At 49.8% G+C, this 71,189-nt stretch overlaps 1 protein-coding gene across 5 annotated transcripts; it reads left to right on the forward strand.

Moving 5' to 3' along the window:
* Window positions 1-5,264: 5,264 nt before the first annotated feature.
* Window positions 5,265-42,490, forward strand: IL4R (interleukin 4 receptor). Of its 5 annotated transcripts, XM_028110312.2 has the most exons (12): window positions 5,265-5,372; window positions 21,591-21,721; window positions 25,633-25,720; window positions 26,811-26,949; window positions 27,906-28,057; window positions 29,424-29,575; window positions 33,737-33,893; window positions 36,515-36,611; window positions 38,254-38,332; window positions 39,122-39,171; window positions 39,974-40,383; window positions 40,522-42,490. In XM_028110312.2, exons 3-12 carry the CDS (start codon window positions 25,651-25,653, stop codon window positions 41,466-41,468), a joined length of 2,253 nt encoding a protein of 750 aa, XP_027966113.1. In that variant the 5' UTR covers window positions 5,265-5,372; window positions 21,591-21,721; window positions 25,633-25,650; the 3' UTR covers window positions 41,469-42,490. The 5 variants fall into 5 exon arrangements, with proteins under 5 accessions (XP_027966113.1, XP_027966109.1, XP_027966108.1 ...); XM_028110308.2 differs by having other exon boundaries at window positions 25,630-25,720; window positions 39,974-42,490; XM_028110307.2 differs by having other exon boundaries at window positions 39,974-42,490.
* The last annotated feature ends 28,699 nt before the right edge of the window (window positions 42,491-71,189 follow it).

Raw genomic sequence — 71,189 nt, forward strand, 5'->3', positions numbered from 1 at the left:
CACACTGGCAGCCCAGTTATCTTGGTTCCTATTATGCAACATATCGCGCCTGGCTTTCAACAAAAATTTACAAGATATACTAAAAGGCAAGAAAAAACACAGTCTGAAAAGATAAAGCAACCATAGGAACCAGACTCAGATATGATACAGACTTGAGACTTATCAGACAGGAAGGGAATTGGAAGTAACTACAAATTAGTATCTTAAAGGACCTAAAGGAAAAAGTAGACACCACGCAAGCAGAGAAATTGACACTCTAAGAAAGAATCAGAAAGGAATGTTAGGAAAAAACACACTATAATGGATATGCGTAACACCCTTGGTAGGCACATGAGTTGACTGGACACAGCCCGGTGAGCTTAAGGGTATGTCAATAGAAATTTCCCACACTGATATGTAGAGAGAAAAAAGAATGAGGCCAAGCAAGATAAATATCAAAGGATCTGTATCTAGGCATATCATATTTAAACTGCAGAACACCAAAGGCAAAGAAAAAATCTTAAAAGGAGCTAGTAAGGGGGAAAAAATCCTTATCTATGAAGAAACAGACATCTTGTCAAAACCAGGCAAGCAAGAAGAGAGTGGAGTGAAAAATTTAAGTATTGAAGGAAAAGACCACCAACCTGGAATTCAGCATCCAGTGAAATTACCCCTCAAAAGTGTAGGAAAAGTAACGACTTTCTCAAACAAACAGAAACCAAGGAAATTTGTTGCCAATAGATGTGACTTCCAAGAAATGTTAAAAGAAGTTCTTTGGAGAGAAAGAAAATATTGTCAGAACCTCAGATCTACATAAAGAAGAATGTCAGAGAAGAAATAAACTAAGGAAAATTAAAAATTAAATTGTAAAAAAATCCTAATTGACCTAATAGATAACTATTCAAAGTAATAATAGTATTGGGTGATTATAGCATATGGATAAGTGAAATGAATGGCAGCAATGTTATAGGGGATGGGAGGAAAGAATTGAGAAAACTTTGTTATAAGGTACTTGCACTACTTGTAACACAATATAGCGTTGTTTGAAAGTGAATTTAGATTAAGTTGTAAATACATATTGCAAATTATATGACAAGCATCACACTTTTTTAAAAAGAAGTATAATTGATATGCTAAAGGAGGAGAGAAAATTTAATCATATAAGATGCTCGGTGAAGACCAGAGAAAGCAGAAAAGAGAATGTTTTTTAAGAAAAAAAGTAAGTGCAATGAATATGAAACAGTTACCAATATGGTAGATAGTAGTCCTAACAGTATCAATTACATTGATACTCACTGCAAATGTGGATGCTCTAAATACATCAACCAAAATGCAGAGACTGTCAGAGTGGATTAAAAAACAAGACCCAACTGCATTTTGTCTACCAGCAACCCATTTCAAATGTATACATGTACAAGTGAAAACTAATGGGATAAAGAAAGATATACCATGCTAACATTCATCAAAAGAAAGCTGTAGCCATATTAACTTCAGACAAAGCAGACTTCAGAACAAGGAATATTAGCAGGGATAAAAGAGGATATTATATAATGATAAAAGGGTCTGTTCTCCAAGACGACCTAACAATCCTTAATGTTATGCATCTAACTACCAAGTGTCAAAATACATACAAAATGCATCTAACAACTGAGTGTCAAAATATATAAGGCAAAAACTGATCAATCTGCAAGGAGAAGTAGACAAATCCACTATTATTTGGGTAATAATAATTATTGGATACTAATAATAATGGAAGTTGGAGACTTCACACCTCTTCAGTAACTGACAGATCCATGAAGCAAAAATCAGTAAGTATATGGCTAAACCAAACAGTGCTATCAATCAACTGGATCTAACTGACACTCACAGAACACTTCACATGGAACATTCATCAAGACAGACCACATTCTGGACCATAAAACAAACTTCAACAAATTTAAAAGATTAGAAATCACATAAAGTATACACTTAGTCTACAACAGAAGTAAATTAGAAATCAGAAATAGAAAGAGATTGGGGCAACTGGGTGGCTCAGTTGGTTAAGCATCCGACTCTTGATTTAGGCTTAGGTCATGATCTCAGAGTCGTGAGATCGAGATCGAGCCCCTTGTCGGGCTCCACGCTGGGCATAGAGCCTGCTTAGGATTCTTTCTCTCCTTCTCCCTCTGCCCCTCCCCCCCTTAAAAAAATAGAGAGATGGAAAATCCCAAAATATTTGGAGAATGAAAAGCACACTTCTAAATAACACATAGAATAAGAAGAAATCACAGGGGAATTTTAACACATATTTTTAAATAAACAAAATAAAAACATAACTTGTCAAAATTTATATTGATGGATACAAGTCATTATGCATGTGTGCTCTCTCGCGCGCTCATTTATTTTGAGATAGAGAGCACACATGAGTGCAAGTGAGGAGGTGGGGGAGAGAAGCAAGAGGGAAAGCAGACTCCATGCCAAGTGGGGAGCCCGACTTGGTGCTCCATCTCATGGCCCTGAGATCATGACCTGAGCCGAAATCAAAAGCCAGACGCTTCATCGACTGAGCCACCCAGGCATCTCTAGCTTACTTTATTCTAAAAATACAGTATATAATACGTATGATATGCAAAACATGGGCTAATCTACTGTTTATGTTGATTACACATAACGGTAAGCTTCCCATCAACAGTAGGCTATTAGTAGTTAGGTATTTGGGGAGTCAAAAATTATACGTGGATTTTCCACTGCCTGGGGGTTGTTGCCCCTGACCCCCGCTGTGTATGAGTTTGAGTCCCTGTGTGTGGGTGTGAATGTGTGTGGTGCTGTGAGTGTGCATCAGTGTGAATGCGTGGAGTGTGTGGATGAGTGTAAGTCAATGCTAACATATGGGTGAATGAATGAGCGTGGATGAGTATGAATGTGTGCAGGGGTGTGTGTGTGTGGATGAGTGAGTCCATGACTGAACGTGTTTGGGGAATGTGAGTGAGTGGTTGCAAGGATGGGTGTGAATGTGTGTGCAAGCTATGTGTGCAAGCTTTTCCAGGCAGGATCAAACATTCCTCAGTGAAGGCAATGTCTACAGCTGCCCGGGTTGCTCTTCATGGAATTCATGTGAAATGCAGAATCCCCATCTGACCTGTTGGAATTCTCAGCTTGTCTGGCCAAGCTTCCTGTCCTTGCTGAGGCCTCTCTGCCTGTCTGCCTGGGCTGCCCCCCTCCAGTGCTCATTACACCCAACTGCTTGTGGTTCTTATTTGTCAGGCCCCGAGCCAGACCCCCAGGGCTAGGAAAGCGGGAGATGGGTCTGTATTTCTCACTCTCCCCACCTCCCAGCTCAGGGCCTGGCACATGGAGGCATCAGTGCATAGATACTGAATAATTGTAGTCTTTCTCACCTCCAGGTATTTGCTCACCCCATCCCCTCTGCCTGAATGCCTTTCCCTTTTCTCCCTCTCTCTCCCGCATTGACTTGTGGAGGGACCATCAGAGGCCACCTCCTCCAGGAAGCCATCCTCGACTCCCAGACTCTCTACAGTCTACTGACACATACTTGAGTTATAAGGTCAGAGAGCAAGGATCATGTTTATTTTGTATCTTCATAGCTGTGTCCTCAGCACTTATCATAGGGTTAGGCAACAGGGCCAAGAAAGAGTGAGGGCATAAAGAATAATGAAAGAGAATGGAAGTACCGTGTCCCCTCCTCCAGGAAGCCAACCCTTACTTCCTGCTTCCCCGGCTCACCCCCCAACCACAGCAACCCCACTGTGCTGTCCTTGGCTCTGAGGAGCTTGTCTCTACTCTAAGACCAGGAGCTCTTTGAGACTAAATGGGGTCCAATTACTCTTTGGGTCCCCAGCACTACCCAGCCTGAGTCTGCACATCTCTTACTTCACCTCCTCCCATTCTCCCCTCCTCAAGGCTCTCCAGCCAAGCTAGCCTTCAGACAATTCCTCCAACATGCCACCCCAGGGCTTTGCACATGCTATTTTCGCTCCCTAAATTAGTCTTCCCCTATATTCTCTCAAATATCAGCTCAAATATCTCCTCATCAGGGAAATCTTTCAACCACCGGCCCCACTGGCCTTATAGGTCCCTCTCTGTTTTACTTTTTTTTTTTTTTAGATATTATTTATTTATTTGAGAGAGAGAGAATGAGAGATAGAGAGCATGAGAGGGAAGAGGGTCAGAGGGAGAAGCAGACTCCCTGCTGAGCAGGGAGCCCGATGCGGGACTCGATCCCGGGACTCCAGGATCATGACCTGAGCCGAAGGCAGTCGCTTAACCAACTGAGCCACCCAGGCGCCCTTCTTTTTTTTTTTAAGACTTTATTTATTTGACGGAGAGGGACACAGCGAGAGAGGGAACACAAGCAGGGGGAGTGGGAGAGGGAGAAGCAGGCTTCCCGCTGAGCAGGGAGCCGGATGTGGGGCTCGATCCCAGAACCCTGAGACCATGACCTGAGCCGAAGGCAGACGCTTAACTCCTGAGCCACCCAGGCGCCCCTGTTTTACTTTTTCATTGGGACCTCTTGTTACCGGAAATACTTTACTCCTCAGTGTTCTTCCCCACCGTCTGGCTCCCCTGGGGCTTTTTTGGTGTCCAGTGGTTAATGGTCTATGGCACCTGGGTTCAAATCCCACACCTGCTAAGTAATTCTCAGCAAGTTGGCCCTCTGTGCCTCAGTTTCCCCGTCTGTAAAAAAATGAGTGATAGTAATATAGCTTCTTCATAAGGTAGTTGTGAGGATCAAATGAGTTACTACATGCAGAGCCTGCCAGATTGTACTAGCTATTATTGATATAAGGGTTGTTTCACTATCTAAATTCTTGTGGCGCCTAGCATATGGTAGGCGCTCAGTAAATATTAGAAGGAAAAACACCCACGGGCACTTAGCAGAAGCCAGAAGCCAGGCTGTTGGGACGCGGAGAAGGAAGAGAGCTGCCCAACAGCACCCCCCTCCACCCCTGGCCCGCCCCGCCCCAGCCCCAGCCCCAGATGCACCTGCCCTTCGGCAAAGTGCGTCCGGGGGCCTGGGGCCGTCCGGCAGGCCCCAGCAGGAGCTGGGACTTTATTCCGCGAGCCAGGGGGAAGCACTGCGGAGTTCTCCGCGGGGGCGGCCGCGCGCCCAGGGGGGCGGGCCGGGGGGGGTGGTCGGGGTCGCCCACTGCGAGGTCGGCGGCCGGCCGCAGAAGGCGCGGAGCGCGGTGCCTGGGCCGCTGGCGGGGGCCGGGCGCCGGGGAGGGCGGCGGGGGCGTAGGGCGGCGCCGGCGGCGGGGCGGGGCGCAGGAAGCCGGGGCGGGCCGGCTGGCGCGCTCAGGAAAGCCCCGCGCGGCACGGGCAGGACTGGCGGCCCGAGGGTCCCCCACTTCCCGCTCGGGCGCCGGCGCGGCGAATGGACCCGGGGCGCGCAGGTAGGATGCGGGGCCCGCGCGCGGGGCGTAAGCGGGGAATCGGCGCGGGGAGGGGCGCGGCCGCTGGCGGGACCAGGGGCAGCGGGGACCGCCGGGGCCACCCCGACCCCATCGGGGGCCGCCCGGAGCCCGCCCCTCCCCGCGCCTGGAGCGGTGGCCGGCTCTGCCCGGTGGTCGGGGGCGGGGGGGGGGCTAAGAGGTGGGGGGGGCAGCGGGCGCGCGGAGCCGGGGATCCCCGGCGCGCCCCCTCAGACTCGCACGGACCGGGAGACGCCAGGGGAGACGGCCCCTCGGGGACTCGAGGACGTCGCGAGCGTGGGGTCAGGCGGGGTTCGGGCCAGGCAGCCCCCTGGTCCCGGAGATCACCCCCTGCCCCGAGAGCAGGAAGTGGGTGAGGACCAACGGTCGAGGGGAGGGGGAGTTCTGAAAAATGAACTTGGTGACTCGGTGGAGGCGTCTGGGGAACCCGGGTCCCGTGGACCCTTTCTCTCCTTATTTGAATATTGGATAGACCTAATTATAATAGGGATCAAATATTTACTGGACTCATTTTGTACAGGTTCTGTCGGGAACTTTGAAAGTATTCTGAGTTAAGTCGCTAAACAACCGTTTTGGTCGGTGCGATGTGTGGATCAGTCCGTTTTTCAGATGAGGACGCTGAGGCCCCGGACAGTTGAGCTAGTTTGCCCCAGGTGACTCCTGCCTGCAAAGTGTGTGGCAGGATTCGAAGCCGGCAGTCTGACGCCAGAGCCTGCTGTTTTCCACCTGTCCACGGTATTTGTCAAACTATCCCATAAACAAATTATCCAGGGGATTTTATTAAAAGGCAGATTCCCAGGCTGCCTTCAGTGAGGTTCAGATTTAGTAAATCCAGGAATCTGGATTTTAAAACACACACACACACACACACACACACACACTTTGGATTTCTTAGATCAGGCAAGACTGAGGACCAGGCACACTCAGTCCTGCTGTTGGGATTTGCTGAGGGCTCCCGGGCCAGCCCTGATCCTGCTGGAGTCCTAGCCTCTCCTCTGTTCTCCCCCAGCCCTCTGTGAGGTTCCACCCCTGTAGCTCCTCCCCTAAGGGTGGCCTTTTAGAAGCATGGGTATTTCCTGGGACATCAGTGCCTTTATTAAAATCCTAAAGTCCCATGGGGAGACTGAGGGTGAGGTATACATTTGTCTAGGGTGTCCCCCCACAGTCAGGGCATTCAAGGTCCTGCAAAGGCCCCTTGAGCGCTGTTCACCTGCCCCATGGCTACAGGTGAGGATGCTGAGGTGTGGAATGGGAGGCAGCCTGCCCTAGCCATCCGCTCATGCATTAGCACCCGCTGGGCTCCTACCGAGCATTGCTCCAGTGGTGCTGGGAACGAGGGAGAAGCCAGACATGGATGGGAAGGTGGGTCTGGCCATGTTGTGGAAGGCCTTGAATGCCGTGCTGAGGAGCATGGCCTGGTGCACTTCACCTTTGCCTGAGCCCCCCAAAAATCACAGTGCAGATTCCTGGGCTCCACAGGGGAACTCCAGAGCCAAATCTGGAGGGGGGCCATGGGAGAGGGGCAAGGAGGGAAAACGGCTAGTGAGTCAGTCACCCTGGTTACCACACACCCAGTTACCAGCAGGTCTGGGATGACCTGAGGATTTCCAGATTCTGGGCAGTGACTCAGGAACTGATGTGTCTTATACAGCACGATCCCAGGGGTGCAGAAAGGTCAGGCCGGGGCAGGGAGGTGGTCCCCTGAGGCAGTCAGTTTCCTGCTGCTCTGATTTAGAAACGGAGCTGAAATGCACTGTCAAGGAAGTGACGGGAGAGCCTATCCTGGACCCCTCCTCTCCCTACGTCCCTACCCCTCTACCTCCAGGACCGAGGAGAGAGTTTGGGGTCAAGTGGCCCACTGCCCTCAGCTGCCTTTGATTGTACCTGGGAGCCAGGCAGGGACAGAAGCCATCCTGCCGCCCTCTCCCCACCCCCTGGGTGCTTCACATTTGTCAAGTTGGACTTTCATGAGGGTTGAGGACATCATGTTTTTTAAGATACTTGACAGAATTTCCAGTGCATAATACGTCACAACAAATGTTCATGACTCTTTTTGCCCATTAAGAAGTACCACTTGGAGGTTAAGAGCATGGACTCTGGAGCCAGATTGCCCAGGTTCAAACGCTAGGTTTACAATTGACTGATTTCTCAGGACCTCAGTCTCCCCATTTATGAAATGATAGTGACTACTTTATACCACCATAGTGATGATTAAATGAACAAGTAACTGTCAAGCGTCCAGATGGCATGGAATGAGCACTATGTGTTTGTTAAGTAAATAGATGAACCCCATTGGATGGGATTTAATGTACCCATTTTTGCCAGGGAGGAAACAGACCCAGGAATGTGTGCAGTGGCCTTGGCAGAAGCACTATATCTGGGAATGACAGGGAGGGATTTGAATCTGTTTTTCTTTCCAGCCTGCGTTCCTTCCCATTGTGCCAGTTTGCTCGTGTTAGCAGGAGGGACATCTTTCTGAGCATTCCTCATGGTCAGAGACCTGGCCGGTCACTTCTGGCCAGAATTCCCCTGGCTAGGCTAGAAGAGAGGCCAGTGGCGGGTGCCTGGGTGGCTCAGTTGGTTAAGCGACTGCCTTTGGCTCAGGTCATGATCCTGGAGTCCTGGGATCAAGTCCCGCATCAGGCTCCCTGCTCAGCAGGGAGTCTGCTTCTCCCTCTGACCCTCTTCCCTCTCATGCTCTCTATCTCTCATTCTCTCTCTCTCAAATAAATAAATAAAATCTTAAAAAAAAAAAAAAGAGAGGCCAGTGGCTTGCCTGCACATCATATGAACTTGCCCTTGCAAGAGCGTGGACCAGAAGCCCAGTGGAGACTGAGGGGTCTTGCAGTGGCCAGAGCATCCCGCATCAGACAGGTCGTGGCCTTGATGTGTGACTTCCAGGAAGTCACTGCTTCTCTGAGCCCAAAGCAGAGAAGAGCCCAGGTTTGCAGACCGGGGCGGGGGGGGCGGAGGGCCCTGGGTTCAATTTTAGACCTTGCTATTTCCTATCTGTGTGATCTTGAGCAAGTTGCTGAACCTCTCTAAGCCTCAGTTTGCTTGTCACTAAAATGGGTATTTTGGAGGGGGGTTGTTCATGAGATAATTTTCATAGGTACCTTGCCCACAGCTCAGCGATTGCTGTTTCTCTTCTTAGGACAATCACTTCTCCATACCTAGCCCCTGGCTTGCTCATTCATTTCTTCGACTATTTATCAAGCACCTGTATGTTCCAAGAGCTCCCGATAGAGCAGTGGACAAAGTCTTTGCTTTCCTGGAGTTTCAATTCTAATTGAGAAGACAGGCAATATGCAAGCAAACAAATACAGGCAGATGTACCCACCCCCCCCCCTTATTTCTAATGCTGAAATCTGCAGGCTCTGGAAACTGAAAGTTTTTCCATGACTTGATGGGAAGCAAGACCTGAGCTGAACTAATCACGAGGCACTTCGGTGTGTTTGTTTATCATCCCTGACTCGAATGCTTGTGTGTCTCGCTGCAGAGGAATTATTGTGAACGATCCAGGGAGTGCTGGACCCATGGCCTGCGGGGGGGGGGGGTGGGACTGGGGGACAGGGTGGTTATGTCAGGTGGGATTTTATACCAGATGACCTTTCTATAATTTGAGTTACTGTGAATTCTGAGACCTGCCCAGCGCCCCCAGACTTCACACAGGAGAACAGGGACTTGCAGTATCCCGTCAGGACCAGGAGAAAAAGGGAAGCAGGGGCAGGGTGGACTAGGGGGGGAGCCTCTGTGAAGAGGGACATTTAGGAAGTTGCAGGGCAGAGGCCTGGGGAAGAACGGGCCAGGTGGAAGGAACCACAGGGAAGGTCTTGTCCACCCCACTGACCCCACTTCCTGGCCTGTGGCTTGTCCCTGGCTCTGGGCGCACAGATCTGTCTAAACATGCATGTCTTTGCCTTTCCAACAAGTGGCCATGCCTCTGAGATTTCAGGTTTGGTTCCAACTGACTCATTCTCACTCTAGGGGCCCACGTGGCATTCTTGAGGTTGCTTTAGAGATCCACACGCTTCGCTCGAGCAGGCCTGGGTGCCGGCTCACTGGAGAGGATCACCAGCTGGGCTGGCATCTGAGTCTCCCCCCCCCCGCGCCCCCCCCCCGCGCCCCCCCTGCCACCACCACCTCCTCCCTGCCACAGGGAGAGAGGGAGGAAGTGGGTCCATGTGAGGGGAAGAGAGCTTGGCCCCCCTGGGTTTGGTGGAACATTTCCTAAAGGGGAAGGACTCATTCCGAGCAGCATGTTTATAAAGGGACTGACTGCGCCCCTAAAAGTAACAGGTACACACATGTCTTTGGGCTGACACTCAGCAAACATGTTAGGGGCAGGGGACACAGCAGTGACACAGAAGCAAGGGCCCTCATGGAGCTGACAGTCTAGGGAGAGAGGTGACTTTTGAGCTAAGACCCGAGGTAAGGGGACATGTGGATTTCCAAGAGAGTGATTCCCCCAGAGGGAGCAGCAGGTGCAAAGGCCCTGGGGTGGGAAGGAGCTTGGTGTGTCTGACACCCAAGGAAACTGCTGGGGTTGGATGGAATTGAGCAAGACAGGAGAGGGGTAGGAACACGGGTCCGGGAGGTAGAACAGAAACCAGACGCCCGCAAGTATCTCATTCACCTTTTAAAATGAGCTTACAGAGTAGGAACTGCTCTCAACCAGACTTTACAGACGAAGAAACGGGCACAGAGTCGTTGACGAACTTGTCCAGGGCCACACAGGTGGCAGAGCACGGCTGTGAACCCGGCAGCTCCAGCATCCTCGGTCCTTACCACGGTGTTTGAACACATCATGTGGATGTGGTCAGGCCAGGATGGTGTTTCAGGCGATCCAATCATTGTACGCATCATTTTACCAACAAGCGCCTTCCCGGCCACAGACAGGACGCACCAAAGCACGGGGGTGGGGGGTGTGGAAGAGGACCCCTGTCCACATCAGGCACTGAGCTGGCTGAAGGTGGGTAGATGAGTGGGTGCTTCCCCATTTCCCCGAGGAGGAAACTGAGGCTCAGGGTAGAGACTGATCTGGGTGACATAACTCCCAAGAGGCAGAGTCTGGATTCAACCCCGAGGCTGCTGACCTGGAAGCCTGTGCATTTAACTGCTGTTCTGAGTCATCCAGCCCAAGGAGTAGCGTCTAAAAGAACTACATTTCTTGGTCAGAAGTGAGGGAGCACAGCCTCCATTTTGGAGAACTGGGGTAGCCCTGAGGTTTTCCTAAGCCAGGAGTGTTCTGCCTTTTCAACAGAACTTCTCTGGAGAGGAGAGACACCAGATCTGTGGACAGGCAGCCCTCCAAGCCCATGGAGCTACAGCCTCTTAACAGTCTTGCATCTGGAGATGGAGTGTAGGCCTTCCAGAAGCCACATTTTCACAGCTGGACAGCTCTAACTGGGAGAACATCTTTCCTGAGATTTAGCCAAATTAACTTTCCAGTAGCATTCATGTTTCTGGCTCCTGTTCTGCCCGTCGGAAGTTGTAACCAGCTCCCTCCAACCTGAGCCCAGTATTTCTCTTACGCGGAATACAGAGTCACAGTTCTCTTGGTCATTCTTCCTGATTCAGGGAATTGTAAAGAATTCAGTCTGGCTTTAGATATGATCCAGTTGGTCAAAGTCAAACCCATTGCCTGCTTCCACCTGCCCAGTCACAGGGGGAGGGAGACTATCATCTCCTTGGATTTGGAGCCCATACCTCTGTTGATACAACCTGCAATCATGCTTCTGAGTGGCCACATCCCCCTTGGAGCTCACACTGGGCTTGCCAGCCAAAACCTCCAGATCTCTCTCCTACATTACTGTCCATCAAAGTTTATTCCATTCTGAGACTCCTTGTTTGAGGCTAACACTTGTTTTCAGCCTTTCTTGTTTTCTAGTAAATCTGCTTCAGGCTAAGTGGCTATCATTTTTTTTCCTCTGAGTGCTCCTTTGGCTTCATTCCACGGGTCTTGTTACACAATGTCATTCACTGCTAAAATAATTTACAATTTCCCATTCGATTACAAGCGTTATGCACTTCAGAATTTTTTTTAGGGTGTGTGATTTTTTTTAAAGTTATCTTTGTTGTTGGAGTCTAATTTCATTGTGTGTGATTACGGGATCACTGCGGCCGCCCCTTGATGGCTGCCTCCCCCACATCCACTGTTCACACAGACGCATGAGTAAGGCACAGTCTCTGGCCTGGAGGAACTTCCAGTCTGGAAAAGGAGAGGAAAGAAGGCCCAGCTCACTACTCCCGAGACTGGCAAGGATGTTGGGACAGAGGGACAGCGGGGGGCAGGGCTGAGGAAAGAGCAGAGTTTGAGCAGCAGTGTCCCAATATTTATGGCATGTGTGATATCGATGATGGAGAATTTGTTGAGGTCCTTGTAAGATTCCTCTGGTCAGTTTTTCTGTATATTCTTCTTATATTTGAAAAGATGTATATTTTCTGGTGGGTGTAAAGTTTTAGAAATCTGTGAGATCAAACTTGATCATTACATCATTCATATTTTCTGTTTTTGTGTGTTTTTCTCTATCTGATTTATCTCCCGCTCTGGTAGAGGATCTGTTCATTTCTCCTTGACCTTTTCTTGAAAATTTTTTTTTTTGCTTTATTTTCAAAGCCATATTGTTTGGTGCATATAAGTAGAATATATGAGTAGAAGGAGGGTTCATGATTTTTATAACTTCTTGGTGAATTGCTCCTTTTATCATAAAACAACCATCTTTTTCTCCTTTATACTTTGTTGCTTTGAATTCCATTTTATTCAGTATTTATGTTCCTATACCTGTTCCTATGTGCATTTTCCGTGACTTTTCTTTGACGCCAGTCTTGGAGCCACATAAATTGGAAAAAAAAATGTACATATCAATCTCAGCTCGGCAACCTACTTGCTCTGCAATCTGGGGCAGGTCCTTTTGCCGTTTGGGTCTTATTTTCCTTATCCATTAAATGCGGCTATGACTCACTTTGCCTCTCTCGTCTCCAGTTCCTGTGAAAATAGCTAGAATCGTGGATATGAGACGTGCTGCTGACGTCCCTGTGCACGGGTTAGTCACTGGCTGTGAGTATGGGCCGGCGTTCTAGGCAGTGAGGAGAGCAGGAGCTGAGGAGGACCTGGAGGGAGGGGGGACCGCACCCAGAGGGTGAAGGCCGACTTCACTGCAGCCGCCCTTGGATGGCTGCCTCCTCTGTTCACACAGACGCATGAGTAAGGCACAGTCTCTGGCCTGGAGGAACTTCCAGTCTGGAAAAGGAGAGGAAAGAAGGCCCAGCTCACTACTCCTGAGACTGGCAAGGATGTTGGGACAGAGGGACAGCCGGAGGAAAGGCTGAGGAAAGAGCAGAGTTTGAGCAGCAGTGTCCCGCGGGGAGTGGCATAGGAGGTGGGCACTGAGAGGGGACACTGTGGCACATTTGGGGACAGGTGGAGCAGGGCTGGGAGAGCACAGGGTTGACAGGGCAGCGTCCTCCCCTATGAAGGAGGAAGGCAGGGGGCTTGCAGAATTTTGAGGATCCTCCCTTGCCCCCGGGATGCTACTCAGCCACAAAGAGCAGGTGATGGGGGGGCAGTTCTCGAGCCCCACTCCTCATCACCATGACAGCCACATCCCGTGATGAGCAAGAGGTAATAGGGACAGAGGGCAGGGGACGTTTGAAAAGGCAACCCTTTGCCTTTAGGGGTGCCGGTGCACAGGGAAGCTGTGGCGTCCCACCTGTTGCTGCTTGTGCGTCTTGGTGGTGGCATCTCGGGACACCCACCCACCCTGGAGGATGTCAGGGGGTGGTGGGAAGCCAAAGAGGGACCACAAATGTGTGGTATGGGTTTTAAAACTGGGACTGTTGTCCAAATTTTAAAAAATCAGGAAAATAGGCATAGAAATCTGGATTTCTAGCTTCTTTTTGAAACTTTGAGAGACCTAGCAATGCCCAGGCCTTCGAGGATGTGACAAAGTGGAGGCTGCCTGTCAGGACTGGCCCGGGGCCCACTGTGCTATCATGTGTCATGTCATATGGGTCTGTCATTGTCATGTGTCTGAGTTCCCTTAGATCCTTGAGTCACCTCTGGGTGAGGGAGGGGTGGCTGTGAGCAGCAAGAGCCGAGGCAGGTGAGTAGAGGGTTGGTGGCCCCAGCAAAGGCCGAGGGGGGCTGGAAGTGCTGTCCAGAGAAGACTGCAGGTTCTGTGGGGGCCCTGGGGGCCCTGAGCCTGAAGGGCATGGCCTCTCTCCTCCTTTTTCCCTTTTCCCCCTTAGCGCGGCTTAAGTGCTGACGGGCACACAGCTTCGTGACTTTTCCTGATGTGTGCACATGGGTGCAGAACGCCACCTAGAAACAGAGCTTGACCAGTGCCCCGGAAGCTACGTTCCTGCCCAACCCCTTCTGTGTTCCCCGCCTCCGCCAGGGACACTTCCCTGACTTCTGACCCTAAGATCAGTTTGTCTCCTTTGGAACTTCTTGTGAATGAGTCCGTTTTGCCCTTTGGAGCCCAGCTTTCTCTTCCTTCCTTCCGTGCACCCCCGTGAAACCTGATGTGGCTGTCATGGGCACTGTCATGTCCTCAGGGTCTCAGAGCCTTTACTTGGTGCTTGGAGATGAGCTTTTGCCCCCTGCTTCATCCTCGCTGTCCCAGTGCCTCTTCCGAAGCCCCACCATGGTCTTCGCCTCTCCTTGCACTACCCGCGAGGCAAGTGGTTCTGCCCTCACTTCACAGATGAGGAGACGGAAGCCCTGAGAGGACCCCCAGCTACCAAGGCCTGTCAGATGGTCAGGGCAGAGCCTGCGCGCTCAGGCCCAGAGTTAGGCTTCTGTGTCTTGGACACTCCAGAGTCCCTGCCCACGTGAGTGGCCCCACACGTCTGTGTGTCCCTGACCATGCCAGGAATAATATGGGGTGGGGGGCTGCGGACAACAGGAAGAGCTCCGGGGAGAGACCCCTCCCCGCAGTGCCTGTCTGCAGACAGAAAGTGAACAGGGAGCTCTTCCCTGTGCGGACCTGGTTGGCCTGGCTTTGGGTTGGCCCAGGGGGCAAAGTCCTGGTCACTGTTGAGACAATTTCACAGATGAAGGCTGGGCCAAAAGGGCCAGAAACCACTTCCAGCCCAGTCGCTTCCCCCTTTGTCACCTTGGATGATTTTGGAATGCCGCTGCGCCTTGGTTTCCCTCCCTGCCGGGGGAGTGTTGGACCACATCTTCTACATGGGGCTTGCCAGGAGGGACAGACAGATGTGCACAGAAGGAGCAAACTTGTGGCTGCTTCCTCCGTGCCAGGCTCTGGACCACAGACTCCAGAGCCAGAAGGTCTGGGTTCAAATCCAGGCCCATCGCTTACTAGCAGTACATCCTTGGGCCAGTTCCTGAACCTCTGGGCATCAGTTTCCCTGTGTCTGCCGTGGGGGTGATACTGCATCTGCCATATTCTTCGGGTTGAAGTCAGGGTTAAGCGAGTCAGTGAAGTTTAAGTGCGAGGCAGAGTTTGGTATGACCCAGACTGAGGCCAGTCAGTGGGGGTCGGAGCCACGGGCAGAAGGGCGCAGGGCATGGTCTCTAACGGCTGGAGGAACTGGGGACGTGCAGGGGCATTCATGGTGCCTTCCACGGACCTCAGGAAGCAGGCCCGCTGGGAGCCACGGCTGTCACCAAGACAACCAAAATCTAATCAGTGTCCTGAGGCCAGGACCATAATCATGGTAATGCCCCGACTACCGGCTCTCTGCAGTTTCCCCGGGTGGCCAAGTTCAGGGCCTGCATTAAGGAATCTAAGGAGATTCTGAGCCAGAATTGGTCAGTGTTTATTCGGCTGTGAGAGATGGATAATTCCAGCTTTGGGGGGGAGCTGTGTCCCCGTCTTCATCAGGGATGGCTGCATTCAGCAAATACCCCTGGCCCCTCCGCTGTTTGCTGAGCACATACTAGGTTCTAGGGCCCCAGCAATGAACAGGGTGGTGGACACAGCCTCCGGCCTTGTGGACGCTGGCGTCCTGGGGGGCCCTTGGACAATGCATAGGACACGTGTGCATGTGGTAAGCCACAAGGACTAAGTGCTGAGCAGAGAAATGGGCTTGCAAGTGATGGGGATCAGCTGCTGCTCCTGACCACGTGGTGTCTGGATGCTTGAGTCCCTCAGGCTCCGCCTTCTCCCTGGGGCCTCTGGGGACCTTCTGAAGCGTGGCTTCCAGGCTCCTCGTGGGGCCTCCTGCCTTTGCAGGGTTCCCATTGGCAGCTGGGACTCAGTGTAGGTACAGCTAACATGCTGTTCACACTGCCATAAAGTGGCCAGCCTGTCCCCAAGACGGTGGTCTTCAGCCCCCTCCTGGCTCTCTCAGGCAAGGCTTTGTCTCTCTCTGCACAACCCCCTGGGCCTCAGACACAGCTGATGACCCTCAGGCCTGTCTCTAACCCGAGCCTTCCTTCTGAGCTCCAGGCCACTAGAACACCTGCCTCCTAGATGCCCCCCAGGGGCCCCCCACCTGCTCGGACTCGTCGTGTCCACAGCGTGGCGGGGCACGTGATCTTCCTGGCGCCACCGTCCACCCACTGCCCAGCCTGAGGCCACTTCTGCCTCCCAACCCCCCCCCACCCATCCATCAGCAAGTTCACCACCTCTACCTCCCACACAGGGCTGAGTCTGCCCCTCTCCTCCAGCAGCACCGGCCCTCCCAACCCAGCCATCCACCTCGGGCCTGAACCCATGGCCCTTCTCCGCACACAAGCTGGAGTGGACTTTCTGGCAGGTGCACCTGCTCCTCTCCTGCTTAGCAGCCTTCAGTGGCTCCCCACTGCCCTGGGGATGGACGGAGTCTGAATCATGTACTGTGCCTAGCTGACGGCATTCTCTTCTGGCCCCGCTGACCTCTCCTTTCTATCCATTGCTGCAGCCAAGGGCCTGTCTTTCGGGGTAGGAGCTAGGCCGTGTCCTCCCTCCTCCCTGGCTGTTCCCTCATTCCTTGTTCATCCCTGCTCCCGATCTCTCCCTCTCCTAAGACTCATCGAGATCAAACATGGGCTGATTATTGTAGTCTCCTCACAGGGAGGACTTAAAGCATCTAGAACAGTGCCTGGCACTAAGGGAGCACTATGTAAGTGTAGAAATAAGAATAAAATAGAAGACACACGGTCGTTTATTGAAGGGGTTGGGGAGCTCTGTGCCAGGCTTGGTGTTCTGCTTCCAGAGGATGAGACTTTGCCTGTCCTCATGAGCCCACAGTGCCTCCCGTACATGGGATGCTCTTCCTCCCTCTCCAAGCATGCACCCCTGCCCTCCCCTGGGGAATTCTCGTTCATTCCTCCAGGGACACCTGACACTCTAGGGCCAGCATGGATCTTCCCCAAACAGCCTCTTACCTTTCCTGATACTGTTTCCCACCGCCCCCCCCCCCGGCAGGCCTCTTTCTCACACAGGGCCCTCCCACACTCCACGGCAGCCTGACACATGGCAGCTCCAGCCTTCTGGTGGCTCAGGAACAAACGACAGTCATGCTCCACCCCGATTCATTCTCTTCCCAAAGTCCATTCTGTCAGCGAATCCCGTTGGCTCAGCCTTCGGCCAATCTAGAAGTCAGCCCTTCTTGCTGATCCTTCCCAGCATCTGCTGCCTGGACGAGGGCAGGAGGCTCCTCACCGGTGCCTGCTTCTGCCCTTGACTCCATGGGCCTTTCAGACCACACAACCAGAGGGATGGTTTGAAAAGTCTCATCGGGTCAATTTCTGCTCAAAAACCTCCAGTAACTTCTCTTTCTAAGTTATTTGTCGAAGGGAAGAAGGAAGAAATGAATGGGTGAGTTGAGTGAACGAATGAATGGCTTTCTCTGCGTCGGTAGCCACTGGCATTTAGTAAGTGCTCAGAAAGCACAGCAGGAGCACACGTGGGCTCGGGCGAGTGGGCAAGGAGCGGGGACGCACAGTAGGTCCACAGGAAGCCTGCTGGACCCCGTTGGCCGAGGCTGCTGATTCTCGCCCCCAGTGGGAGTAGGACCAGCCTGCCGCCACCCGTCACGTCCACTCGCTGGGCCGCGAGCCGAGGAGACAGAGGCCAGGCCATTTTGGGGCCCGGGGCTGGCCTGCATCACCCGCGGGGCGGGGCCGCTGATGCGGCTGCCAGTTCTGGGAACCCCAGCCGGGCAGCAGTTCTGGGAAAGCCGCTGCTCTGGGGAGAAGTGTGGCCCTGGCCCTGCGCCAGGGCGGCCCAGCTGTCCTGGAAGACAGAGGAAGCTCCAGGCCAGCCTCAGACTGGAGTCGCAGGGGCCAGCAGCTCCCCAGGGAGGCCACCCCAAGCCCCCACTGTCATTGGCTTTCTCTTCACGTGCGCTTGTCATGGGACTGGCTGCATCCTGTCTGCCCATCCAGCCCCCCTTCAAGCTGGTTTGCAGTCAAGAAAGGGAAGAGGAGCGGGGAGCCAGAGGCCCTGCGCCCCGTTGGGCTCAGGAAGAGCTGCGCGGTCACTTCCTGACTGCTGCTGGCCTCTGACATTTCAAGGCTTGCCACTCACGGCCTCCCAGATACAGAGAGTAAGTTAAGTGTACCTCACTGCCGGCAGGAGGGTTTTCCCACGTCTTGCTAGTTCGGACTCTCGCCGACTGTAGCTTCCTCCCTCCCTGACCTTGACTTTGTCGCTTGCCATCTCTAAACCTCAATTTTGGCCCAATGGCACCACATCCCAGGGTGGCAAGGGCTGCATTTCAAGAGGCAGCAAAATCAGGGGTCAGGCACATGGGTTCTGGAGTGAGACTGCCTGGGTTCACATCCTAGCTCTGCAACTTCTCTGTGCCTCAGTCTCCTCATCTGTAAAATGGGGGTTTTAATGGCGCCTACCTCATAGAGTTGTGTGCATAGCAACAGCTTGGTACCCCGTGTTTAAAAATAGATTTTAGAATTTGTTATTCTTGACTTTTAACCAATCACTCATTTAATAAATATTTACTGAGCACATACTATGTATGTATGAGGCACTGTTTGGGTCCTGGGGACAAAGCAATGACCATAAAGCTCTGTCCTCACAGAGTTTGGGGCTTGTATTCTCGTGGTAGGGAGACAAACAGTACATATATAGACAAATAATTTAAATGTTACAAATGATCTTTGACACTCCCAGTGTCATGAACTAGCAGAAGAATGAAAGGGGCTGTTTCATATTTTGCCAAGATGGAATACCTTTTGGGTGAATCACTTAGGTCCTTTGCCTATTATTTTTCTTAAAGGGACGTTTGTCTTATTGATTTGTAAGACCTTTTTATATATAAAGGCCATTAAGCCCCTGCAGTGTAGACTGCTATCTTTTTCTGGTCTTTGCTTGCTTTTTTTTTTTTTTAATGGCGTATTTCCACCTGGGGAAGTTGAAGACATTTTTGCCATCAGATCTTCAATCTTTGCCATCTACATCCTGAATTAAAATAAACATTCACACATGTAACCTCAGTGATATGATTAGAGATGGTGATAAGTATATGACAGAAATAAACAGGGTGCTGTGATAAGCAGTAACAGGGGGAACCCTCATTAGGTGGAGTTTCTGGGTGTAAAGGCTCAGAGCGTGTCAAGGTGTTCAGAGGCCAGTGGGACCAAAGGCCTGTGGGGGACCGGGAGGCAGTAGAAGGGAATGGTGGACATGTAGCAGGGGCAAGATCATTAGGGGGCTTAAGGTTTTTTTGGTTTGGTTTGGGTTTTGCATCTTCTTACACTTTTTATTTTTTCTTACACTTTTTATTCTAAGATAATTGTAGACTCACCTGCAGTCGTAAGAAACGATAGAGTCAGGTTCCCCCAAGAGTACCTGTCTTAGGAAACTGTAGTACAATACCACGACCAGGACAGTGACACTGAGATCATCCCCCAAGCTCGCTCAGAAGGCACCTGTTTTACTCGCACACATTCGCGCATGCACGCGTTTGTGCACATGTGCGTACGTAGTTCAGTGCAGTTGCGTCACATGCTCAGGTTTGTGTCTCCAGCACAGCAACCGCGATACAAAGATCCCTGTGTTGCCTTTTATAGCCACACGGACCTCCCTTCCTCCCCACCAACAGTGAATCTGTTCTCCATTTCTATAATTTTGTCATTTGAAGAATGTTACATAAATGGAATCACACAGGGTGCGCCCTTTTGGATTGGCTGTTTTCACTCGGGCTTGGATTTTATTCTGAGTCGAGGATGCTCGTCTTGGATGGGCCATGAACTGCAGGCATCTATCTGTGTGCCCCTGGGTGAAGACACCCTTTGGGAGCCAGAGGCCAATGAAGGGCAGGAGCAGGGAGTTCATGGCCTGGTTTCTGGTTTTAAAATGACTCTGCGTGGAGAAGAAATGAAGTGAGTCATGTCTGCAGTAACCCTAATTTCCTCCTTGCCCCACCCCCATTATTCTCTCAGGCCCAAACTGGGCTTTTGGAAAATCTTGTCACTGTTCAAACCCTTAAAAACTGCTCGTTGCCTAGAAGAGGGGTCCTTACTTCAGCTGTGGAGGTGATCTACAGACCCCTAAATTGGAATGCAAAATTTAATGGGTGCGCTTTTCTTGAAGGAGGGTTTGGAATTTGCATCCGATATTCAGATGGGTCCGTGATCTCCAAAACATGAAGGACTGTGGCTTCTAAACAGAGATAGGGGTTAAGAGCTGAGGCCCCAGAGCCCGACTGCCCCTGTTCAAATCTAACGACTGCCACAGCTCTGCAACCTCAGGCAAATCACTTAACCCTTCTGTGCCTTGGTTACCTATTTGGAAAATGGGGGAAATAATAGTACCTACTCCATAGGACTATTTTGAGCATCGAATGAATGAATACAAGTGCAGTGTTTAGAAGAAACTTGGCATGCTGTAAATAGCATATGTTTGTTCAGTGAATGATGAGCCTGTAGGGTGTAAGGGGACAGAACCTTTAGGCAAAGCCTTTCTAGGCCCTCTGGGATTTTTCAAGCCTTCTCTGTGTCGGTTATCATCCTCTAGACTAGCTTCATTCAGATCAGCAGGGTTTCTTCCAAAGGGATGCACAGGTGTGTTTGGGCACTGTCACCTCCCTTGTCCTGGCTCTCATATCTCTGTTAATATGACTTTCACTGGCTTTTTTGTCTGTTTGTTTTTTTAAGTTGCTGCCGCCCTCTGGCTTGTGGGGAGTTTGTAAACAACAAAAGCCCTAGGTCTTTTCTGCTGTTGCTGGTCCTGTGTGTGCGGGGGGGGGGGGGGGGGGGGGCAGCTGATGTTTGAAATCAACAAGCAGGAGGGCCAGTTCTCCCTGGCTTATTTCATTCATCTAGTTGGGTTCATTGTATAGTTCGAGGAGAAGGTGAAGGCACTGATGTATTGGAATGCACTTTGGGCTCAGAAGCCAACAGACCTGGATTCTGACAATAGCTTCCCCTCTTGGCAGCTGTGGGACCTGATGGGCAAGTTACTTGACCTCTCTGGCCTCAGTTCCCCCAGATGGAAAGTGGGATTAACAGGCCATCTTGCAGGGTTCTCGGGCAGATTCAATAAGATAATGTTCCTAACGCGCTTAGCTAAGTGCCAAGCACAATGAAGTACTTGACAGGCGGGATTTTGTTTACACAAATCTTTGGCTCGACCTAAGGAAACGGTTTCTAGTCGTCAGTTCTGCTCAGCCGTGACCTGGAGATGAGCATCCGGGGGAGGTGCAGGAGCCTGGCAGAGAGAAAATGTGTGCAGGGCATCGCTGTTTGGATTGGCAATGGAGCCTGGGGTTGCCGGCCAACTCCAGTGGGTCAGGACTCCCATGACTGAGAGTGTGAACTTGAAATTATTTTCTCTTGCCATATGCTTGACTCGTGCAGTTGATAATTATTCTTTTTACTTCTTTTATTTATCTGCATCTTTGTCCTCCATCCTTATGATATTCAGGGAGGTTCTTCTGTTACTGAACATTGCGGGCTGTGATTTCCCCTGAATGCAGCACCCGTTTGTGCGTGAAGCCAGCTGATGTGTGCACGTGCCACGCAGGCAGTTATGGGCATCCGCATGCACATATTTGGATGTGCATTTGGATTTCCCCTCTGAAAGAGATCAAAGATAGCAACCCTGTCTGCTATAGATGGGATGTTTTAGTCTCCCCTGCCTGGGTGGCTTGACTTTATCATAATAGCCCTTCTGCTGTGTGACCTTGTACATGTTATCTTGCCCTCTCTGTTTCTCTTTGTTCAATATCAGAGCTAAAGTGACACCTTTGCCATTTCTGCCGCAGGATGCTGTGGGCATGTGTGAACCTGTCAGAGGAAAAGTTACCGGGACTTTGTAGAGGACACCAGCGTCATGGATCCACCACCACATTCCCACCCCTCCTTCCTTGCTCTTCACTGTGACTCTTCAAGAGAAGTGAGTTGGGGCTTTGAGCAGATCCTGGGTTCCCCCGCTGGGGAGAGTTTCCAGTCCCGTGCTGAGCCCATTAGAGGCCCCGCATCACGTCCAAGATGACTTTATTCCACGAGCACTAACTGAGCAGGTGCTACGCGCCAGGCACCACTGTAGGTACTAGGAACTCAGCAGCGAACAAGACAAAGGCTGGCTCTCGGGATGACAGACAATTGAAAAAAAGCAGCCCTCCCACACTGTCCTCACCTTTTGCCCCCACACCCCGCCCCACCCCCAGCATGTTTTGAAGAGCATAGGCCAATTCTTTTCTAGATTCGATTCTTCTCAATTCTCGGTTAGGTTTGATGCTTCCTTGTAATTTGTGCACTTGGGGCCGGAACACCGGAGAAGCAAGCTGTGTTCTCGGGGGGTAGTTTCAGAAAGCTCCTGACCTTGATTTGTCCCGTTCCTGGCGATTGGTGAAGGGGTGCCTGCCAGGTTTCTGTACATAAAGTTATATACAATTGTATCTCTATATAAAGTATTGTGTATAAAGTATAGAACATTGTAAAGTTAATAAGTATTTTGACTCACTAATGAATAAGCAATATGAGTCTTGTGGGGAGATACTTAGAGGCTGCTACGGAGACATGGAACTACCTACCCCCTTCCCCCCACTTGCTGAGCAAAAGCAGGACAGACGCCTGTGCCCTGTTTAACTCCAAGAGTTACAATCGGTTACTGTATATTTATTGCGATGCTTCTGTTGTGCCCGTTTGAGCCAGTGGACATTGTTTTGGCTGGCTCCTGTGTCTTTTTTGACAAGTCCCCACCATTCTTGGGGCGCGTCCTTACTTTCTGACACAAGGATTCCAGGCTTATCGTGCACTTTCCCTGCTCCTGGGGTCAGCCCCTTCTTCAAGGAGCCCTCGTTCCATTCGGTGTGGAGTGGTGCTCGAAGCCAAGACCTGGGCACTGGGATGGCAAGATGATCAGGTGTAACACATGATCCTAGACTGGGTCCTGGACTTAAAAAGAGCATTATGGAGGCAATGAGCAAGGTGGAAATAGGTAGGGTCTGTGATCCGATGAGAGTAACGCCTCAGTGTTAATTTCCTCGTTTTGATGGTTGCCTTGTGGCTTGATAGGAGAAGGAATGTCCTTGTTTTCTGAAAGATACACTGCAGTATTATGGGGTAATTTATCCGTTAAGGACAGATGAATAAATAAAATGAATAAATGAGAGAGAGAGAGAGAGAGAGAGAGAGAGAGAGAGAGCAAAGGACCGCAGGAGGAAAGGTATGGAGGTGGGAATCGGTTTGCTGTGTCTGAAGGGCAGCAGGAGGAAGTGAAGATGTGCGGGTGGCAGGAGCGCCGAGCACAGGTGCTGGGACAGGTGGAGAGGGAGGTGGGGCGCGGCCCGGGAGGTCCTGCAAGTGGAGAGCTTCCAACAGGGGCATAAAGCCCTTCCTGTGCTCCAGACACTGGGGGCAGAGTGCTTTGGGTACAGACCTCACTTCCTTTTTGCAGTACACCTGTGAGATTGAACTCAGTGAAAGATAGGGTAGCTGCTTAACAGCACGCAGCTACTAAGCAGCAGAAGGAAGCCTGGAAGCCAAGATAGAGACCCATGAGGCGGGGCGGGGGGGCGGGGGCGGGTGCGGTGATCTCAGCATTGCCGGGAACATACCTCAGTGCCTTGCCTTTTAGAGAAGCCCTTTGGCCTTCTGTGCCAGGAGTGTTGTGGGAAGAAGTAAACACTCAGGGAATCCACTTCTGAGCATTTTCCTTAACAAGAGTGCCTGGTGACTCCTTGGACCTCCTTTAGCGCTCACAAGACCCCACTCAAATGGGAGCTGTTATGAGCTCCTCTTTACAGGGTAGGAGACTGAGGCATGGAGCAGTTTGCTCAAGGCTCACAAGGAGTAAGTGACAAGAGCAGGTGTTTAAACTTCAGGAAACCCACTACACATTGTGAGGAGGGGTGCGGAGCAGTATTTCATGGCATAGAAATAAACAGGCTCTGAAACAGCAGACGTTGTACCAGCCCATGCCGTCCAACTAGATATGCACAGAAAAGACTGGAAATGGATGCAAAAAGGCCACCCGTGGTGTTTTCCCAGGTGATGGAATTACAGGCATTCTTTTCACTTGTTTGCTGTGTCCCTCTTATCTAAATTTTCCACAGCGATCAAATGTGGCTTTTGTAATACGAGAAAAGATCAATAACATACCTTTAAAAAAAGAGAGAGAGAGAGAGAAATAAGGGGCACCTGCGTGGCTCAGTTGGTTGAGTGTCCCACTCTTGATTTCGGCTCAGGTCATGAGCAGGTCATGAGATCGAGCCCTGTGTGGGGCTCTGTGCTCAGCGGGGAGCCTGCTTCTCTCCCTCTGCCCCTCCCCCCGCTAAAATACATAAATAAATCTTTAAAAAAAAAAAGAAAAGAATAAGCTTAAGGCAAGGATCAGAGAAATGTGTGGCGATGGTTCTCTGAGGATGGGCACAGTCGCCATGCTGTGTATAACAACAAAGCAATAATAAAGGCTAAAAATCCAATGGCAGACACACAGGGGGATACTACGAATTTGATGCTTTGGATCTACAGTGGGATGGAATGATATTTAGTGACATATTAAATATTTAAGTTTTAGTAGGGCAGAGGGTGCTGCTATTTGGGTAAATAAAATTCATATTTATCTCCCTATTTGTATAGATACAAATCTGGAAGCATTGATAGGAATGTATACAGGGGTTATTGCTGGGCCTTGTGATTTTGGGGAGGATTTGAATTGTGTTTCATTTTGGGTGTCTGTACTTTCTGATTCTTATTTCCCAGTCATGTATTATGGGATGCCATTAACAGTAGAGGCAGTGCACAATTCCATTTGTATGAAACACAAAACACAAAGGTAATCTATGGGGTTAGAAGTCAGAGTGGAGGGGTGATGACTTGAGGGGGAATCGCAATAAAGCTCAAAAGCCCAGGAGCATGTAACAAGAGATGCTTATTTAGCTCAAGTCGGGCGGGCCAGCTTACCTGGGCTTGGCTGAGCTCACTGGGCTCACCCATGCACCTGTGGCTAGCCTTGGGTCGGCTCCTGAGCTCACTCACATGACTGGGGGTGGCTGCCTGTTGCCTAATGCGGAATGGGGTTGCTAGGACTCTTCCATGTCACCATCCTCCCACAGGCTAGCACGGTCGTGTTCTCAAGGCAGTGGTCGTGCAAAAGCAGGCTTCTACAATGCATCCATTTGCTAATATTCAGTTGGCCAGAGCTAGTCACATGGTTGAGCCCATAATCCAAGGACAGGGGCAAACGCCCTCCCCAGAGGGGTGGTGGTGCTGGAGGCATTGAAATGTTACATGGATCCAGGAGGGGTGTGAGGAATTGGGGCCATTGATATAAGTCTAACACACTCAAACATCATTTTTATTGCATGGATATACCACCATTTATTTAACCTGCTCTATAAGGCTAAACAGATTAACATCTCCAAAGTATATGTCAAGGAATCTTTTAGGGGGTTAATTGGGGTTTTAAAACACACACACACACACACACACACACACACACACACACACAAATCAAGGTTGAGTAGGGAAATAAATTGGTAAGTGTTGGGTTAAATGAAGAAAAATAAATTTATTTGCTGCAGGACTTAACAGAGCCTCTACATTTCAAATGTGCATTATGAACTTCCAAAAGTCCGAGGGGTTGCTTAAATTTAGTAGGTAGGTCATGGGTTTTTTTCAACAAGTGTCTCTTTGGACAGGCATTCTGTGGATCTCATTCTGGGCTTTCTGCATCTGGGTTGTGTTTCATGATTATAGAGATAGATGATAGATAGATAGATAGATAGATAGATAGATAGAGCTCGGGTGAACACAGAAGGCTCATTGTTGGCACTAACCTGGGTCACTTTCTCTCAGCAGGTATCTTAGGATCTCCCAATGGGGCAGCTTTGCTCTGGGCTCACATTCCCTGTGAGCTGCCTGATCCTGGTGTGGGTGACAGGCTCTGGTAAGTCACCAACTCCCATTCATTCCTTCGTTCATTCATTTGATCACTCATTCAACAAATGTTTATTGGCCATTTAGATGCCAGGGTCCTAGGATAATCAGTGAACAAAACAAAGATTCCGGGCCTTGAGGAGCTTACACTGTAGTGGGAGGGGACAGCTAATGACGAATAGTCCTAATTATAAATAAATTGTAAAGAGTGTTAGAAAGTGATAGAAAAAAACAGCACGGAGCAGAGTAGGGAGCACTCGCTTGGGAGGGTGGGGAACGAGATGTGAGTTTTGGACACGAGGTGAGTTTAAGATATCTGTTAGAAATTTAAGGCTCTGCCTAACATGATTAGTCCTTCATCCAGCAAACAAATGCAGACTGATGTCCGTGGTGGCGGGGCTGGTGCTGGGCACCAGAGCAAGAAAGCACCTGCCCGTCTGTGGCTGGGCAGTCTTGAGCCGGGGTGAGGGCTCTCGGATGATTTGGCAAACCCAGTATCCCATCCTGCCAGCTTCACACCCCAGCTCTGCCACTGACTGGTCGGAAGAAACATCCCAGCCTTTCATCCTGCCCTTGATATTGGCTGAACCCAACCGGCAGCCAGAGAACAAGGGCATCTGAGTGGCAAGACCATGATTGGGGGGGGCGGTGGTCAGCCTCCTGAGCACAGAGAGGGGTGGAAGATAGATGGGAGCAGGGAGCAGGCAAATGGATAACAGCCCTTGCTCTCGCTCACACTGCTCTGGGGCAGGTGCCTGTGACAGTGCAATAGACTAGACATTTCTTAGATTAGAAATTTCCTTTGATTTGGCCTCATAGGGGCAAGTAGTGGAGTTTCGGGAAGATAAAGGTAGCCCCTACCACCTGGGGGTATTCTTCGGCTTCAGGAATCTCCCCCATGCCGGCTGGGAAGCTCCAGAACCCCATCCTGCCCCCAGCTCCATGAAGACTGGCACACAACTGTGCCGGGGACTGTGGTCTCCTTGTTTTGTGATGGACTCCTCGGTCCTGTCTGGGCTGGCTTCCAACTTGTCCCCCTGGTGCATGCCCCCCTTGCTTGTCTGGCTTTGGTTGCTCAGGGTACTCCTGTGTCTCCCCAGGGAGTGTTAAGGTCCTGCAGGAGCCCAGCTGCTTGTCTGACTACATCAGCACCTCTGTCTGTCAGTGGGAGATGGACAGTCCCACCGACTGCAGTGCCGAGCTCCGCCTGTCCTACCAGCTGGACTTCATGGGGTCTGAGTAAGCCTGGGGTGGAGCTGGGATTTGGGGGAGGCTGTGCCCAGAGGGTTGGGGATAGTGTGTTAGTGGTGGAGTTCACTGTGATGTCTGGTGGACCTTGGAACCCGGGGTACGTTGTTCCAGGTGGGTCACTGGGATAATCCATGGCACCTGCGGTATCCTTCCAGGCGGTGCTCAGGACGTGATCGGGTACCCAAGGCATGCAGTTACAAGGGCACCCTGGCGTATGCCATACAGACATAGGGTCCACTGACAGAGGCATTCCAAGGTATACCAAGCTGGATGGGCTGTGCTTTGAAGTGTGGTACACTGGCCTAGGCCAGGGATCTGCAGATTATGGCCCGAGGCCCACATCCGGCCCACCACTTGCCTTTGTAAATAAAGTTTTATTGGCACTCGGCCACGCCCATTCATTCCTGTATTGTCTACGGCTGCATTTGGGCTACAACAGCAGAGTTGAATAGTTGGGACGCACACAGTATGGCCCTCAAAGCCCCAAATATTTACTGCCTGGCCCTTTGCAGCAAACGTTTGCTGACCCCTAGCCTAGCCCATGAGATGTGGGGCAGCATGCTACCACCCACTGTCCACTGGGATAAACCGTGCTACCCGGAGGCACACTGGGACACATACACACATTGTTACGAATTCTTTAGTGCCTTCGTTTCTTCCCTTTCACTGGCTTTCAAGGGTGAGCCAAGTTCCGGGACCACGACCATGGCCAGAGCTGCCTAAGAGTCCATGGTGGGTGTGGCAGGTGGCTGTGGCCAGCAAGGAGAGCAGTCCTCATCTGTTGTCCTCACCACACCCCGGTCCCCAGATCTGGTCCCGGGGGCAGGGCCATCAGGAAGCGGGCAGAGCATATGAACATATGTTCCTTGAGGCACGTTCCAGGGATACCTGTGGGTCACGGTCCGCCTGAACATGGCAACCTAACGGCACACCCGTGTCTGCAGAAACCGCACGTGTGTCCCCGAGAACCGAGAAGGCGCGGTGTGCACATGCAGCATGCCGATAGATGACGTGGTCGAAGCGGACGTCTATCAGCTGGACCTGTGGGCTGGGAAGCAGCAGCTGTGGGGCGGCTCCTTCCAGCCCAGCGCGCATGGTGAGTGGGGCCAGCGGGGCGGGGGGGGCCCCAAACCCCAGCCGGCCTCTGGGGCAGGGGAGGCAGCCTCCAGTTGGGGGAGCAAGGTGCAAGCAGTCTTCTGCGTATTCCCAGACATGATGAGGCTTTTGCCCCTTTCTGGGCCTCAGTCCTCCCATCTCTGAAATGGGACTGGGCTCCATAGTACATCAGGTCCCCTTCAGCTTTTATATTTCAACCACCTGACTTTAAGTGCCCAGACTGGGGACTTGAGGTGAAGCGTACTTAACAGAAGGCAAGTTGGCTGCAGAGCAGAAACTGAGCTGGGCACTCTCCTTCCACCCTCTGTCACCTGGTCCGCTGCTGCTGCTTCAGGCAGTCTGGACCATGGAAGGCTGACGTTATCCTGGTAGTCAGAGGCCCCGCCGCAGTTCACCATGATTCTGCTGTGGCGTAGTGACGGGAGTTTAAAATACCATTTATTGCTGTGTGACCCTGGGCAAGTCAGATTACCTCTCTGAGCCTCGTTTTCCAGAAGAGAGTTATCCCCATTTTACAATTGAATATAATATAGAGAAGGCAAGTAAACCTGCCTGAGGTCACACAGCTACTAAGAATCAGAGGAAAATTCTCGCGGGTATCCACAGAGTTCACGGGCTCAGCAGTTCCTGAAGGGCCTGTTCATGCCGCCCACGGTCAGTGGGTTGTTTAAACAGACCCGTGAACGAACCCATGAATTAAAAGCATTTCTGCACGTGTGCAGTGATTTTAGTACATGTTACATACCTATGATCTCCTGGATAGGATTGCTTAAAAGGAGACTAAGTTTTAAAACACATGAATCAAAATAAATGGAAAAAAAAGTAAGAACATAGTACATAGATGTGGCCAAAAGTGTGAAGGACAAAGGTGAAAAAAAGGCAAATTTGGGGTTACTTTGGCTCACACATTTTGCATTTCACTGTAGAAAGCTGGTTAATAACCATGAGTGCTAAGTAGAGTTTTAGCAACATTATAATCAGTATTATGATTGTCGTTCTCTGCTGAGCCTCAATCCATGTGGGATTCCAGAAATGTGCTATGGAGGTGTGGTTCACTAAAAATCTAAAGATTTATTTATTTATTTATTTGAGAAAGAGAGGGGAGGAAAAGAGGGAGAGGGAGAGAATCGCAAGCAGACTCCCCACTGAGCAAGGAGCCCGACGTGGGGCTCGAGCCCCTGACCCTGAGGCCATGACCTGAGCCCAAACCAAGAGTCAGATGCTTAGCTGACTGAGCCCCCGAGGCGCCCCCCAGGTTGACTAACAATCTAAGTGACCGGTGTCCCGCGGGCCATCCCCTTCCCCTCACCTGGACAAGGGCCTCACCAGGCACCGCTTCTCCACAGTGAAACCCAGGACCCCCGGGAACCTCACGGTTCACCCCAACGTCTCCCACACGTGGCTGCTGATGTGGACAAACCCGTACCCTAGCGAGAATCACTTGTACTCCGAGCTCACCTACATGGTCAACATTTCCAATGAAAACGACCCCACGGACGTGAGTGTGTGCGCTGGGGGGTTTCTCCACACCTCTTGGGACTCAGGCGGGTGAAGACTCGGGCCCTGAGGCCTGACTGCAAAACCGGGGACCTAGAGCCCGACTTCCACCCTGGCTCTGTGCTGGGTTCAGCACTTTTTCATGGCGAGAGGAGGCTGCAGGCTCAGAGCCTTCCTCCCCAGAGAACCGGTTCAGCCATCATTTAATGCTGTCGCTCGGTCCTCGTTGCATTGACTTTTCTAGGATGCTAATGACATCTGCTACGGGCTTTGCCATCACAACAGTGATTGCGGGGTTGCTTTTTAAATGAAGGTGGTGACAGGTTTTTAAAAGGGAGAACTGATGGCCAGCAAACTATCCAGTAAATACTAGCAGGGACTGTATGCGGCAGGTGGCTTGGCTCCCTTCCTTTTTAGTTTCTGGTGGGGATGAAGCTCATTTCCTCCCACCCCCATTTCCCCCTCACACATTCCCAGGGGAGGGACAGCATCTGAACCGCACAGAGCTGGGTTCCATTACCTGCTTGCACTCATCAGCTGCATGATCCTGGTCATGTCGCGCAACCTCCTCGTGCCTCAGTTGTCTCATCTGTAACATGGGGCTAGCAAGAGTACCTACTCCATGGGCTACCAAGGGTGCCGAGTGTGTGCCGGGCACCCCGTGTGTCGTCAACATTGTTCTCCTTTTCTCCCGAGTGCCACAGGCCTTGGAAAGCCCCATCTGCCTTGCCCTCCCACACCTTGGTCTGGAAGTGGCTACATCAGACTCGCCGAGGGCCTCCTCTGAGGCACGCCTGGTGTCCTGGGACCCAGGCTGGCCTGGCTTCTGCTGCCAGGGAGCAGGCTGCACACGTCTTAAACTCCCACATCAGCCTCTGGCTGCTTCCTGTCTTCCTCCCTCAGCCAGCGAGGGGGTGTGTGTTGATTCATAGCTCTCGGGCTCAGGTGTGGTTTCCCACCTGGCACGGGGCCATGGGGCCATGGTGTGGGGTGGGAGCAGGAATGGGGCAGTGGGGTTCTCACAGAGGAGGCCCAGAAAGCACTGGGAGGGGCCGCACAGATGCCAGAGACAGAGGCAGGCTCCATTTTGTAGGGAAATCCCCTCCCCATGTTCTGGGAAGTGCAAAGCTTATTAAGAGGGTAGAGAAGGGTGTGACCTATAGGGTCCAAAGCAATGTTCCTTATTTGCTTATCGTGGCTGGCTCCAGGTTCCAGGGATCTATCCCGCCCTTGGCCCCCGCTCTATTCTATATTGGCTTCATTTTTAGGGAGGCTCTTCCCTCATGTAGTGGCCAGTATATCCACCAGCAGCTCCATGCTACATGCTAGCTACCTGCTCAAGCCACAGTGGGAAAGGCTTTTCTTTCCCCAGAGTCCCAGTAAAAGTTCTGGGGCCAATGCCCAGTTGCCTGGCTTGGGTCCCATGCAAATCTCTGAACCTGGCCCAGGCTGTGGGCAGGAAAGAGGGTGCTGTGCTCTGATTGGCCAGAGGCGAGTCATGTGCCCACCCCTGGACCTGCAGGTGGGGTCAGCTCCACCCAAGCCAGATGGGTGGAGAATGAGGAAGGGGTGGCTCCCCAGAGGAAACTCCGGGGAAGGAAAAACCAGGGACAGGGCTTGCTGAGACACAGTCAGGTTTGGGATCTGGCCCCAGACTCCAGCCAGCAGGGAAAACTAATCGGTGTACCCAGGCCATGACTCAGTTGTCATATACACACCCAGTGCTGCCCAGGGCCTCCGAATTCTGGGTCCAGCTTCTCTTGTTGGTGGGGAAGAAGCTATTGAGACACCCCTCACCCATTCCTCCCTTCCCCAGGGACAGACCCAACCTATAGAATTCCCCTTATTGGTCATTGGCCAGAGCTGGTCACATGCTCCTCTCTAATCAATCACAGGCTAGGGAATGGAATGGCTGCAATTGGTCTCAACCAATGAGGATTAGTCCTGGAAGTGGAGCCAGAAGGTTCCCTGTAGTCTCCACGCTGTGTTCCACGGGTGGGATCAGTTCTAAGGAGACATCTTAGAAGTTTGCTCCGGGATTTGAGGGATAAATCTACTCAGGGTCTTGGATGATTTCTGGGCAAGGTTCCATAATGGAGGTGGAGTTTTGGCCTGGGTGTTGAAGGGTGTATAAGAGTTTTCTAGATAGGGAAGGAAGGGAAGGGTAGGCTGCATGGAGGGATCCACATGAGCAAAGGCTTGGAGGTACAAGGATGTGTGGCATCTCTTGAGGAGTATGGGGATGTGGTGGTGTGTGCAAGGTCATGAATGCCACGCTCGTGGTCATAATGGTTCCCATTTCCTGCATGCGTGGAATGTGCTAGGCTCAACCTGGATCACTGTCGGCTGCGAAAGCCCAGCAGGTGGGAGGGTGCTGGTCTCTCCACTTTAATGACAAGGAAACTGAGGCACAGGGATATAGACATACTCGCCCAGGGTCGCTGGAAATGGCAGAGCTGGGGTTGGGAGCCAGGATTTGAACTCCGGAGCCTGTGCTGTTTCTCCCGCCTTGGATCTTTGTCTCAAGGGTGGCCTCCCAAACACCTGGCCTCTTTGTTGAAACACAAGCTACAAGTAGTTCCTCTGATTTCACTTCCGTTTCTTAGTAAAACATTTCCCAATCCCCTACTCCTCTCCAGGGTGTACGATTCCTTTAGAGAACTAGGTCCAGCTGTTCGTTCCTGCTTACCCATATTTAGAAAGAGAAGAGTGAGTGTCCTCATCTTCCTGCCCTCATTTCCTCCCTCAGCCCCCTCCCCAGCCTCACTCCACTGGGAAGCTCCAGCTGCCCTCCAGTCTCTCCAGCGACCTGTTGGGGTTCTTTGCAACACCTCCCCTCGGCTCACTTTACACCAGACCTGTTTCTCCAAATATGCTTCCAACCCACGAGCAGAAGCACAGCTGCAAAGGGATGGGCCTGGCTGGGAGAGGCGCCCCAGGCAGAGGATTTGGGCTACTCCCATTCCATCAGAATCGATCTGGAACACAGATTTTATTTCATTTTTTAAAGTTGTTTTTTAAATAAAAGTAGTACTTAGTTGTAGTAAAAAATTCAAATGGTATGAAAGGACTCGGCTGCGGCTGTGGTCTCATCTGAGGCTCAACTGGGGAAAGACCTCTCCCTAGTGCCAACCGCGATGTTGGCAGCATTGTTCCTTGCAGGCTGCCGGACTGGGGGCCACAGGTTCTCACTGGCCCTTGGTGGGAGGCTGCCCTGAGTTCCTTTCCTGTTGTCGACTCAAAACCAGCAGAGGAGAGAGCATCTCCTAGCTCATTGGAATTATAGCCTTACGCGATATAACCCCATGCATGTGGTCCCTACCTACCCACCACCTTTGCCTCATTCTGTTCAATAGGAGCAGGTCACAAGCCCCGCCCACACAAGAAGAGGGGTTACACAGGGGTGTGATGCAAAGTGGGGATCAGGGGGCCATCCTAGAGTCCGTCTTCTTGTGTGTGTGTGTGTGTGTGTGTGTGTGTGTATGTGTTTGTGTGGCAAACAACACATGCTAATTTTCATTTACCTTTTTCACTGAATAACAGGTCTTAGAAGTCCCTTCCCAGCAGTGGGAGCAGGGCTGAGATTCTAGGCCAGGGTTTGGGCTTGAGTATGAAGGCTCCAGAGAGCCCACGGAGGAGAGAGGGGGACACGGTGACCTTTTCTGTGCTCTAGAAAGGTCTTTGTCATGCTTCCTGCATGCCAGGCCCTGTCCTCCGTGCTTACCCATATTAACCCTCACAACAACCCTGGGGGGTATGGACTTCTATTATCACCATCTTGCAGAAGGATCATATCAAGGTCTAGAGAGGTTATGTCACTTCCCTAGGGTCCCACAGCTAGAAAGTGGCAGTAGGGACTCTTCCCTCATTTTACAGATGAGAAAACTAAAACTCGGCTTGCCCCAGTAATGTTGCTTGGCTCATCAGGGAGCCAGGTGGCGGGGAGGTGGAGCAGGGGTAGGGCCAATTCCCTGACTCCTCTCGCTTGACTCTGGTCACAGTCATGGTGAAACAAAAGGCCTAAATCAGAGGAATAACCAGATGCCCAGGCTGGTGGCTCTTAAACACTGTGGGCTCAGCTAAGGAGACGGCAGCAGGGGTGGGAGCTGGGATGTCCTCTTCCCACAAGCTGGAGCCCTAATGTGTCCCTTTCCTCTACCAGTTCAAAGTCTATAACGTGACGTACGTGGGGCCTGCCCTCCGCGTGGCGGCCAGCACCCTCAAGTCTGGAGCATCCTACAGCGCACGAGTGAGGGCCTGGGCTCAGAGCTACAACAGCACGTGGAGTGAGTGGAGCCCCAGCACAACATGGCTTAACCGTGAGTGTCCACAGGGAGGCATGGGCAGGTGGAACGTCTGCTCGGCACTTTTATTCTGTGGCCAGACACTTCCTCTGGCTGAGCGTCCGCGTTTCCATCGCGTCGAGTGCCTCGAACCGTGGGTAACAGGATTACTGACTGACCTGGTGTACTGGTCAGGGTAGGTAGGCTGGGCTGCAGTAACAAATGAGCTCACAAGTTCTAGTAGAAACACGGTAGAAATGTATCTCTTGCTCACGTAACCGTCCGGCATGAACTTAGCTGGTTTGTGGGTGGTTTTCCTCCCTGTGGTTCCCTCATTCCCTAGGACAAAGATTCTTAACCCTTGTGTATCATGGACCCCTTTGGCAGTCCGGTGAGTGGACTCTGTGGACCCCATCTCAGAATAATATTTTTCAAATGTAAAAAATAAAATATGTAGGATTACAGGGGAAACTAACTGTATTGAAATGAGGTTATAAAAATGTTTTAAAATATATTTGTTGTCTACGAATACAGGTTTTCTTAATTAGCACTGTAAAAACAAGATCTAGTGGTACTTCTAAATACTGTCATTTCAGAGTGGGTGAGCGTAAATGATATTTTGTTGATTTCTGTTGGTGCTTTGTGGCTGATGCTATTACTATGGTGCTTTGCTCTCTCCATCCCTAATGGGAGGAAATGCGAGGTATCAGAACCTAGTGAAAATAAAGAGGTTATTTCTTACCCATCAAGTTCCCAGACCCCCAAATTCTATCAGCAACCTTGTTGGAGATCCATGAACCCCCAAGTTAAGAATCCCTGTTCTAGGGCCCTACCATCACCTGCATCTAGCCAGCAGAAGGGGCTGAAACCAGACCTGCTTCTTAAAAATCCAGAGCCCAGAAGTGACACATACCACTTCCTCTCAGATTTTCCTGGTGGAACCGGTCACATGGCCACACATAGCTGCAAGGGATTCTGGGACATGTAGTCCCTCACTCGGTAGCTGCAGCCCCCAACCGCTGTTTGCAACACTGTTCCTCGTGGCTTTTTGCAATAGAAACATTGAATTATCCCATGTAATGTGAAGTTTTACAAGGGGACCTTCCCTAGTTTATACAGCAGCTCAGTGATGTCACCCCAGGGGCTTGTCTTCTTTCCCTGTTTCCCTCCTTAGCATAGGAGCGTTTTATCCTTTGACTTGTTACCCCATGGCCCCAAGGTGGCTGCTGTCCACGCCCTCCTGCCCCAGGGACGAAAAGAAATGAAAGGCTGCCACAAGCAAGTGCACCTGGTGCATCTCTTTCTTTTAGCAGGAAGCAAAAATCTTACCAGAAGCTTCCCTAGCAGACTCCCCCTTGCATCTCATTGGCCAGGACTGTCACAGAGCCTCTCCCAGCCGCAAGGGAGGCTGGAAGCTTCCTGGAAAGGAGAAGAGGATAATTATAACTGACCCAAACCTCAGGGTGGGCACATTGCTCCCTCCCTGGCAAAGAAGAGGGGGGTAGCTGTTGGGTAGGGGGGGCTGCCTCAGGCACTGTCTATACCACGGAGGAGGAATAGGGGCTGTTGTCAAGATTCACCGAGAGAAGGGGTCTTCAAAGTGCTGGGCACAGTGGCCGTTGGTGGGTACCCCAACCAAACGCCCCCACACCCCTCTCCACATTGCTCATCTTGTCCCGTGGTTGTCTCTGACCCATCTGTGGGCTGCCAGCTCCGTAGGTAGGGTCTACTCTGTCTGTACCTCTGGTGCCCGGCACAGCACCAAGCACACGGTAAGTGCTGGGCAGAGTTGCATCACCCTGATATGATTCTACCATTGACCTGGGGAAGGGAAGAGAAGGGGAGAGAAATGGCTTGTATGGAACATATACGACGGGCTGGACGCTCATTCGTTATTTCCACAAATATGTATTGAGCTCTTGCTGCATGCCTGGCCCGGGGCTCGACCCCGGGGAATCAGCAGTGAACAAAACAGACAAAAACCCTTGATCTTGTGGGATTGACATTCTGGAGGGGAGACAGAAAATAAACAAGTAAACAGAAAAACAAATCAGAGAGATCTTGATCCAGGTGACAGTAGGTCTGGAGAGAAAATAAAGCAGGGTGAGGGCACGGGGGGATGGGAGGGGGCACCAGGAGAGAGGGCGTGAGGGAACTTTTTGGAGCAGGTGACTGTGGCATGAACGAGAAGGAGCCAGCTGGGACCCCAGCAAATGCTTCCGGACAGGTGAGCCCTGTTCTGAGTGCTCTGTGTATTACGTCGTGTAATCCCCATGAGAGCCCTGTGCGGTCTATTAACCCCAGTGTACAGACGAGGCACGGAGAAGCTGAGTCACCAGCAAGGATATGACAGGGTCAGGCTTTGAACTCCGGTAGTCCAGCTCCAGAGCCACTGCTCTTGACCTCTGGGCTTCAGGAAAGAGAGAACAGGAAGTTCAAGATCCTGGGTGGCACCGAACTTTGGAGGAGCAGGGGACAGCGAGGCAGCCATGTGACAAGGACTCAGAAGGAAGGGATGAGGCGGGAGGGCCTGGTGGTGGCCAGTTCACACAGGGTCTCAGACGACCCTTTCCCAAGGCTTCGGTCTCCGGCTCTGGGAGGCAGAGAGCAGGCGGTACCCCGCATGATGCAGGCTCACGGCTTCCCTCCCATTCCAGACTATGAGCCCTGGGAGCAGCACCTGCCGCTTAGCATCAGCATCTCCTGCCTTGTCATCCTGGCCATCTGCCTGTCCTGCTACATCAGCATCATCAAGTGAGTCCTGGGCTTCAGCACGGGATGCCACCGAGCTGGCTGCCCCGGGGTGTGCAGTGGGTGGGAAGCCCCCTCTGACCTGTCAGCTTCCAGTCCCTTTGCTCAACAATAAGTATTTATTGAGCAGCTACTAAGTGCTGGGCATTGAGGCAACAGCCGAGAGCAAGCCTGACCAGGACCCTGTGCTCCTTGTGGGGAGACAGAAGACGCCAAGTCAACCAGTAACCACAGTTGGTTTCCATAGCGATCCATGTGCTGAAGGGAATTTACCAGGGCGAAGGGGAGAAATGTTCGGGGTGCTGTGTTGGATGGGGAGGCCAGGCAGGCCCCTTTGAGCTGAGGCCTGACGGGGGAGAATGAGCTGGGGAAAGACCTTCCTCCGGCAGAAGGGAAATGGGTCACCCTGGGTACCCAGGGTGTGGTTCACACACAAGGGGTACGTGGCAGTAGAAAGAGGAATGCTAGACAGTTGCCTCAATGGAGTCTGGAGATCTGGGTTCAGATCCTGGGCTTGGAGCTCGGTAGCTTTGTGGCCGAGAGGCTTGACCCTCTGTCCATCTTGGGTCCCTCCTTTGCAGGTTGAAGGAGCATATTTCATGAGTCCTAAGAGTCCCAAGAGAGTCCTGGATCACAGTGGGTGGGGAGGGTAGAGGAGCCTTGTTTCCAGTGAGCTCAGGCCCTTGGAATCATGGTGTCTCATGGCCTCAGACCTCCCATCTCTGAAATGGGTCTAGCGAGCCCTGGCTCACCCCATAAGGCTTAGCGATGGCTGGGGATTGACCGAGGGAAGGCGTCTTGCACTTTGCAGCCGCACAATAAAGAGGCTCCCCTCTTCGTGTCATGTCACTAATGGTTCTGCATGACCCCGGGCTGGTCTTCTCCCCTTCCCTGAGCCTCAGTTTCCCCCTCACCTGTCCCCCCTCCTGCCTGGAAGGCCCTTTCCCCGGGCATCTCTGTGGCTCCCACTCCACCTTCAGTCGCCACTCAGAAGTCATCTCCTCAGAGATGCCTTCTTGGATCACACTCTCCATTCCCCCCACTTCCCCATCGTCTTTATTTTTATTCATGACACTTAAGTAGCTTTGGCTGATGTCTCCTCTCTTCTAGAAGGTCAGTTCTGCAAGGGCAGGGATTTTGTCTGTCTTGTTCACTGTTGTGTTCCCAACGCCCTGGCCCAGTGAGTGGCACATAGTAGGTGCTCAGTAAATGCATGCCGCCTGACCGAGTGGAGTGGATGAGGGCCAGTCAGAGGTGATGGGAGACCCTCCCCTCCCAGCACCAACACTCTGTGGCTCCAGACAGACCCGGGCAGATTCTCCGGGTCTCCTCAGCTTCTCAGACCATCGCTGATGGGGAAACCCAGAATTCTCTCTCTGCCGCTTGGGTTTCTCCTAATTCCCTGGGGCTTGTTCCCACCGAGGACAGTGGTGGCCACGTCAGGAGACCCATCCTCCCGGGGCACAAACCTGGCTGTTCTGCCCACAGTCCAGTGGTCACTTCCCTTCTGGGCCTCAGTTTCTTCCTCTGTAGAATGGGTTTAGGGCAAGACATCTGAGAACCACTCAGCGTGGTCTCTGACCCCATCATGGAAGGAGCACCAGCCTGGCCATGACATCCAATACCTCTTCCTTTTCTTTTTCAGGATTAAGAAAGGATGGTGGGACCAGATTCCCAACCCAGCCCACAGCCCCCTAGTGGCCATAGTCATCCAGGACTCACAGGTAGGAGCATGGGCTGGGGAGGATGCTTCGGACTCTGTGCGGCAGGAGATAGGAGTCAAAGCGGCTGGGATGTTAAGGATCTCGGGTGGCTTTTGGAACTGCCCATGGGAAGTCAGGAAGGTTCCAGGGTTTCAGCAGCTTCTGTGTGGTCACTAGGAGCCCAGAGGCCTTCGCTCCCCGCCCCTTGATTCCCATGGCCACTCTTCAGCCAGAGCGGGCTCCTCTGGGTCGGTCACTTGGTTTCTTACCTCCCTTGGGAAGGGAGCTTTGCTGTGTCACAAATCAGCCCACAATTTAGAGAGTCAAAACGACAACCATTGATTTAGCCCTTGCTTGTGCAGGTGGGCAGTCTGTGCTCCATGCACTGGTGTGGGTAGAGGGATCTGGCCTAGGCCCTTTCGGATCCGGAAGTCGACTGCCTCTTAACTGGGGCGTGGGGGTGACTAAGCCGTGTCTGTCATCCCCGAGCTGGCTGGCCCAGTGTCACATCCAAGGCATTCTCTTGGTCAAAGCGAGTCGCCTGGTGAGGCCAATTTCAAGGGGTGGGAAGAGCTTCAGAGCACGGTGGCCATTTTTACCATCAGCCCCAGCAACTTAGTATCAGGGCAGTATCATTGATTCCCAGGATGCTGAGGCTCAGAGAGCTGAAGTGACCCGATTGGACCTCTGGCTGGTATGATGTCAATCTTTACCGCCTTTTTACAGCAAACACTCACTGAGCATTGCTGTGTGCCAGGCTGGGCTACAAGTCTTCTCCATCCTGTTTCATTGGCTGTCTCCGTATTTTAGGTGTCGCTGTGGGGGAAGCGGTCCCGAGGCCAGGAACCAGCTAAGTGCCCGTATGTATATGAACTTGACTCACAGCCTTTGTGGATTTGGAAGGGGTTGGAATTGGGGCAGTGGGCCCACCTTAAGAGTGGGGTCACACCCTACCTCCACGTCTGCCTTTTCCTCCTTAGCATTCAGCACTTGTCCTGTGACCTTGGGCTTTGAGGGGTGGCAGGAGGAGGGGTGGTCTGGGGAGGCGGGCATGGTGGCTAAGCCCCCTGAGTTTCACTGGGAGGGGGGTCAGACCCATGCTGAACCCCCTTGGAAATGTCAGTCTGGCCTGAGCAAGGCTGATAGAGGTGAAAGCTGAACAGTGGTTACAATGTTGGCATAATTACATACTGGTTGGCAGAGAGCCGCCATCTTGAATCCTTGAGAATCTGATCATCACCCTGACCTCCCAACACCTCCATCACCTCTAGCTCCTCCCTCACACGGCCCCAGCCTAGGACTCTGTGGCCACAGTCATTACTTATGCTGTGGTATTGATAAATATTTTAGATTGATAAGTATTTTAAATATCATCGTCCCTGACAGAGACTTCTCCTTATTCAGTAGACTGAGTTTGTATTAGCTGCCAGGTAATGGGCGGCCTCCAGAAATCCCAAAATAAAACACAGGCCCTGCCTTCAAGGAGTTCCCAGTGTGGTAATGGAGATAGACTGATAGATTATTGATTATGAAGTCAGGAGGCATGTCTGCAATAGATAGACATCAGTCCGGGATGGTTTCAGAGCCAAGCTTTGAAGGGTGAATAGGAGTTTTTCTAGCAGAGAAAATGAATCCTGACTAAACTTTTCTCTGCTCTCAAAGACACTGGAAGACCTGTCTTACCAAGCTCCTGCCCTGTTTACTGGAGCACAGCATGGACACGGATGAGGACTCCTCTAAGACTGCCAGAAATGCGCCTTTCCAGGCTCCTGGAAAATCAGCATGGTGCCCTGTGGAGGTCAGCAAGATGATCCTCTGGCCAGAGAGCATCAGCGTGGTGCAGCGTGTGGAGCTCCTTGAGGCCCCGGTGGAGAATGAGGAGGAGGAGGAGATGGAGGAAGATAAAAGAAGCTTCTGCCCATCACCCGAGGGCAGCGGGGGCAGCTTCCAGGAGGGCAGGGAGGACATCGCAGCCCGGCTGACGGAAAGCCTCTTCCTGGACCTTCTCGGGGGGGAGCCTGGGGGCTTTTGCCCACAGGGTTTGGAGGAGTCCTGCCTTCCTCCTCTAGGAAGTGAGTGCCCTCAGATGCCCTGGGCTGAGTTCCTGGGTGCGGGGCCCCAGCCTCTGCACCCCAAGTCCACTCCTTGGGCCTCTCCAACCCCGAGGCCAGCCAGCCCGGCTTTCATGGAGATGCCCCCTGTCGTCACAGACAACCCCGCGTACCGCAGCTTCGGCAGCCTCCTGAGCCAGTCCGCAGCCCCCGGGGAGGGTGACTGCCACCCAGAGCCGGCCGAACGCCCCGGGGAAGCAGACCCCGGCATCCCCTCCGCCCCCCGGCCTGAGCCAGAAAGCTGGGAGCAGATTCTGCGCCAGAGTGTCCTCCAGCACCGGGAGGCCCCGGTCCCTGGCCCGGGCCCCAGCAGCGGCTACCGGGAGTTCATGTGCGCCGTGCAGCAGGCCTGTGCCCCCGACGCCGGGGTGGCGGGCTTTGGTCCTTCCGGGGAAGCAGGGTACAAGGCCTTCTCCAGCCTGCTCCCGGGGACATCTGGGGATGAGGGCAGCCATGGGGAGGGGGGCTACAAACCCTTCCAGAGCCTCACTCCTGGTGGCCCTGGGGCCCCTGCCCCCATCCCCCTGTTCACCTTCGGACTGGACGTAGAGCCAGCGCACAGCCCTCGGGCCTTGGTCCTCGCAGGCAGCGCCCCAGGGCACCTGGATGTGGAGCCGGCGGGGAAGGAAGGGGACAGCCACAAGACCCTGCTGGCCCCGGAGCAGGCCACAGACACCCTCAGGGACGACCTGGCCGGCAGCATCGTCTACTCGGCCCTCACCTGCCACCTGTGTGGCCATCTGAAGCAGTGGCACAGCCAGGAGGAGCGTGGCAAGGCCCACGTGGTGCCCAGCCCCTGCTGTGGCTGCTGCAGAGACCAGTCCTTGCCCCTGGTGAGCCCCCTGCGGGCCCCAGACACCCTGCCAGGGGGGGCTCCTCTGGAGGCCAGCCTCTCTCCAGCCTCCCTGGCCCCCTTGGGCATCTCAGAGGAGGGCAAGCCCTCCCTGTCCTTCCAGCCTGCCCCCAGCAATGCACAGAGCTCAAGCCAGACCCCCACAGAGATGGCCATGCTCTCCACTGAGCCCACGTGCATCAGCGCTTCTTAGGTGTGTCCCCCCCGTCACCGCTGTCACGGGAGGGCCTTAGCCAGGCCTGTGACAGGCCTCCCCCGCCTCCCCGGAAGGTGGCTGGGCTGGCAGATTTGTGAAAGTCTCGGAAAACCCCGGTATGAAGTGGTGAGGTGGTCTGACGTGGGATTACAGATACCGGACCCCCCCACCCCACCCCATCTCCCAGCCTTGGCCTGGGCTCAGCATATCCCATGGGAGTGGATGGCATGGGGTCGAGGCAGCTTCAGAGATCAGGAGTTCCTTGGGCCCCTTGGCTTGTGCACCAGCCATTGGCCACTTCATCGGTCCCCAGCTTGTCCAGGGTGCTGTCCCTGTCATGCCTCCCCCCGACCCCAGGCCTGCTTTGTCCACCATGTCTTGCCCAGCCCTGGGATTAGCTGCTGCTGCCTATGAATTGGACGCCGAGCCCAGCAACTAACCAAGCCAACGGGGGAAGGATTTGGAAGCCTTGGGAAATGGATGGGACATTAAAGTTCAGGAAGGGTGGTCATTTGGCCAGAGGTGCCCATTCATTCAACAGACCTCCCTTGGGCTGACACTGGAGGTGGGATCTGGGCTGGAGTGGGGAGGGCGTGCTTCGTCAAATGCGGGCAACAGACACCAGAGGACACGGAAGGTTGTGATCGTCAAGCCATGACGAGTTGCCATCAGGTTCCCACATGACCATAAGACTGGGGACTCCTGTGAAGCACGGGGCCTCTCTGTGCCCCCATGGATGCTTGCTGGCAGCCACGGAGACGCCAGACAAAGAGAGTGGCTCCGGTCCAGTGACCCTGACATGCTGGGCGTTCCAGACGGACCACACCAGGCACACTTAGCCTGCACATTGACCTACCCCTCAGGTTGAGTAATGCTTGTTTGCATCTCAAAGATTGTTTTATCACCTGGTATTTGTCTAGGCTGGGGAGGGTGGAGCAGGAGGGTGTGGAGTTTTGTATAAATAAAGGCTCTTTATCTCCTTCCCCGCCCCCTTCTTATTAAATAAACATACTGCTGGACCTGGTTGTGAGCACTTTGTCTCCTCTGTTAACTCGTTGAATCTTGCTGTCCAGGGGAATTGAGGTCCAAGAGATTAAGTAACTTTCTGTCTCTACTTGGGTTCCTCCGAGACCGGGATTCAAGTGCAGGTCGTTGTTTTAGGAGGTGACTCTAGGACACCTTGCTCAGGAGGGGGAAGTGAGTCAGGGAAGGTCAGGAGGTAGGAAAGGGTGTGTTACCCAGCAGGGCTACTGACCTTCACCCCTCTGGGCGCCTGGGATAGCCATGCAGGACGCATGCCTAAAGGGATCCCTGCAAAGGTGAAGGAGCTGGGGTGCTTGTCCACCAGCTTCCGTCTGGTCGAGGGCTCCTTCCATAGGCATTCATTCTCCAGCACGACTGGCTGCTCCCCAAGGCCCCAGGCTGAGAGTAAAGACTACTGGAGCACACTTTGGCACGTCGGGGAGACGCGGACAGAGATTGCCGGCAGCTGCTACACTTTGCCAAGTCACACAGCTAGTTAGTGGCGGGCCCGTCCATAGATGAACCCAGGCAGGGTCTCCATTAGCCAGGCTGTCTGTAGGTGATCCATGCTTGACATCCAGGCAGACAGCATGAAAACGCAGATGGGATTTAAGCTCTTATGTCCGTGATCACTCTGGTGTCTGAGTAGCTACCCTGATGGCCACACTTGCAAAATAGGTGGCTTGGTTGTCTGAGGTTCCTTTCTGTTCTGGCATTTTACACAATGCACTAGAAGCAATGGGGAGCTCACGACCTCACATGCAGCCTGATGTTTGTTAGAAATCCTGAGCCCAAATCTGTGCCTTTCGATGCCAGAGTCACCTCCCACCCCACGATTTACAGGTGGGGGAACTTAGTGCTAGAAAGGAAAAGGGACTTGCTCAAAGTCACACAGTGAATGACAGAGCTTGAACTAGTCCTCTGGACTTTCTGCCTTCAAGAACTCTTTATAAAAAACATAATAATTTAATATCAAAATAACTATTTAGGGCCACGCAATATGCTAAGTGCTATACACATCCACTACCTCATAGCGCTAGGAGGCAGGTGCGATTATTATCCCAATTTGATAGATAAGGAAGCAGGCCCAGAGAGGTTGAGGTTTAGCTTAGGACCACACAGCGAGGACACCCGGAGCAGGACTTGACCCAGGTCAGACCGCAGAGCTCCCAGCCACCACGGTACGCCTCCTCGTGTACAGCAAGCCACCTATGTGAATGTCAGCTCGAATCCATTTTGCCTGAGCGTTGTCTCAGAAAACATGTTTGTGGGCGTGGTGGAGGGGTGGCTGGGATGGAAGTCCAACACAGAAGCGCGGCTGATCTCCTTGTCCTCTCCCCCACGATCTCAAGAGAAGGGGACCCAAGTCATCAGCTGAGACTCGTAATACAGAGTCGTCTGGGCTCTGGGAGGTGGGAATAGAGAATTAGACCCCTTCCGTTTTTTAGGTGGATTTAAACCACCCTCCTAGGTTCAGGGAAGCCGGGGAAAAGGCCACTGTTCTTGCTTCCCCAGATGCTCTTCTCCAGCTTAACACAGGGAAGGAGGAAGCAGTGAGCAAGAAAGCGGCACCTCCCACCGATATTTACTGAGCACGTACTGTGTGCCCAGCACTGTGCTGGGCACTGAGGCAACTGAGACAAGGTCCCTTTCTTCCTGGATCTTACAGTTCAGTGCAGGAGACAGTCATTAAATAGACAAAGGGGAAAGTTACAAACACTGAGGGGTGCTATGGAGAAAAGCACTATGAAAAGTGCTATGGGGTCTGAAGTAGGGGGATCTAACAGGGAGGTCTTTAAGGAGGTGACATTTAAGCTGAACCTTCGGTGACTGGAAGAAGCCAGGAAGTGCTGGAGGAAGAGCATTCTGGGCAGAGGGTAAAGCAAGTGCAAAGGCCCTGAGGCATAATGAATTTGATACATTCGCAGTTCGAAAAGATCGGCTACAGCGCAGTGAGCCAGGGACCAAGGTGGGAGATAGGCAGGATGGGAGCCAGAGGGAGGAATTTACATCTTGGCTCAACTGCACAGTAGCCCATGCACTGAGAAACATGGTCCGGTGGAAACCAGGCACCAATCTTCAATCTCCCCAATCCCCAAACGAAGCTACCCATAAGCAGAAGCCAGCGAAGGGAAGTGAAGCCCCTGGAAGTGTTCCTCCATCCAGCAGGGCTCCCTCCCACCTTGTCAAAGTGGAGGACTCAGGTTCCTCCTGACAACAGCGACTGGAGCAGGGGGAGGCGGTTCAAAATTCTCATTGCTGATATTCTCACTCAGGAGTGAAGTGACTTCCCCCAGGGAATGGCTGGCTGCCTGGGGCCTTCTTGGAATTTCTTCAATAAAGAACTCTTAAAAATCCTCTTAAAATCTGGTCCTTGCCCCACCCTCCCCCATTCTCCAAATTAGGCAAGGAACCCTAAGGTATTTACGTCATGAAGCCCCAGACCCCTTCTCTGCTGCATCCCCTTTATCCTGCCCAAGCCTTGGCATTCTTTTTTGTAAAACAGGAAGGATAATAAAGCCTGCATCCTAGGGATAACCTGGAGATAGTCTCCCTCATCACCATCATCTTCATCACCTTTGTCCCTTGTCTCAGTGTGGCTCCAGAAAGATCAAAGAAAGAATGGGAAAGGGCTGCATCAAACGTTTGCCCCAAGAGCGTTGGAGGAGGGGGTACCTGGTGGATCAGGTGGGCCCAGCCCAGTACTGCAGCTGGAAGTAGGCTGGGGGGGGCGGGGGGGCGGAGCAAGATCCTGGCGGCGAGGGAGTTTCCCAGCGCCCCCGCGGGGCTGGACCAGAGGTGCGCAGGGCAGGAGGGGGATGGGCCTCGCAGACCCCGGGCAGCCTGAGATGCGTTGATTTCAGGGTCCCCCCCGGCCCCCCTCGGCCCCATCCCCACACACTTCCAGCCTTGATTTTACAAAGATCCCCCGCCCTCTGGGGGAGGTGAGCCTCTGCTTTATTTTATTTTATTTTATTTTATATTTTATTTTATCTTATTTTTTACACAAAACCCCTGCTTATTGTTTGTTTGTTTTTGATTACTAAATTGGCACGTGCGGCCTTCTCCGATTCAGAGAAAACATAAAGGTATAAAGAGGAAAGTGAAAACCACCGGAAATCCCATCCCCCGCCTGGCTCCCTGTGGGCGATCACAAAATGAATGTTTGTTTTTGAAGGTGTAACTCCATGAACATCCTGTTGAATAAACTTTCTGACATTATTTTCCCACGAAAGTTGAGCCACTGCAAGGGAGGCATGAGCTCATCAGATCCCCACAACAGGGCTATGACGTGGGCCTGACTTGCCCATGAGGAGCCCTGATTCCTGACCACTCTCGGCCACCATTTGCCCATATTTGCATACCCCTCTTCCAGGTCTCGGAACACGGAGACTCCAAGAAGCAAGGGCTCTGCACTCATCCTGCCTCGTTTGGAACCTGCCTGTGCCAATCAGGGGCTGTGTGACTGTGGGCAAAGTACTTGACTACTCTGGGCTTCAGTTTCCACCCCAACAAAGATGGCTGAGAGAAGTAGCATGCAGCCCGCAGCGACGGGGTGAGGAGCAGATGTGTCAGCTGGACAATGCCAGTTCTTTCTCAAAATCCCACCGTTTCCCACACGATTATTGACAAGCCAGGGGCGCCTGGCCAGTGGGGGGGAATGGCTGCGTCGGACTGGCTGCAGGCTCGCTCTTTGGTCCCTGCTGCCCTCTTGAGGCCGCTCTGGCCCCAGCGTCTGCCTCTGTCCCGGTGCCTCCAAGTTTGGGTCGACGCCGCGCCTGGGAGATCCCGGGGCCCCTGGCCCCACCTCTCTTTCTTCTCTGCCTTTCTCCCCATCCCTGTCAGCACCTCGCAAAGGGGTCTGACACACTTTAGGAACTCAGAGTGCTCCAAGGATCAGCTGTGTGGCTGGAGGCCAGTCACCTAACCTCTCTGTGCTTGCTTCCTAATCTGTAAACTGGGAATGATACTAGTACCACCCTCATGGACCAGTAGTTAAAATTAAATATGCTAGTTCATGTAAGCCTTAGGGTGGTGTCTGCACATGGTTAGTGCTGTCCAAGGGCCTGCTCGCATTCTTCTTATTATACTGAATAGGTCTGTGGGTGTTGTGGGAATGACGGCATAAAACGTAATTAAAGGGGGGCGCCTGGGTGGCTCAGTCAGTTAAGCGTCTGCCTTCGGCTCAGGTCATGATCCCAGGATCTGCTTCTCCCTCTGCCCCTCCCCCTGTTCGTGCTCTCTCTCTCTCTCTCTCTCAGATAAAATAAATAAAATCTTTAAAAAAAAAAACATAAAGGAAATAACATTTTAAATTTAATGCTATTTTATTGCAAAAAAAAGGTCAGACTAGCCAACAGAAATCCAAGACAGAAATGGTCCCAATGGCTTCATGCCACCAATTTGTCCAACAACTTCTAGATGTTCACATGCAGAGTCAGTGCTTTTGTCTATTTGCAGAGGTGTGGACCACAGGTTTCTCCCCACCTATCCATACACATTACATATATCTTCTCCCTCCCACCCTCACTGTTTTACTCCTTTCTGCTCATGTTCTTCCATATCTCCCCCATGTCACAGGGTCTTGCCCAGACTCTGCTTCTCTCCTCCCCGCAGACCCGAGTCACCAAGCTTTCAACAGATCTTTCCAGAGAAAGAGAATGAGACAACGGGAATGTGCTGGAGTAGGAGACCCTAAGCTCACCTCATCCCATGGATACAACTAAACACTCACATCAGTGTCGATAACCCAGAGCAGGAGACAAGAGAGAGATGCAGAGGGAGAGAATAACACTAAACCAAACTTCGAATCCTAGCTCCAGTCTGAAATCTGACTCCAACCACAGAATCACTTCTGACTCAAGCCATAAATGGATTCCTGACCCACACTATGGACCTATTCATGATCCTGGCTGCACACTGACCCCAGCCACATGCTGACCCCTAGCCCTGGCCACAGACTAATCTTTGACCCCAGCTATAGACTGATCTGCGATTCTGGCCATCTGGACCACTCGCTCCCAACCACTGACACCCCACCCCATCCAGGAACTGGCATTTCCTGATTTCCAGCTGGTAAATTCAGCTCAAGTTGGTTAACAAATCTGGTCCTTCCTCTTTGTCATGGAACCGCAGTGCAAGCTGGCAGTCCTCTTTTCTAACCAAAGAGAGCAGCAGTAGGAGAGGGTCCCTTTGACATCACCTGTGCTGCTTTGGATGTGACGGTGGTTTGGCAGCCATCTTGTGATCATGAGGGGACAAGGCTGGAGATGAAAGATAATGTCTGAATATGGCAGAATGGGAGAAGAAAAGAGTGTGGGTCCTTGATTACATTATCAAATGATCAAATCAACCTCCGGATTCTTAAATAAACCATAAACCTGCTTTCGTGTAAGCCACCACAGAGTTTCTTCTGCAGTCATAAAACAGCCTTAAAGATTGTGGTAGGTAGAATAATGAACCTCCAACAACACTCACATCCTAATCCCTGGAAACTGAACATGTTATGTTACATTGCAAGGGAAAGTCAAGGTTGAAAGTAGAATCCAGACTGCTGATGGACTGATTTTGCAATGGAAAGATTATCCTGGATTGTTTAGATGGGCCCAAGGCTCATATAATCACAAGGGTCTTTATAAGTGAAAAGGGATGTAGGAGAGTTAGTGTCAGAGAGAAATTTGAAGATACGAGGCTGCTGGCTTTGAAGATGGAAGAAGGGAGCTATGAGCCAGGAATGTAGGTGACCGCTCAAAGCTGGAAAAGTCAAGGAATAGATTCTTCCCTAGAGTCTCCAGAAGGAATGTGATCAATCAACCCAGCCGAGACCTTGATTTTTAGTTCAGTGAGACCAATTTTGGTCTTCTGAGCCCCAGGACTGTAAGATAATACATTTTTGTTTCAAGCCACTAGATTTGTGGCGACTTGTTATGGCAACAATAGGGAACTAGGACATGGATATTTCCATGTGTCTGATTTTGGGTTCTGGACACATCCCAGCCCCGTCCCTACATCTCCAACCTATTTCTCATGACTGGCACTCTGTCTCCACTTCTAGAGGATTCTGTCAAATGTCTGTCCACCCCCTACCTCCATACACATCTAGCATCTCTTATTGAAGTGAATGTGGAGCAGGGAACGCTTCAGAACTTGCCCCCAGCTCAGTAGTGTTCAGAATTTGAAGCTCTGAGGTTCCCATCTTGAGATCCTTAATAATTTTATCTGTGAATATGTGTTTTGTAAAGGAAGTCCAGTGGAACAGTGGAGCATGCACCAAGGGCTTGGAGCCTCAGCTCATATGTGGTTGCCCGCTTCCCTGGATCAGGTGCTTGGCCACCTGGTCCTCCAACCCCTGGCACTCTGGACCCTGCTCAATCTCCCCCTTTCCTCTCCTCCCCAACAAGTGTGCTGCCTTCTGCCCCTGGAAGGGGTCCGGGTGCAGGCATAAGGGAGGGTTGTGGTCAGCGGCTCACCTCATGGAGTGTTGGGCTGGAGCATGATTGAGACCATTCATGCCCCAGGTGTATGTGCTGGGTGGCCAGAGGCCACAACTCAGCTAAGTCAGCAGTCAAGCCTCTTGCCCACACTCCCTATCTGAATACCAAGAGTCACCATTTTGAATTCTTAATACTAGAATTTTGAACTAGAAGACCTGCACTTTTATTTTGCTCTGAGCCCCTCAAATTATGTAACCAGTCCTGAAACAGGGTCATTCCTTGTCTCCGAGGCTGAGCCCACCCCTCTCTCTGGACCGCAAAATGCCACCATCCCCCTGTGCTCTCAGCTTCTTCCCTCTGAGGGCTTCTTCCCATCACCGCATGTCTCTGTTCAGGTCCCCTCCATCCGCAAACAATCAGAGGTTCCTGCCACCCCTCCTACTTCTCCCTCGTTCTCTCTCTCTCTCCTTCCCTCCCCAGCCACATTCTTGAAAGCTGTCTCCTCTCTGGCTCCACTTCCTCCCTGCACACCCACTCCTCACCCTCTCTGTGTTGCCTGCACTTCTATCGTGAAACTGCTCTCACTGAGACCAGCCGCCATGTTCAGGTCTGTTTCAAGCCATACCTGTCTGCCCTTCTTGCTTCTCCTGCTACTGGCTGCTTGTTCCTGCTCCGGCTCCTTTTCTAGGGTCTTCTCCTCTGCCCTACCTCTTCTTTTTTTTAATTACTTTTTTTTTTTTTTGACAGAGGGAGGGGGAGAGGAACAGAGAGAATCTCAAGCAGGCTCCATGCCCAGAGCCCCACACACGGCTCGATCTCACGACCCTGAGATCATGACGTGAGCCGAAATAAAGAGTAAGATGCTTAACCGACTGAGCCACCCAGGTGCCCCTCCACTGCCCTACCTTAGGCACTGGGAGTCCTCAGCGCCCCTCCCCCACACACCCACACTCCATGGGCAGTCTCCTGTTTCCATTGCTGGGGAAGAAAACTTTTCTCATACTCTTCGAAGGTTCCACTGGCTGGTCTAAGAATTAAATTGATATGAGACAGATTAATGGCAGGAAAAACCCCAAGTTTAATTAGGTACACGTGGAGATGCAATAATAAAATTCAGACCCGAGAAATGACCAAAACCATGCACTTTTTATATGTTTAAAGAAACATAAATCTGTGAGGAATTGACAGGACAAAGAAAACGTGTTTGGGAGCTTCAATTAGCAAAGAGTTCTAAACAAAATTTGGGTTGGGGCAATCAATGAGTAAAAGTAACAAGGTTTGTTTATACATCCTTCTCGGCCCTGAATTTCCCACGTCTGGTGTTATTACAGGGAGGGAACATTTCACATGGAAGATTTATTTCCTGCTTTCAGAGGGACAGAGGATGGGTCACACTGTCCTTTTTGCATGGGCTGTCTTAAGTAACTTTAATTCAAAATCATCAATATCCCAGAGTGACACATTTTGAGACAGCCTCCCTTGAACCCCATCACCATAGAGTTAACTACAACACTTAGGAAATCTGGACTGAAGTTTCATAAGGCAGGGAATGTGTGGCCCAGCATACAGCACAGTGGCTAGCACATAGAATGTGCTCGATAAACATTTACTGAGTGAATGAATGAATGAATGAATGATGTCTTCTAAATATATCTCCCCAGCCCTGGTCTCTTGCCTGAACTCCAGGCCCATATAGCCATCTCAATTTTCGCCTCCCACACAGACACTTCCCACATCCTATACATCACTATCTAATGTGACATATATTATGACATATTCGTCACTCCTTTATTTCTTACCGGTCTCCCACATCTCCACCACTAGAAAGTAGACTCCATGGGGACAGAGATGTTTGTTTGATTGGTTCACTGCTATATCCCCAGGGCCTTAGAACAGTGTGTGGTACACAGTAGATGCTCAATAAATACTTTCTGAACAAGTAAATGGGTCTCCACACAGAGGTCCCCACATCTTAGACGAGTATATCCCAAACCGAGCTCTTCATCGCTCTCCCCAAACCTCCTTCTTCTGGGTCTCAGTTGCTAAAGCCAGAGAGTAGGCATCACCCCCAGCTGCCCACTTCCTCCCTCCCTACTGAGATGCAAGCATGTGTGTCTCTTCCCTGCTCACAGTGCCTCCTAGCTCCCGTTAGGCAAAAGTGTGGGTCACATATGCTCAGGATAACCCAAGTACGGGACATTTACCCCAGGGCAAACCAGGTGGGGGACACCAACCCCTGGGGGGGTGCCCTAAGATGATTTTAGGTGTCACATGGGTGTGGCGTAAAGGGGCAACAAACCAAGAAAGCAATTCCTTTTTCAATTCTCTTTCTCTTCTTCTGACTAGCCTTCCACAGGTTACAGCATCTCGCTAAGACCGAATAACACAGTTTTGGTTTCATTGTTTTTGTTTTTACAGTTCCCTTCTATTAATGATAAAGAATTCTTGTTTTCCATTTGTGATGATGACAATGTTTCTTTTTTAAAATAAAATGATTTAAATAAAACAAGTAAGTTGATATGAAAACAATTTTAAGTACATAATGGTGAGGAAGAGAGGTAAGCATGGAAGTATAACCTGTGGCAGTGTGGATGAGGGACAGAAGCTTGGAAGACACTGGTCTACAGGTCAGAGTCCAAAGCCCTTTGCAACCTGGATCCTGGCTCCTTCTCTCTGTCTCTTCAGCCCATACTACACCCTAGACACCATGACCTGTCACTTCTGGATACCATGATCCCTGGACGCTGTGACCTGTCACCTCTGGACAACGTGACCTGGTCATCCCTTGACACCTTGGCCTGGGCGCCCTAGAATCTATGAGCTGGTGTGATGTTCTCATTAATGATAAGAAATATAACTTCGGTCTTTGTTCTGGTACAGAGCTGCTAAAACCCGTGGAATTTCCTAAGTGATTAGAGCAATATGTGTCTTTTGTTATGTTAATGAGGTGACCTTTGGGAAGTCCCTAGGTCACCTAAGGATGGGGGCTGGTTGCCTGGGGAACCAAACTTGTGATTAGGTTGAAAGTGTCAGTCCTTCCTCCTTGACCTCTGGGCAAGGGAGAGGGGCTGGAGATTGAGTTCAGTCACCAAAGGCCTGTGATTTAATCAATCACAACTATTTAACAAATAGTTAAATAGCCTCCATAAAATCCAAAAAGGACAAACTTCAGGGGGCCTTCTGGGTTGGTGAACATGGAGGGGCTGGGAGAATGGTGAGCTCCTGTGAAGCCTGGAAGCTCTGAGCTCTTTCTCCATATCCTGTCCAAGAACCCTGTTCCTGGGTTATATCCCTTCATACTAAACCAGCAATCTAGGAAGTAGCATGTTTCACTGGGTTCTGTGAGCCGATCTAGCAAATTGATCAAACCCAAGGAGGGGATGCTGGGAGCTCTGATCTATTCCTTTGGGGCCAGAAGCACAGGAGACAAGCCAGACTTGAGATTGGCATCCGAAATGGGGTGGGGCAATCTTGTAGGACCGAGCCCTTAACCTGTGGGATCTGATGCATCTCCGGGTAGGTAGTGTTAGAATTGAGTTAACTGCTTAGTGGTGTGGAGATACACACATCAAAATTAGTGACAGAATCATATCTGGACCCCTCTAGACACGAAGACCTAGGGACCACTAGCCAACATGACCCAGCCACCGACAGACACCATGACCTGGGCATTTTCTAAGTATCATGACCTGTCACCCCTTAGACCCCATGATCTGGCCACTGTACCCAGACCACACTGCACATTTGCAGACCCCCAAGCCTTTACTCCTGCCCTTCCCCCTACCAAGTGTGCCCTCCCCGTGCAAAGAGACTCTGATTCCTTCTGCCCAGCATCTGCTCCTCCCTCTTCTGAGAAAAGCACCTTGTCTTCCTTGGGGATAATCTCTCCCTACCCTTCGTTCATGTTGCTTCCATGGAACTGATCTCACTCCCAGCTTTCCAATAGAGCACATGACTCAGGCTTGGCCAATCAGAGCATTCCAATCTACAGAGGGTTGGTTCAGGGACAGACATGTGATTCAATCTGACCAATGGGGGCCTTTCCTGACACGATCTTTGGGACCATTAGAACAAAGATCTGCTCTTTCCTTAGAGCTTCCTAAGGTGGTAGGTTATAAGCCTGGATTTCTGAGATTTTTTTTCCCCCACTACTGAGTCTCATTCAGCCTGTCTGAGAAGGAAGCCAACCCAGAAGACAGCAGATTCCAGAGGTTGGGCCTTCCAGTCTGAAGGAATCATTTGAGTACCTTGATCCATCTGTGCCTGAAACTATATTCTTAAACTTAAAAAAAAAATTTATGAGCCAGTAAGCCCATTTAGAAAAGCAGTTTCTATTACTTACAACCACAAGGCTCTTGGTTGAAAAAGCTTATTTTTTTATTGAGATTGAATTCACATCACATAAAATTCTCCATTTTAATCATTTAAAAATATACAACTTAGTGGGTTTTAGTATATTCACAGTGTTGTACACCCATCACCACCATCTAATTCCATCACCACCCACCAGCCCCCTCACAAAAAAAACCCTAACCCATCAGCAGTTACTCCCAAGTTCCCCTCCCCCAGCCTCCCAGCAATTAATGAAATATCATCTTTTAATGCCCAGTTTCACATTTCCCTGTGAGCTTGTCCCTAAACACAGGGCAGAGTTGTTCTTTCTTTAGCACACATCCCTTTATTATCACCTATTGTAATTGTCAATTTTATTTTTTGTATTTGATAATGGAATATTTCAAGCATACAGGAAGTCACTATTGGTGTGTCTCTCCTACCCGACACGCTGAGGACAGGGACTAGAATCTATTTCCTCTTGTGTCTCCCAGTCCCCAGTCCAGGGCCTGGCCCAGACGAAACGTTCAGTGGAGACACAATACACAACAAAGAGTGAATAAGAGCTCACTCTAAACTTCCCAGACCCATGCCAGGCCAAGACATGAAGATGTTGACCAGCGTTTGCTGACTGGCTGATTGACCTCTCTAGTAAACACTTCCACCATGGAAGTGCCTTGTTTGCGTATGATGGGGGTGGAGGGGTGGGGAGGGTTAGTGGGGGAGAGAGACTATGCTTTAGCTGAACAGATCACCTCCCACACGATGACATTTAATTAACCCAAACTAAACTTACAGGTGGTTGCCGTGTCTGGGTACCCCCCAAAATTTCCCCTAGCTGCACCCACTTCAGATGCTAAGAGGTTGCGTATGGGGAGGCAGAGTGAACCAGTGACCATGGGCACATTGGCTTACCTCCTCTGGGTCTCAGTTGTCCCATATGTACAAGGAGGTTAAAAACAGCAAGTACTTCCTAGGGTCATCTGAGGATTAAATGAGTGAAGAACTGCACAGTACTTAGTGCTGGCTCATTTAAGAAGTCTGTTGAACAGGATGCTTTCGCTGGCTTAACCAAGAAGTGCGTGAGATCGCTAAAGCCACTGCACATGCTATTTCCTTTGCTTGGAAAGAACTCCTTTTTACCGCTCACTCCCTCCATTACGTTTCTGCTGAGATGCCGCCTCCTCCAGGAAGTCCTCTGGCTCCCCAGACCTTGGTAAGGTGCCCTCTCCTCTGGGCTCCTTGGCATCTGTGCTTCCCCATCAGCACAGGAAGGGATGGCCTGAGACACCCCGGGGTGCCCAGGGTCCATCACAGGGCGGGTGCTGAGTTAATGAAAGGACAAAGCAGAACACCCATTAAAGGATGAGCAAGCAGTTTTGTTCTTGTCCTTGGCCCATCTAACTGGGACATCTGGCCTGCCCTGGGCACCAGAGAAGGTTGTGGATCAGTGACGTGTGCTGAGGCGGGCTCGCACCAGCTCCTGAGGGTAGATTGTGTGCATCTCCTCTCAGCTCTGTGCTTGGTGGCATCAGGTTGGTACCTTGAAATTGGCCATTGTGGACGTATGCCCGCCCCAGAGAGCAGCAAACACCGCATACCAGGCTTTTGATTTTTGTTTCTGGATGCTGGGCTTGGCAGCCCACTGTCAGTTGGGATTTGGCAGGCCAAGAGCACGCTTGTTTCGATCTGCCCAGGACATGCTTCTCCTCCCTTCCCCCCCACCGCCCAGTTTTGTGCATGGAGTCTCCTCTGCTTGGGCCAATCTTCTCCCCCTCCCCCCACGGCGAACCACAGCTCCCGCGTGGCCCTTGACCTTTTCGTAAGACAAACCCTGGGCTTTCTCCTCTCCCTCTTTCCCTGCCTCACTGCACCCAGCCCAGCATGCAAGCTGCAGGTGTCAGTAAATGCTTGTTGATTGACTGATGGACTGTTTTGGGTAAACATTTTTGCAGGTTTAACCTTTCCTCCCTGTCAATGCGGGGAAACCACAGCCGCCTGAACTTTCAGTAAAAAGGAGCCTCTTTGAGGAAGGGAGTCTTTGCAGAAACTCACTGAAGCTGCCTGGAAGCCTAGTCATTGCTGCCCTTCCTCCCTGTGTGTGCAGCCTCTTGGAAGACCTAGATGGCTCTGGGGCATGGCTCCCTCGGCTGTAAGACCGGAAGAGGGGAGGAGGAGGTTCGGGACTTTGGGGTGGAGGTTCTTGATGGGGCAGGAGGCCCTGAAAGGCCTGGGGCAAGGGGGGACTTGCACACACATACCAGCATACGTGGTGTTGTGCATAGGTCTGCAAATGCACGTGGCATTTGTCACTTGGGTCACAGTCTGGTTTCAGATGGAGGCTTGGGGATCCTTGGAACACAGAGGATGCTGAAAACTGTCCCCTGCAGGCCAGTTACCTCTTGCCAATATCCAGGTTGTGCTCACATGTGTGCAAGTGCGCATCAGGGGGATGGTGCTCCCAGGGCCTCCTCATGCATCAGGCTCAGCTCTGTACCTGACCTATAATGAACACTTGACTGCTAGGACCTATAGGATGTGACCATTGTACGTGCTTATCTATGCACGCATGTGCCCCTGCTTAACTACATGCACCGAGGGTGTAGCAGCTCTGTTTTCTTCTCTGCGATCTCCGCAGCACAGTGTCTGGCACATAGTAGGTGCTCAGTAAGTATTTGCTCAGATGCAAATGCGCACAGGTACACATACATACATCTGCACTTGCACAACAATGTGCATGCACTTGTACATGTGTGAACTTGGATGAACGGCGGTGTTGCATGCTTTCTATGCAGGTATGCAAATGGGGATGTGCATGCTTGTGTGTGAATGTGTTTGAAGAATGTGCGTGAGCCAGCAGGGGACATCCTCGCTGGCCCACGTGAGCACACGTGAAAAACCTCATGCTAGTGGGAATCTATGCTTCTGAGCATGCGTTGTGTGTGCACGTGAGTGAGTGAGCCAGGGTGTGATTTCAGATGCACAGGCGCGATGCAAGATATGTTCATACAGGGTCATGCACGGACATTTGTAATAAAGATCACCGTGTGGTGGTTAACAGCTCAGGCTCTGGAGCCCAACTAACCAGGTGGGAATTCTGGTTTCATGTCCTTCTATCTGCACAACAACAGACACGTAACTTAAATTCTTTGTGCCTCTGTTTCTTTATCTGTGAGGCGGGGGTACTAATAGCAGCTGCTTCCTAGAGCTGCTTTGAGGACTCAGTGAGGGACCAGCACCTGGCACACAGCAGTGCTCAGTCATGCCACCTGTTGTTGTTTTTATTTGTGTGTTGCACACACCTGTATATGCACATCCATGTCCCCAACATGCCCCCCTGCACCAAGATTCACTTGTGAGTTACTGGGAAATAAGGAGGCTCCTGGGCTAATACGACCGGAGGTGGGGGGGCATTGCAGCCCCCATCCCCTCAGCTGTCCTTCTTCCCCACTCACTAAGGAGGACCTGGGCTCCCCTTGATCACCTGACTCCAGCTCCCCAGTCTGGGACAGGCCAGTCTTTGCCAGGCCTGCTCTGGAGAGGCCGAAATGAGATGATGGGTGATGAGCTCACTTCAAGGAATAGGCAGTCCCAGGATGTGTCCACCGTCAGTCCCTTTGGCGGTCAAATTCCCATAAATGCCTATAAAACGGAAAGAGCCTGGTGCCTTTGAAGCGTCTAAAATGAGCTATAATGCGCACGAAGGCAATGTGGATCCTAGGAAGGCGAGCGATTCAAGAGGATGGGGCTCTGAGAGGGGCTGGAGGACAGGGAGGACCCTGAGGCAAATTCCCTCGCATCGTGTTGCTTGAGTATCAGCACTCTTCGAGGAGCTGGGGGCTATGACACAGGTCCATGCCCGTGTGGAGCGTGAGGTCAAGTATAGAAGCACCGATAACACATGACGAGGGAAGCAGGAGCCTGGAGGAGAGACAACTCACCCAGACTGGGGGCATCACAGAAAGCTTCCTGTAGGAGGTGGCCATCTCCATTGACATCTGAAGGACCAGGACAGACAGCCAAGAGGCGCACACTGTGTGACGTGGGGTGGCACTGGGTGGGGTGGGGAGTGGAGGGGGAGGAGCTGTAGGGGGAGCTCAGGGAGGGCCTGGCCCAGGAAGGGACATTTTAAACACAGGCTTGAATGAAGAAAGGGAGCCATGCAGGTATCTGGAGGGGTGAGGGGAAAGGGGCATGTTCTAGGTGGAGGGAACCGTGCGACAGAGGAAAAAGGGGCAGGTCAGTGGGCTGCAGAGGAGGGCACGAGCGTGGGTTCTGAGGGGGTGGGGGCCGGGAGGGACTCGCTGGCCACAGTGAGGACTCCGGGTTTATTCTAGAATGACAGGGAGGCTTTAGAGGTTTTGTTTTAAAACGCTCTGCTGCAGCGAGGAGAACGGGATGCTTTCAGAGGCCCAGAGATGGAAGCGGGGAATTGTCAGCCTGCCGTAATCCTCCAGGTGAAGGATGCTGGGGGCCACGGCACCGTGGATTCTGAGCAAGCTTTGAAGGCAGAACAGGCAGGATTCCTAAGGGTGGGAAGGATGAGCCAGCACTGTGGCCGTGCTGGGGACCCAGCCTCTCTGGCCCGACCCCAGAGGCTTATCACCTTGACCTCTGCTGTGTGCTGAGCCCCTGCTCTGCCAGGCACGGTGACCTCACTGTATCCCTTGTGCGGCGGGTCTCCCCAGCCTCATTCAGCAGGTGGGGGTACAGAGACTCAGAGGGGAAGGGCCTCGCCCAGGGTCAGGCAACCCTAAGGGTTGGTGCACCCCTCCACCACAACACCAAACCAGGGTCCAGGGAGTGACGGCCACCACAACTGGGAAGAGGTGCTGTTGGCATCTAATGTGTGGAGCCCCGGATGCTTATTCAACATCCTCCCACGCAGACAGGATAGTCCCTGCAGCAAAGAATTATCCAGCCCAGATGTTGGCGGTGCTGAGATGGAGAAACCCGGCTCCCCCAGCCTTCCAGGGCCTTCTCAGAGACCACCTCCAGGGCTTGGCAGTCCCTCCCTGAAAGGTAAGTGACCTGTGCCAAGGTGGCAGTGGGAGCAGGCAGAGGTGGTGGCCATTTTCCCCATGACAGAGGCTGGTTCCTGGAAAATTGAACATGACATCCTTGTGGCTTTTCTTCTCCTTTTCAATCAGCCCAAGCATCTGAGTCAAGACCCCTCCTCTGCAGAGGGTCTCCAAGGGCCAGACATGTCCCCAGCCCAGTAACATGCCAAGAACCTTCCATGGCTTCCACCGCCCATGGGGTAGGGTCCTGGTCCCGCTCCTCTGCAAGGAAGCTCCTCCGAGCTCTGGGCACCACTGGCCCCTCCAGGCTATGGCCTCACCACTTCCCTCTTGCTGCAGCCTCCTCTGCCCATTCCGCCCACACCAGGGGGTCACTCTTTCCCCGAATAGGCCGTGAGATCACACCCCCAAGTCTGGCTCATCAGTGGTGGACTTGAGGCTTTGTTGGTCCTCTCCAGGCTGTTTCCTTCCTCTTTCAGTCTGTTTTTATCACGATGATTTCCTTTCTTTTACTTTCTTCTACTTTTATCTTGCTGCTCTTTTTCTCACTTCTTGAGAGGGGTGTTCAGGACATTCCTTTTCCATTCTTCTTTCCTAATTTATAGATTCTAAGGCTACAAATTTTCCTCTAAGTATTATTTAGCTGCACCCATAAGTTTTGATATGCACTTTTTATGTTGTTCAGTTCAAAATTTTTTCTAACTTTTCCACTCTGGTTTCTCTCATTGTCCCTTAGGTTATTTAAAAGTGTATTTCTTGGTCTCGCCAGTCATGTTTTTGATTTTTGTTTTACTTTTTTGTTTAGATTTTGTTTATTTATTTGAGGGAGAGAGAGAGAGGGAAAGCACAGAGGGAGACAGCAGACTCCTCACTGAGTGGAGAGCCCAACGTGGGGTTGATCCCAGGACCCTGAGATCATGACCTGAGCTGAAGGAAGATGCTTAACCAACTGAACCACCCAGGTGCCCCACCCCCAGTGATGTTTTTGAAAAACTTTGGAATGGCCACTTCTGTCTTTCTAATGTGAAGAACTGCTCTTCATCCTTCCAAGTCCAGTTTGAGTGACCCCTCATCTGTGAAGCCTTCCTTGGACACTCCCTCCACACCACTTCAGACATATAATTAGTAGTTGCTTCCTGTCTGCTCCCATGGCCCTTTGTACAGACCATCATTGTCACACTGGTAGGCACACAGTGATGTCAAGACCTTTTCGGTTTCAAGTGGTTTCAAGTGAAAGAAAATTAATCCAAACAGGCTGAAACCAAAAGGGAACTTATTGCCTCATTTCACTAAAAACTCTGGCTTTCAGGCACAACTGGATCAAGGCGTCCTGATGCCTAATGCTTCAATTCATGTCATGAGTCACTTCCTGTATGTTGATTCTATTCCATTCTGAGGCAAGTTCCTCCACTGTGGCATGAGATATATAAAGTAGCTTCAGATGGTATATCCTCTCTGCTCCGAGTCCAGTCTTTGCCCCAATCTTCCCAACCAAAGTTCTCATTGGTTCTGACTGGATTAATTCATATGGCCTGCAGAATATAGTGGATTGGCTTCTGGCAGGGTCATGTGCTGCCCTGGGGAAAAGAAACTGAGCATGGAGGAGGGGTGACATCCCAGAAAAAAATCAGGATACAATTACCAGGATACAATTCTAGCATTTCCAATGCTGGAAAGCCCAAAATGAGGCAATGCTCCTATTCCTAACAACAACAACTAAAAGTCACTCTTGAACTTGCCAAATGCCATTATCCCAAGTGCCTTATTTTTAGTCCTCTGTATCCCTTCCCCACTGGACTTGGGACCTTCAACAGTAAAGAGAATTTCTGTTCTATTTACTGAGAAAGATCGGAGGACACAGGGGAGAGAGGGGGGATGAGCAACTACTCCTCGACCATCATCAGCCCACCTTCTGGACCTTGGAGGCTGGCACCCCGAGGCCAGGGCTTCGGCCCCAGGATCCCTCCGGAGGGAGCTCAGCAGAGGCCCCCAATGTGTGCAGCTGCTGCAGTCACTCTGTCTTAGTCAGCTCGGGCTGCTATAACAAAACACCACAGACATCGTGGCTTCAACAACAGACATTTCTTTCTCATAGTGCGGGAGGCAGGAAAGTCCAAGGCGAGGTGCTGGCTGATTCAGTTCCTGGTGAGAACCCACTCCTCGCTTATAGATGGCCACTTTCTTGCTGTGTCTTCACACGTTATTTCCTCTAAGCTCCCCAGCGTCTCTTCTAATAAGGACACTAATCCAATTCTCAATGACTTCCTTTGTGGCCCCATCTCCAAATACAGTTACACCTGGGTGAGGGCTTCAACATAGGAATTTTCGGCAGGACACGAACGTTCAGTCCATAGGGCTCACCTTCCAGGGTAAACCCTCCCACATCTTTCCAGAAATCAGAGTCACACAGACACTCAGCATGAAAGGAGACTTCATGGCCCTGTGGTCCAACCACACGCTCAATCAATCCAACCATATACCCACATCAACAGGTGGCCAAGCCTTGGTTTGCATACCACCAGAGACAGGAAGCTCACTATCCCTCAGTGAGACAACTGACTGCACTGGTCTGAACCTAAAGGTCAGCTCTCATGTCTTCCATCCTGGATCTTCTCTTCTTCATGCTAAATACCTCGGCTCGCTCATGGTTTGCAGACCCTCTCCACGCTCCCTCCCCCGTCTCCTTGGTTCCCTCTTCTGAATATTTTGCCAACATTCTAAAAATGAGGGCCCAGGGACACCTGCATGGCTCAGTTGGTTAAGTGTCCAAGCTCTTGGTTTGGGCTCAGGTCATGGTCTCAGGGTCATGGGATTGAGCCCCAGGTCGGGCACCATGCTCAGCAGGGAGTCTGCTTAGGGTCTTTTCCCTCTCTCTCTGCCACTCCTCTTGCTTGAATGCTCTCTCTCTCTAAAATAAATAAATCTTTTTTTAAAAAAATGAAGGCCCAGAACATAGGCTGCTGGTGTGGCCATTGCAGTGGGATAACCTCCCTTGTTCTAGGCATCACACCTCTATGAAGGCAGCCCTAGTTTCTTTGGGCCGTGACCACACTCTTGAGTCTGAGAAAAGTCCCCAAGCACATGTTGCTTCAGTGATTCTAATCCTCATACCTGTGAAATTGACCATTTGACCTAAAGTAAAGCCATGACCCTCATCCTAGGTCAGTGTGTTTGGAAGGACCCCTACTCACATCTCCATAGATTTTTAATGCCTTCCCTCCTTGCTGTACCCTTCTCCCCAGCACACAGGTGCATTGTGACCTTCCTTTTGTTAATTTCCAAAATGGAATAGCTTTATTATTGTTCTCAGATTCCAGAAGTAATATATCACTTAAAAAATCAATACAGAAAAGTACAAAAAAATTAGAAATAAAAACACCCATGACCTAGAAGTAATCCCGTTAACACTTGGAGTCAGACTGTCCACATTCCAATCCTGCCTCCAATTACTATGATCTATGCTTGTCAGCAAGTTGCTTAATCTCTTGCCCCTCTGTCTCCTCCGATCTAAAATGTGGATATTGAAACGTGGTCGTGATAGCTTTACACAGTGCCTGTGAGATGGTAAGCTCCTTAAAAATGTAAACAATTCTGTTATCTTTGTTATGAATAATGGTATTCACCAGGGCCCTGTTTCTCTGGAGAGTCCTGACTAATACAGATAAATCTGTCTTAGTCTGCTTAGGCTGCCACAACCAAATACCCTAGACCAGTGGCTTACACAGCAGAAATTTATGTCCTTGGAGTTCCAGAGGCTGGGAATCTCAGATCACAGACACCCATGGTCGGTCCCCCGTGAAGGCCCTCTTCCTTCTTGCTGAGTCTGCACGTGGTGGAAAGAGAAAACCCTGGTGTCTCTTCTGGTTCTTAGAAGACCATGGTCCTATTGGATCAAGCCTCTAACTTTATGATCTTATTTAACTTTACCTCCGAAAGGCCCTGTCTCCAGATGGTATCACATTGGGAGTTAGGGCTTCAACATACGTATTTTGGGGGATGGCAGTGGGGGACCCAGTTCTGTCTGTAACAGTAATATTAGTATATGTAGAGGCTATTGGCTTTGCATGGAATGACCCCACACCACACTGCCTTCTTTTTGTGACAGCCACAGAGGTGAGCTGGCATTTCCCCAAAGGCTCCCTCCCTCTGGCCACAGGGACTGGTCCAGGGATTGCCAGGTAACTCATGCTGAGCCACCATTGACCATAGATCCACGTGCAGACTGGCTCGAGAGGCAATCCAAGTCAACCCAATAATCCCCTGGGACTTTTCTGGCTGGAGTCCGTGGGAAGCATTGTTTTCCAATCCCACTGCTAAGCTGATGAGCTGGGAGTTCTGTTGAGCCCCCGTGGCATCCCGGAGCAGCTCCACCTTCTCTGCAGTAAATTCCCACTTTCGGTAAGCTTGCTTGATATGGTTTTCTGGGACCGCAGCTGAAATAATCATGTTAGTCATGGACACTGAGTAATAAAATGTGTTTTACTTTATTTTCTGGGATATGACAGAGATTTTTAGTTGCCTGTCCAGGATAGGTTCTATCCTTCTTCCTTGGTAACAGATCCTGACGGCCGTCTAGCCATTGGTCAGGATTATATCTACAGCACCACCCACCTCTGTGTCTACACCTGCATGCGTATCTAATTCTGCATCTGCGATTATGAGTTCAGATGTGAGTTCAGTTGCACATACAGAGTCTCAAGTTGGCAGTGACCTAAATAAGAGAGGTTCCTCTCCCATGTCACAGTGTAGAGGTAGGTGCCCAGGGCTGAGTCACCCAGGGACCCACGCTAGCTGCTCTGTCTTCCCTAGGATTTGCCTTTGTCTGCATTGCCCAACATGCCCACCACCATGCCCGTGTTCCAGGCAGCAGGAAAATGTGCTTTACCTATTTGATTTATCTTATTATTTTATTTTACTATTATTTAGTGGCTTTAAACAACCATTTTTGCCATAGTCATGGATTCTATGGGTCAGGCATTTGGACAGGATGCAGCAAGGACAGTTTGTCTCTGCTCTATGGTGTCCGGGACCTCAGCTGGGGAGATTGGAAGGCTGGGGGTCAGTTAACAGCTGGAGGCTGGAATCATCTGATGGTTCATTCACCTGCTTGTCTGGCACCTGGGTGGAGGCGACTCCAAGACCAGGACAGTTGAGCAGTGAACCTGCCATGACTTCTCTGAGTGGCTTGGGCTTCCCCACAGCATGGCTGCCTCAGGGCATGGACGTATTGCATGGCAGCTCAGGACACCCAGCAGGGGTTCTGGTGTGTTTGTTTGTTGTGAGAGGGGGAGAGGGTCCGAGAGAGAAGGAGAGAGAGAATCTTAAGCAGGCTCCACACCCAGCATGGGGCCAACACAGAGCTCAATCTTACAACCCTGACATCATGACCTGAGCCAAAATCAAGAGTCAGATGCTTAACCTACTGAGTCACCCAGGTACCCCTGTTTGTTTTTAAACTTAAAAATATTTTAAAGTATAAATCACCTCCTTATAAAGGTATGGCTCTGAAACTGTACATGGCACTTCTATTCCCATGCCCTGATTTTCTCACTTGATGTATCACGCATTTTGATTTTAAATAATATGGGCTATTTCTACTGTCATCAGTGTTTGTGGGCAAATTATCCATTTTTAATATCTGCAGAGTATTCCATTTTATGGATGTTTTATAAATTATTAATTCAATCCTCTTTTCCTGTTTCATTTCGACTTTGTCAGTATTTCTCATTGTATTTGGCATAAGTTGCTTCACCAGTTTGGGTATACAAATAAACTGCTTTCTCTTTTTGAGAGTCATTCAAGCTCCTTGTGTGGTTGGAAGTCGCATTCAGATGCTGCCACAGAGGCCAGCTCTGGTGGCTGAAACGCTTCAGGGTTTATTTTCCTGTGTAATGTGAAGCCTGGAGGCAAGAAGCTGCCGACATGGGTGCATGGCCTGTGATATTAGGGCCAAGTTCTCTGTGATTCTCTTGGTCTTTTCTTTTGGTCCCCAAACAGCTGCTTGAGCTCCAGCCATCACATCTACACTGTAGGCAAGAGAAAGGAAGAAAGGAAATAGGGGAGGGACCAAAGGGTGCTCTCAGGAGTTCTTCTGAACACTCCAATCACTAGCTGCAAGGGAGGCTGGGAAGTGGTCTGTTAGCTGGGTTTGTCGATGTCCAGAATTATACCTCAGTTTTTATCTGAGGATGAAGGGCAGGATGGAAGATTGGAGCCAACTGGTGGTTGCTGCCATTTGCTTTGTAGTAGGTATTAGAGCCTCACACTTATCCTCTAAGCTCTATATACTGAGTCATTCCTCCTGCAAATACCATCAACCCTCTGCCCAAGGGTTTATTTTTGGCTGTGGGTGCACATGGCTGGCTATCTGAAAGTGCCAGAGTTATGCCCCTGGAAGTGGCCCTTTACTCATGACAATTGGAGTCTGAGGTCTTAGTGAAGAAATACCCCAGTTTCCTTGTTCTGTATGTGGGACAATTTGGAAGAATGTTCTACACTGTCTCCCAGAGTCCCTGATGGGATTATTAGGCTCCAGTCACCTACAGCAGTAATCTCCTCTTTAAAGCACCCTTATTGGCTTCCTTCCCTGTCCTGCCTCACTTCCCTACTCCCCTACAAGTGTTACTGAGATCACCTTCCAAATCCACTACATGCACTGAAATCTTTATCTTATAAATTGTTTCTGGGGAACCCACCCAAGACACCCATCATCCACAAACAACAGTCAGTGTAATCAATGGCTGGGGGATCGGATCAGCTCACCAGGGAGCTTAATTTGGGGACTAGATTTACAAAATCCTAAGACATTCTTACTGTCTTTTTGAATAACACAGCTACTGGTCCAGAGTCTGATACAAACCAGAGTCTTTAAAGTAGGATGATCCTATCCCTTCTGTGTTATTCATAACTGAGGATACCATTTATTCATTTTCCTTTATATTCAGCCATTGCTCTTGAAATGAACCCACTGTATCAAGATAACTGAGTGAAAAGGGGGTTCCCAATCTCAGCCACATGTGGTCCTGTCATGACCCTCTAGATGTTGCTTTCCTTTCAGGTGACTTCCTAGGGAAATACCTCCTGCCCTGTTTTGGCTGTGACCCTTAGCAGACCGTTTGATCCATCCAAGGAGCCTCACAATGTTGGACCTTAAAAGGGAATGGATGAGGAAGGAGGCATCTGAAAGAAATTTTAAAAGACCTGAATAAGTGGAGAGCTAGTCCATGTGCATGACTTGGAAGACACAGTATTTTTAAGACAGCAGGTCTCCCCAAATTGATCTGTAGATTCAGCACAATCCTTGTCAAATTCTTAGCAGGTATTTTCACAGAAATTAATAAGCTAATCCTAAAATTTTTATGGAAATGCAAAAGACCCAGAATAGCCAAAACAATTCTAGAAAAGCAGAACAAAGTTGGATGACTTTCATTTCCAGATTTCAAAACTTACTATGAAGCTATAATTAAGACAATGTTGTACTGGCTTATGGATAGATTTAAAGCAATGAAACAAAACAGAGAGTCCAGAAATAAACCCACATATTTAGAGTCAGTTAATTTTCAAAATAAGTGCCAAGGTAATTCAGTGGGGGAGAGGATAATCTTTTCAACATATCATGCTGGGACAATTGGATAGCCACAAGCAAAAAGATAAGTTTAGATCATTATCTCACACCATACACAAAAATTAGCTCAAAATGAATCATATTCTGAACGTAAGAACTAAAACAATAAAACTGATAGAAGAAAACATAAAAGAGATCTTTGATATCTCAGGTTAGGCATAGTGTTCTTAGATATGATACCAGAAGTGCAATCACACACACACACACACACACACACACACACACACACACACACACAGATTGGTAAAATGGACTTTAATAAACTTAAAATGTAGGGAACTCCAACAATTAGTCTTTCCACTGAAGCAACCATTAAGCTGGAAAAAGCAGTCAGAATCAATTTTTTTGGTACTCTAGAATCTGATCAAAACCATACAGCAACCAGGGGAGTGCTTAATGAAGACGAAAACTGCAAATCGTCAGTGAAAAAAAAAAAGTGTTGTAGCATTTTTGCTCAACCCTCTGTCATCTCTCATTTCCCAAATCAGTGGTGGCTGTGGAACAGTAGCTACATTTTTGGTGCCACTTGCTGGTATCAGAAAAGGCAATGCAGATCTAGTTTTTAAAGAATTATAGTTGTGCATTTTGATCTGTCTGGTAGTTTCCTGAGGTATCAGCTCAGGCATTTGTTTTGTCCCCCTTGAAATTCTGGACTGAAGATGCTTCCTAGACGGTAGCTGTAGAAATAATTTAAAGACACATACTGCCCAACTGGAGCATGGGATGATGGACAGAGCAAACAGAGGATTGACAAAACAACCTGGAAAGGAGGAGACTGAGGAGGAAAACACAAGGTCTTTGAAGGGCTTCCACATATATGAGGGAATCTGGAGTGTAATGCATATGCCCAGGGCTGAATGCATGAAAAGAAAAAAAAAATCTAAGAGGACCCTAGGTTTATACCCCTGGCTGATCTTTGAGCTCTTCACAAACAGGTGAAAAGCTAAGACAGAGTTGTAGTCAGCTTGACTAATTATTAAGAAACGTCCCGGCACAGAGCCAATCTATAAAGATTGAGAAAATACGTTTTTGTTCTGTTTTCATTTTGGCTCCAGGTATTTATGGACATCTCTATCAGATCACTGGCTGACTGCTGAGATAATGGAACAGAGACTTCAATGAACATACATGACAAGGAATACAATATTTGCAACAATAGATTGGAAAAGTCACTAAACAAATGGGTGGCTGTGTCTCACAGCAAGCAAGAAAATCAGTCCCTGCTGGGGCAGAAGGGCAGGGGAAAATCTGATTTCCAGAGTAATCACATTATAATATTCAAAATGCCAGTTTTCAACAAAAACGTATAAGGCATACAAAGAAACAGGAATGCATGGTGCATTCACAAGGGAAGAAAAAAAAAAGAAATTGACAGAACTGTTCCTAAGGAAGTCCATATATTGGACTTACTAGACAAAGATTTTAAGCCAGTTGTCTTAAATATACTCAAAGAGCTAAAGAAAACCATGGATGAAGAACTAAGGAAAACCAGAATGATGCATGAACAAATAGAGACTATCAATAAAGAGATAGAAATTATATAAAGGAATCAACTAGAAATTCTGCAGCTGAAAAGTAAATACTGAAATAAAAAATTTACCATAGGAGTTCAACATCAGATTTAATGCAGGCAGATGAAAGAATCAATGACCGGAAGATAATAAATGGAAATTACCCAATTGGAAGTGCATAAAGCAAAAAGAGTGGAGAAAAATTAACAGAACCTAAGGGACTTGTGGGATACTATTAAGTATGTCAACATATGCATTATGAGAGTCTCAGAAGCAGAGAAGGGGCCAGAAAAAAATATTTGAAGAAATAATGGCCAAAAACTTCCCAAATGTGATGAAAAACATGAATCTACATATCTACATAGCTAAGCAAACTTCAACTGGGATGAATGCAAGAAAGTATACATCAAAACACATACAATCAAACTGTTGAAAGACAAAGAGAATCTTGAAAGCAGAAGAGAAAAGTGACTCATCCCATATAAGGGATCTTCAATAAGATTAATAGCCAATTTCTCATGAGAAGCCATAGAAGCCAGGAAACAGTGGGATGCCATAATTAAAGAGCTGAAAGAAAAACTGTCAACCACGAATGCTATATCTGGCAAAACTATCTTTCCAAAATGAAGAAGAAATTAAAACATTCCAAGATAAGCAAGAGTTGAAGGAGTTTATTGCTAGTAGATCTGTCCTATGATAAATGCTAATGGGAGTGTTTCAGGCTGAAACAAAAGAATGCTAGAAAGTAACTCAAAGCCATATGAATAAGTAAAGAATACCAGTAAAGGTAAATAACAAATAAGTGTAAAATCCAGTATTATTATATTTTTGGTTTGTAACCCTTCTCTTTGTTTCCCATGAGACTTAAAAGATATATGCATATGTAATAATTATAAATCAATGTTAATGGGCACATAATATATAACAATGTAATTTGTGACAACATAAAAGGGTGGGAGATAGAGCTGTATAGAAGCAGAGTTTTTGTATTCTATTGAATAGATTGGTATCTTTCAAAGTAGATTATTGGTATCAATTCAAAGTAGATTATTATAAATTTAGTATTATAATTGTAATCCCCCAGAGAAACCACTGAGAAAATAACTAAAATATATACAGAAAGGAAATGAGGAGGGACTCAAAATAGCATACTAGGAAAAAAAATCAAACACAAAAGAAAACAGTAATAGAAGAATTGAGAAATAAAAAAAGATACGACATATAAAACAATAACAAAATGGCAGAAGTAAGTCCTTCCTTATCAGTAACCACTTTAAATGTAAGTGTATTAAATGCATAGATCAAAACACAGAGACTGACAGAATGGATAAAAACATGGTCCAACTTTATGTCATCTACAGGAGACTCACTTTATATCCAAAGACACAAATAGGAGGAAAGTGAAGGGATGAAAGAAGATATTCCATGCAAATAGTAACCAAAAGAAAGCTGGAACGAACATAATAATATCAGTAAAATAGGCTTTAAGTCAAATTTTTATGAGAGACAAGGACATTATATGTTGATAAAAGTGTCAATTTATCAAGAAGATATAATAATTATAAATATATATTCACTAACCAACAGAGTCCCAAAATAAATAAAGCAAATGTTCACAGAACTGAATGGGAAAATACTATTTACAGGAATACTTGAAGACTTCAGTACCCCACTTTCAATACTAGATAGAACATCTAGACAGAAGGATAATAAGGAAACAGAGGATTTGAACAACACTACACACCAACTAGACCACACATTTATAGAACATGCCATCCAACCACAGTGCACATGAAACATCCTCCGTGATAGACCATATGTTAGGCCACAAAACAAGTCTCAATAAATTTTAAAAGATTGCATTTATACTAAGTATCTTCTCCAACCACAATGGAATGAAGCTTGATATCAATAACGTAAGGAAAACTGGGAATTTCACAAATATATGGAAATTAGACAACACGCTCTTAAACAATCAATGAACAAACGAAGAAATAACAAGGGGAATTAGAAAATAGTTAAGGATGAGTGAAAATGAAAACACAACATACCAAAATGTATGGGATGCTGTGAAAACAGAGCTAAGAGGGAAATTTGTAACTGTAAATGCCTTCATTAAAAAATAAGAAAGACTACAAATCAGTAACCTAACTGTACACCTTAAGGAACTAGAAAAAGAAGAGCAAATTAAACCCAATGCTAGCTGAAGGAAGGAAATAACAAAGATTAGAGTGAGACAAATGAAATTAAAAATAGAAAAACAATAAAGAGAATCAACACACCAAGAGTTATTTCTTGAAAAAAATCAAAATTGGCAATCCTTTGGCTGGACTAAGCAAAATCAAAAGAAAGAGAGAGAAGAAAGAAATTCAACTCAGTGAAATGGAAGTAATGGGGATATTACTACCAATCTTACAGAAATAAAAAGGATTATAAGAGAATACTATAAACAATTGTATGCCAACAAATTAGATAACCTAGATGAAATAGACAAATACCTAGAAAGACAAAATTACCAAAAGTGACTCAAGGAGGAATAGAAAAATCTAAGCAGATATATAAGAAGTAGAGAATTGAATCAGTAATCAAAAGCCTCCTAATGACAACAACAAAAGTCTAGAGTCAGATGGCTTCACTGGTAAGTTCTACCCAACACTTAAAGGAGAATTAACTCCAATTCTTCTCAAACGCTTCCCCAAAATAGATGAGGAGGGAACATTTCTTAAATCATTCTGTGATACTGGAACTAGATAAAGACACTGGAAGAAAAGAAAACTATGGATCATACCAAAAAATGAAACAAATAAAATTAATTTAAATAGGAAAGAAAAGAAGAAAGAAAGATGAAAGAAAAAAAAGAAGAAAGAAAGAAAGAAAGAAAGAAAGAAAGAAAGAAAGAAAGAAAGAAAGAAAGAAGTGAAAGAGGAAGAAGGCAGGCAGGAAGGAAGGAAGGGAGGAAGGGAGGAAGGGAGGGAGGGAGGGGAATGAACAAACACTATGGACAAATATTCTTTATGAATATAAATGCAAAATTCTCAACAAAATATTAGCAAACTGAATCCTATTGCATATTATATACATGACCAAACAGGATTTATCCCAGGTATGCAGGGGAGGTTCAACATAAGAAAGTGAACAAATGTAGCACACCACACTAAAAAAATTAAGGGAAAAAACCACATGATCATCTCAATTGATGCAGAAAAAGCGCTTGACAAAATTCAACACCTTTTGTGATAAAAACACTCTGCAAACGAGGAATAAAATAGACATCCCTCAACATGATTGTTGTTACATATGAAAAAAACACAGCTAACATCACACTCAATAGATGAAAGACTGAAATCTTTCCTCCTAAGATCAGAGCAAGGATGTCCACTTGTACCACTGCTATTCAACATTGCACTGAAGGTTTTAGTCAGAGCAATTCAGCAAGAAAAAGAAATTGGAAAGGAGGAAGTAAAACTACCTCTATTTATGGACAACATAATACTATATCTAGAAAATACTTAAGGATCCACAAAGAAATTATTAGGGCTAATAAACTAATTAAGCAAAAGTCCAGGGCGCAAGATCAACTACAAAAATTAGCTGTGTTTCTCTACGTTAGAACAATATGAAAAGGAAATTGAGAAAACAATTCCATATGCAATGCCATCAAAAAGAATAAGATAGTTGGGAATAGATTTAACCAAGGAGGTGAAAGACATACACGCTGGAAACTACAAAACATTGCTGAAAGAAATTAAGGATCTAAATAAATGAAAGAACAT

Source organism: Eumetopias jubatus, unplaced genomic scaffold (assembly GCF_037043125.1).
Source record: "Eumetopias jubatus isolate StellerSeaLion01/CBP00866 unplaced genomic scaffold, mEumJub1_p1.0 scaffold_12, whole genome shotgun sequence".
In the NCBI taxonomy this organism is placed as follows: domain Eukaryota; kingdom Metazoa; phylum Chordata; class Mammalia; order Carnivora; family Otariidae; genus Eumetopias; species Eumetopias jubatus.

Bases quoted from the DNA above. Each gene is read 5' to 3' on its own strand.
- IL4R (XM_028110308.2), top strand. From the start codon at position 25,651: ATGGGGCAGCTTTGCTCTGGGCTCACATTCCCTGTGAGCTGCCTGATC. The intron at 29,576-33,736 runs GTGAGTGTGTGC...TTCCTCTACCAG, and splicing joins ATGAAAACGACCCCACGGAC to TTCAAAGTCTATAACGTGAC. The intron at 39,172-39,973 runs GTATGTATATGA...CTGCTCTCAAAG, and splicing joins CAGGAACCAGCTAAGTGCCC to ACACTGGAAGACCTGTCTTA.